General features: G+C 44.4%; 4 protein-coding genes across 27 annotated transcripts; 1 reads left to right on the top strand and 3 right to left on the bottom strand.

Moving 5' to 3' along the window:
* Positions 1 to 8,755: 8,755 nt before the first annotated feature.
* LOC123055776 (uncharacterized) lies at positions 8,756 to 9,699 on the bottom strand. Its single transcript, XM_044479641.1, has one exon. It carries the CDS (start codon positions 9,627 to 9,629, stop codon positions 8,811 to 8,813), a length of 819 nt encoding a protein of 272 aa, XP_044335576.1. The 5' UTR covers positions 9,630 to 9,699; the 3' UTR covers positions 8,756 to 8,810.
* A 5,400-nt stretch (positions 9,700 to 15,099) lies between these two features.
* Positions 15,100 to 19,378, bottom strand: LOC123055768 (isopentenyl-diphosphate Delta-isomerase I). Its single transcript, XM_044479638.1, has 6 exons — positions 19,013 to 19,378; positions 18,595 to 18,650; positions 17,290 to 17,381; positions 15,947 to 16,049; positions 15,696 to 15,833; positions 15,100 to 15,560 (listed from the first exon to the last, which is right to left on the bottom strand). Exons 1-6 carry the CDS (start codon positions 19,264 to 19,266, stop codon positions 15,310 to 15,312), a joined length of 894 nt encoding a protein of 297 aa, XP_044335573.1. The 5' UTR covers positions 19,267 to 19,378; the 3' UTR covers positions 15,100 to 15,309.
* Positions 19,379 to 32,520: 13,142 nt separating this feature from the next.
* On the top strand, positions 32,521 to 38,717 carry LOC123055680 (uncharacterized). Of its 24 annotated transcripts, none has more exons than XR_006426664.1 (7): positions 32,521 to 33,506; positions 33,592 to 34,355; positions 34,847 to 34,946; positions 35,034 to 35,129; positions 35,375 to 35,446; positions 37,184 to 37,983; positions 38,091 to 38,717. XR_006426664.1 is itself a non-coding variant. In XM_044479597.1 (7 exons), exons 3-7 carry the CDS (start codon positions 35,095 to 35,097, stop codon positions 38,241 to 38,243), a joined length of 315 nt encoding a protein of 104 aa, XP_044335532.1. In that variant the 5' UTR covers positions 32,525 to 33,506; positions 33,592 to 34,355; positions 34,847 to 35,094; the 3' UTR covers positions 38,244 to 38,717. The 24 variants fall into 24 exon arrangements, 2 of the variants coding, with proteins under 2 accessions (XP_044335532.1, XP_044335527.1); XR_006426662.1 differs by having other exon boundaries at positions 35,034 to 35,147; XR_006426668.1 differs by having other exon boundaries at positions 34,847 to 35,129; positions 35,375 to 35,438; positions 37,184 to 37,326; positions 37,933 to 37,983.
* Positions 38,718 to 39,598: 881 nt separating this feature from the next.
* Positions 39,599 to 42,517, bottom strand: LOC123055669 (tubulin beta-1 chain-like). The gene is made up of 4 exons (XM_044479584.1): positions 42,294 to 42,517; positions 41,743 to 42,146; positions 41,380 to 41,649; positions 39,599 to 40,489 (listed from the first exon to the last, which is right to left on the bottom strand). Exons 2-4 carry the CDS (start codon positions 42,134 to 42,136, stop codon positions 39,816 to 39,818), a joined length of 1,338 nt encoding a protein of 445 aa, XP_044335519.1. The 5' UTR covers positions 42,137 to 42,146; positions 42,294 to 42,517; the 3' UTR covers positions 39,599 to 39,815.
* Between the last annotated feature and the right edge of the window lie 29,235 nt (positions 42,518 to 71,752).

Genomic DNA, 71,752 nt, shown 5'->3' with positions numbered 1-71,752 from the left:
GGAAGAACTGTATATGATGCAGCCGGAAGATTTTGTCGATCCTCAGAACGCTAACAAAGTATGCAAGCTCCAGCGATCCATTTATGGACTGGTGCAAGCATCTCGGAGTTGGAACATTCGCTTTGATGAGATGATCAAAGCGTTTGGGTTTATGCAGACTTATGGAGAAGCCTGCGTTTACAAGAAAGTGAGTGGGAGCTCTGTAGCATTTCTCATATTATATGTAGATGACATACTCCTGATGGGAAATAATATAGAATTTCTGGACAGCATTAAGGCCTACTTGAATAAGTGTTTTTCAATGAAGGACCTTGGAGAAGCTGCTTATATATTAGGCATCAAGATCTATAGAGATAGATCGAGACGCCTCATAGGTCTTTCACAAAGTACATACCTTGATAAGATTTTGAAGAGATTCAGAATGGATCAGTCCAAGAAGGGGTTCTTGCCTATGTTACAAGGTATGAGACTGAGCTCAGCTCAGTCACCGACCACGGCAAAAGATAAAGAAGAGATGAGTGTCATCCCCTATGCTTCAGCCATAGGATCTATTATGTATGCCATGCTGTATACCAGACCCGATGTAAACCTTGCCGTAAGTTTGGTAGCAAGATACCAAAGTAATCCCGGCAAGGAACACTGGACAGCGGTCAAGAATATCCTGAAGTACCTGAAAAGGACAAAGGACATGTTTCTCGTTTATGGAGGAGACGAAGAGCTCGTCATAAAGGGTTACGTCGACGCTAGCTTCGACTCAGATCCGGATGACTCTAAGTCACAAACCGGATACGTGTATATGTTGAATGGTGGAGCAGTAAGCTGGTGCAGCTGCAAGCAGAGCGTCGTGGCGGGATCTACGTGTGAAGCGGAGTACATGGCAGCCTCGGAGGCAGCACATGAAGCGATTTGGGTGAAGGAGTTCATCACCGACCTAGGAGTCATACCCAATGCGTCGGGGCCGATCAAACTCTTCTGTGACAACACTGGAGCTATTGCCTTCGCAAAGGAGCCCAGGTTTCACAAGAAGACCAGGCACATCAAGCGTCGTTTCAACTCCATCCGTGATCTGAATGTCGCAGATCCGCTGACTAAACCTCTCTCGCGTGCAAAACATGATCAACACCAGAACTCTATGGGTGTTCGATTCATCACAATGTAACTAGATTAGTGACTCTAGTGCAAGTGGGAGACTGTTGGAAATATGCCCTAGAGGCAATAATAAAAGTATTATTATATTTCATTGTTCATGATAATTGTCTTGTATTCATGCTATAACTATATTATCCGGAAATCGTAATACACGTGTGAATACTTAGACCACACTATGTCCCTGGTAAGCCTCTAGTTGACCAGCTCGTTGTGATCAACAGATAGTCATGGTTTCCTGACTATGGACATTGGATGTCGTTGATAACGGGATCACATCATTAGGAGAATGATGTGATGGACAAGACCCAATCCTAAGCATAGCATAAAAGATCGTGTAGTTCGTTTTGCTAGAGCTTTGCAAGTGTCAAGTATCTCTTCCTTCGACCATGAGATCGTGTAACTCCCGGATACCGTAAGAATGCCTTGGGTGTACCAAACGTCACAACGTAACTGGGTGACTATAAAGGTACATTACAGGTATCTCCGAAAGTATCTGTTGGGTTGACACGGATCAAGACTGGGATTTGTCACTCCGTATGACGGAGAGGTATCTCTGGGCCCACTCGGTAATGCATCATCATATTGAGCTCAATGTGACCAAGGTGTTGGACACGGGATCATGCATTACGGTACGAGTAAAGTGACTTGCCGGTAACGAGACTGAACAAGGTATTGGGATACCGACGATCGAGTCTCGGGCAAGTAACGTACCGATTGACAAAGGGAATTGCATGCAGGGTTTGATCGAATCCTCGACATAGTGGTTCATCCGATGACAACATCGAGGAGCATGTGGGAGCCATCATGGGTATCCAGATCCCGCTGATGGTTATTGACTAAGAGAGTCTCGGTCATGTCTACATGTCTCCCGAACCCGTAGGGTCTACACACTTAAGGTTCAGTTACGCTAGGGTTGTAGGGATATGTATATGCAGTAACCCGAATGTTGTTCGGAGTCCCGGATGAGATCCCGGACGTCACGAGGAGTTCCGGAATGGTCCGGAGGTAAAGATTTATATATGGGAAGTCCTGTTTCGGGCATCGGGACAAGTTTCGGGGTTATCGGTATTGTACCGGGACCACCGGAGGGGTCCCGGGGGCCCACCGAGTGGGGCCACCCATCCCCGGGGGCCACATGGGCTGTAGGGGGTGCGCCTTGGCCTACATGGGCCAAGGGCACCAGCCCCACAAGGCCCATGCGCCTAGGGTTTCCAAGGGGGAGGAGTCCTACTAGTGGAAGGCACCTCCTAGGTGCCTTGGGGGGAGGGAAACCCCCCTTGGCCGCCGCACCCCCTAGGAGATTGGATCTCCTAGGGCCGGCCACCCCCCCTTGGCACCCCTATATATAGTGGGGGAGAGGAGGGACTTCATACCTTGAGTCCTTGGCCTTTGGTTGCCTCCTTCTCCCTCCCCAACACCTCCTCCAACTCCATAGTGCTTAGCGAAGCTCTGCCGGAGTACTGCAGCTCCACCAACACCACGCCGTCGTGCTGCTGCTGGTGCCATCTCCCTCAACCTCTCCTCCCTTCCTTGCTGGATCAAGAAGGAGGAGACGTGGCTGTTCCGTACGTGTGTTGAACGCGGAGGTGCCGTCCGTTCGGCGCAGGTCATCGGTGATTTGGATCACGTCGAGTACGACTACATCATCACCTTGCAAGCTTCCGCACGCGATCTACAAGTGGTATGTAGATGCAAACTCTCTCCCTGGACTCGTTGCTTAGATGAACTCATAGATGGATCTTGGTGAAACCGTAGGAAAATTTTTAATTTTCTGCAACGTTCCCCAACAGATACGTCTCCAATGTATCTATAATTTTTTATTTTTCCATGTTGTTATATTATCAATCTTGGATGTTTTATAATCATTTTATAGTCATTTCATATCATTTTTTGGTACTAACCTATTGACATAGTGCCAAGTGCCAGCTCCTATTTTTTCCATGTTTTTACTTCGCAGAAAATCAATACCAAACGGAGTCCAAATGCCACGAAACTTTACAAAGATTTTTTATGGACCAGAAGACACGTAATGGGCCCTGGCTGTGCCTGGGGGTGCTCTGAGGAGAGCACAACCCACCAGGGCGCGCCCTGGTGGGTTGTGCCCACCTCGGGTGCCCCCCGGACCGCCTCTTTGCTCTATAAATAGCCCAATATTCCAAAAACCCAAGGGGGGTCGACGAAATATTCATCCAGCCGCCGCAGAGTCTAGAACCACCAGATCCAATCTAGACACCATCTCGGATGGGGTTCACCACCTCCATTGGTGCCTCTCCGATGATGCGTGAGTAGTTCTTTGTAGACCTTCGGGTCAGTAGTTAGTAGCTAGATGTCTTCCTCTCTCTCTCTCTCCCTCTCTGAATTCTCAATACAATGGTCTCTTGGAGATCCATATGATGTAACTCTTTTGATGTGTGTTTGTTGGGATCGATGAACTTTGAGTTTATTATTCGATCTATCTTTTTATATCCATGAAAGTATTTGAGTTTCTTTGATCTCTTTTATGCATGATCTCTTATAGCCTCATATTTCTTCTCCAATATTTGGGTTTTGTTTGGCCAACTTGATCTATTTATCTTGCAATGGGAAGAGGTGCTTTGTAGTGGGTTCGATCTTACGGTGCTTGATCCCAATGACAGAAGGGGAACCGACACGTATGTATCATTGCTACTAAAGATAAAACGATGGGGTCTATCTCTACATAGATAGATCTTGTCTACATCATGTCATCGTTCTTATTGCATTACTCCGTTTCTCCATGAACTTAATACACTAGATGCATGCTGGATAGTGGTCGATGTGTGGAGTAATAGTAGTAGATGCAGGCATGAGTCGGTCTACTAATCTTGTACGTGATGCCTATGTGATGATCATTGTCTGGATATTGTCATGATTATTTGAAGTTCTATCAATTTCCCAACAGTAATTTGTTTACCCATTGTTTGCTATTTTTCTCGAGAGAAGCCACTAGTGAAACGTACGGCCCTCAGGTCTCTTCCTCATATTATTTTCCTTTGCGGTCTATTTTCCTTTGCTTTTATTTTCAGATCTATTAAACTAAAAACACAAAAATACCTTGCTGCAATTTATTCTTATTTATTTTATTTGGCGTTCGATCTATCAATCTACTACAATTTATCTCACATCTGTTTGCCTATCTTGAGGTGCCGTTCCCGGAAGGGATTGACAACCCCTTTAACACGTCGGGTTGCGAGGATTTTTTACATGTGTGCAGTTGTTGTTTACGTTGTGTTACTTGGTTCTTCTGCTGGTTCGATATCCTTGGTTTCACATCTGAGGGAAATACCTACCGCTGCTGTGCTGCATCATCCCTTCCTCTTTGGGGAAATACCGATGTATCTTCAAGCCACATCACTCATCATCAGTACGTCATCCCTTTTTAATAGTATTGGCTTTTCTATAGGACTCAATGTGATCTTGGATCACTTAACTAAAAATGAAGAGTCTTGGAGCCTTGCCAGTTTCATGTCCTTAGTATTTTGAAGGGGTCCACATCCTCATGTCCTTGCCATGCCATTGCTGAACCTATCTGAAATATACTAGATACAAGTGTTAATCCAATAACATGTATGTTGACATGAATTACCAAAACCACCAAGGGAGAAAACGTGCTTTCAGACGACAACTTTTCCCCCGATGCCCCCTTCGCTGACAATTTTCACCGACGATTTCGGATGCGCAAAAATGTCTTAGATCATTTATACCATGGCATCTGACCCTTTCATGACTACTTCATCTTGAGGAACGATGTTGTGGGAAGGATTGGGTTATCTGGTTATTAGAAGTGCCCGACTGCACTATGGATGCTTACTTATGGCACGACCTTTGATTCGTGGGACGAGTACCTATGGATGTCCGAGGGCACATGCGGAGATTCCATGGTTAGGTTTGAAATTGTCGTGGTCGAGGTGTTTGGACCTCGGTACCTGAGAGAACCAACTATGGTCGACACCAAGAAGCTCTTGGCAATCTCGGAAGCAAGAGGGTGGCCAAATTCTCTCAGATCACTGTATGCATTGGAAATGGAAGAACTGCCCAAGAACTTTGCAGAGCAATATCAGGGCCATGTTAAGAAGCCCACCATCATTCTTGAAGCAGTTGCGTCACATGATTTATGGATTTTGCACACTTTCTTTGGCATGCCCGGGTCTCACAGTGACATCAATGTGCTGCACGGATCACCGTTGTTTTGCTAGGCTAACCGATGGAAAATCTCCTCCTTGTCACTACACAGTCAATGGGCATGAGTACAACATGGGATACTTACGCGGGGTGGAACCCCTAATGGTCGATCTTTCACAAATTGGAGGGGATCCCGCGAAGAACACAAGGAAAAACACGGGGAAACGCAAGAGGAACACTCAAGAACAAGTCCAATCACACACCCACTAGACTAACTAACACATGGATCCACATTGAACAACAAAGGGAAAGATACAAGGTAGAGTTCATCCCAAATCCTATGAAGGAGATGAGGTCTTGATGATCTAGATAGATCCGTCCCACGATGGGGGTCTTGAATCCCTCGAGATCTTCTCACATGTAGGCCTTGAACTCCATGGGAGTCTCTTTCTCTCTCAAGAGGAGTAGAGGTAAGGAGCAAAGCTCAACTAGAATGATCTATCACTTTGCTAACCCTAGAATGGAGGTGGAGGTGGTCTATTTATAGTACAAGCCACGAAGTGGGGGTTGGAGAGAGATACATGGGCATCTGGCCCGACTCTGCATGCAGGCACACGCCAGATGTCTAGGCTGGGGGCCGGATGTCCGGCCCTTCACGAAGTGCCAGATGTCGAGGCTCTGGTCGGATGTTCGACCTGAAAACAGGCCGATCCACTCCTTCTCTGGATAGCCGTTGCCGGATTTCCGGGATGACTCTGGATGTTCGGGTTGTGGCGTGGCGCCGAATGTTCGGGCTGGTGCCGGATGTCCGGCCGCTGATGCACTTTGTCCAACCGTTGGTACAACTCCTTCTTGGCTGCACAGGCGCTGGATGTCCAGCCGCTATAGCTTCAGCAGTTCCGTCTTCTTCCGTCTCCGCTTCCATGCTTCCCTCACGGATGGTGTAGTTGTTCCTTGGCGCTCACATTCCTCCTCAACATCCATGAAGCTCCGACAATACCTATGCATGCACACGAGAGGGGTGTCAAGTAGTGTACCATCTTCGAAGGGGTCGAGTGAGCACCAGTAAAGGAGATGATTCTCCTCTCTGTACGTGACGTAGATGTCGCACGTGTCACTTGCCAAACGTGCTATTGACATGATGATGTCTGTAGGATGCTCCGCGTCATATACTATCTGGTTAACGGTATTTATCCTCCTTGGCTACCTTTGTGAACAACATCTTTAACCCAGTTGGTCAGAAAAAGTCTCACTTTGCCTAAAGACAAGAAGCAGTTAGAAAGGATGGTGAGAGGGCTTTTGAAGTTCCGCAAGAATGTTTTCCAGTTGTTCGTGGACCTGCTAAACAATGGGATCCGAAGACGTTGTGGAAGGTGATCACTTATTGCGTGATCATGCACAAACATGATTGTGGAGGATGAGGGCGAGAATGTTGCGATAGGTATTGAATTTGAAAACATGAATGATTCTATCAAACTTCTCAATCAAAATTCGGCCACATTTGAAGAGTTTGTTCAAATGCATCAACATATTCGACATTAAGCAACTCACGAACAATGGAAGAAGATCTGATTGATTATATGTGAAAGAGGGACAACAATATTGGAGTGTACTTTTATAATTAAAACTACCATTAAATTTGAACTATTTTAAACTATGTACGTGGCTATTTGAATGTGCGAACTTTAAAAAAATTGAAGTCGGCTATATACGAGCAGTATTTGATGACCGGCTTCTGCATAGTATCCGTTGATTGATCCTTCTGTTAGCAGACGGATACCGGAACAAATTTGCGGGTCAACGCTAGAGATGCCATTAGAAGCTTATGGATGTTTGTTTGTATGGTCGTGCGGGGTTCATGCTTCAGTGGTTTCGTTCGGTTATTCATCGATCAACCGGGCAATTATCTCTACTCCTAATGGAGCAGTTGGTAGTCTCGCTTCCAGGTTTTTTTTCGTCCCATCACTTTCGTCCGGGTTTTTTTCGTAGGTTAACCGTCGTAGATTTTTTTCATCGCCTTCCCCATTTCATCGGTTTATTTTTACTTCACCCTCTCACACAACGAAAAAAACTGAACGGATCAGAACTTTCCATACCGACGCAAATTATTTAGTAATGTTTTTATGTAAAAGAATCAATCACAATCAATCTCTAAACATCAAATCTAAATTAATTAATCTTCATAACGTTTGTTTCCTTTCGAATCACGTCCATAACTTTCCTTCCTTGTTTGGGCAGAAACTGTTTGGTAGCAGAGATTAGGAAGCTTCCTATGAGTGTATTAATAGGAAATATTTTTTTTCTTGATGATTCATTTCCATGCATGATGATAGTAAATTAGGTCAACATTCACCACTATTTATCAACGTCATCAATCGTATCCATTCCTACCAGTTTTAAGGGAATCTGCTCGCTATGTCTTTTTTAAGGGGATCCGCTCGCTAAGTCGTCGTCGCACGTTATTTTCACAAGCAATTCCCCTAAAAGAAGGCGTGGGTATTGGTAGTTGAACGCCCGCTAGGTTTTCCGCCTGTCCCATCCTCGCGCTGTGCCGCCGCCACCCGCCGAATTTCCAGCCGCCCGAGCCCGTTAACTTCGCCAGCCATCGGGTCGACTGCCCCCGCCCCAAACCCCCATCCCCGAGCACTAGCTATCGCCGCGTTGCCGCCCCAAGCTCCACGCCACCGGGAACGAATCAAGCGCCGTCCCGACACCGCCGTCGCCGGCCCAGCACCTCCAGCCTTGCATGGACAGCTTCAATGTGCAGTCTCCCTTGCTGCCTCACCTTCTGCCAGCGCATGCAGCGGCGGGGTTGGACGCGTGCGTGCTTGCTAGTTTGCTCTCTGTCTTCTGAGGGGGTGAATGCAAAGCAGTCTATTAAGCCAGGCACTATTGCTGAGCTAAATTGACAAAAAAATATTGGTAGCCATAGTTGTAGTTTAAGTAGTACCGAGTTGTCTGATATGTATAAAGAGCCCGTTGCAACTGAGCCCGTTACTAAATTGACAGAAAAGGTCGCCAGTGTCACTTGATATGTATGAGAATATTAAATGTATTATTAACATGATTAATATTGAACTCTTAACTTTAATGTGGCCCCGTTGCAACGCACGAGCGTTCTTCTAGTTATTTTTTAATTGACAAGTTTAGATCCCTTGCAAGCGCTGAGGCGTGCGTGCCGTGCAGCAGGACCGTACTACTAGTAGTAGCCTGTAGCCAGGCGCAGCGGAGGCTGCCGCGTGGCCTCTTCCTGGACCCGGTCAGCTAGCTAGCTAGCTAGTCGGGCGCCGAATCCGAATCGAAATCGCAATGTGAACGCGGCAAGCCGACTCGCGGCTCGGTCTGGGGTCCATGTTTTTCGGGTGCGCTGCCGGTGGTCTACCCGCGCCGTGCCACCGCCCACGTCCGCCACCTGGTTGGCTTGGTTGCCTCTACGACTTGTCATCCCTGTGCATCTCCCCTATCCATCCTTCTTTTTTTTTTTGAACAAAAGACGGGTCCAGAAGGACCCTGATGCTGCATTAACACTGAACATGAAGTACACAGCATTTTACAGACGGACCCAGAACTAACTGCAAATAACACACTGGTCCCTGTCTTTTACAAAGAGGACCCCAACAACCAGATAAGAAAAGCAATCGGGTCCTTGACATCTTCTGCACGGCCGTAACTTCGCCGTCGCCGGGGACATTGCCACTTGGGACAACTAAGCTTCCATGGCACCACGCCATAGACTCCGTGCAGAAGATGAGCTGCCTCCCTTTAGGCATCTTGGCCGGGAGGAAGAAGTAGAAAGGCCGCCCTTCGGCCAGCATGTACGATGACGTGATGGAGCCGGCCGGCCGCCGAACGCCGTAGCTGGCGCCAAGGCCACTCCCAAACAGCCACCGGATAAGAGCACTGACCCGATCTGGTTCTCCATCTCTTCTACTCTTCGTCTTCACCACCACGGCGACGCCACGAGCTAGAGAAGTAGCGGAGAGCCTCCAGAACAGGGGACCAGACGAGCTTATTGGTGGATGAGCCAGCAGCACGCCCCTCGGCAGCGACTGGCCGCCAGCCAGCCTTGCCTGAGACGCAGCCACCGTGAGCCACCAGCCGCTGCTCGTACGCGGCGGCGGCGCTCTCCACATCGGCATACAGCCATACGCCACATGGGCACTACTCGACCTCAACCTATACCTAGATTCTATATACATAGGACAACGCCATGCACCTCTCCCGTCTCCGCTCCGGCCGGCGAGGCCGTCGGAGAAGATAAGGGATCGGGCCGGGAGCGGTGGAACTCTCTCGACTCTCAACGGGGGCTGGTGTGGAGTCGCTTCTCCCCAGACCAGCATCTATCCATCCTTCTTTGTATAGTCTTCGCGTCGCTCTCCACTCTCCTGATTGGTGAGGTGACACACCATGCGAGCGAGCTTGCTTGCGACGACGGGACACCCAATGCATAGCTTAGCACACGTAGGTGACGGATGGACCGAGCCTCTGATTCTGGATATCTGCAGCCTGTGGCCAGACAGAACCGTCCGGGTTTAGTTACGTCGATTCAGGTTGATGTAAGAATGACACCATGGTATCTGAAATTTTGAATATCTGTTGCGTCTGATTCTGAACTCTGAACCAAAGGGAAGACCATGGTAGAAGATGGCATGGACGGCCCGGCCCTGCCCTGCCTTTCCATCCAGTGACACCGAGATTTGCGTACAAGGGTGATGAGTGGCACGAGTGGCCAGAGCACTGACCTGTGAAAGCAAGCTTTTCCCACGTGACCGCCATTGTCCAAATCGCACTTCACAACTTGCAATTAGCTTTCGCCCCGACAGTGACCCTTTTTGCTTCGGACGAGCAGTGCTGCAGTAGGTGTAGGTTTGTGGTCGACTAAGCCAATCGCAAAAGCTAGCTAATTGCGATTTTTCAGGCTCATGGGCCCCCAGCCAGCGGCGATGATTGTCTGGACGGAGGAGGGGGAGGAGGTTGTTGGGCGACGCCTCCCTCCTCCCTCCTCCCTCCCTCCCTCCGTTGGTTCTTTCACCCGTTCTGCTCGCTGGAGTAATGTAATGTAATCGACTAGTGATTTTGATCGTGGTTGGTGGCAGGTGTTGTTGGGTGCTGGACCACGACACCGCCCGCCTGTGATCTCGGTCGATCCTCATCTCATGTCCTCTCTCTTTCACTCCCCATGCCGGCCAGATTAACTCAACCACTCGATCCACCATGCAACTTTCACTTGAGAAGAGATGTGGTTGTGCCGTGCATGTTCTCAGGGAGAAAAGGACGTACGTGGCGTGGTGGTGGTGGTCAGGGTGGTGGTATCGTGCGCGTCGCCGTGTCATCATCTCATGCTCTCGGCTGCATAAACGTGCAATGCTCCTGCGTTTTAAGTAGACATGCAGCTGCACCTGTCGGCAAGGGGGCAATGCACGCTTCTTTTCTCTCTTTTTTGCGGGGGCAATGCACGCTTCTTGTGCCAAAGAGTAGTAGTAGTTCGTCAGATCTCGCTTGGAACGCGGGAATAAATAACATTCTTCGGTTCCTGCTGGAAACGACCATCAAACAGATCCTTATATAAAATCCGTGCGTTCCAAACATGCTCTCATTTTAGTTTATTATTAGAAAAAATGGTGTGACTGACGAGGAGTTCTTATCCGTCGGAGCATTTTCTGGGCTTCTTTTCTCGTCGTTGGCGCGGGATCGAGCGAGCGGCGAGTTTCTTGCGTCGTCCTGCACCGTCGCATTCGCTGTGCCACGGCGGTCGGTGCGTACGGCGGAAGGCGACGGCCTTGGTCCGTGCCCGTCAGCGTCGTGGGCTCGCTCGCTCGCTCGCGCGCGCTTCAGACCGATTGGCCGCCGGCTGCTATTTCCGCGGTCGCATTCGGTTTTATTTATTTATGTCCTCGCCGTCGTTAATCACGAGGCCGCTTCTGTCGGGAATCATTCAGCTACCAGTACTACTGCTGCTACGCGGCAAGCAGTGACTGACTAGTGATGTAAGGGCATCTCCAGCCGTTGACTTTTCAGGAGGGGCAAAAAATCGCCCCTTCGGGACGCACCGGCTCTAAACCGCGCACTGGGGGCGTGATGTCTCCCAGTCGCAGCCCCCCGCAGATTTTTAAAATATTGAAATTCGGCGCAAACACAACGCAAACACGAGCGAGTTCGTTCAAATTTAAACATATTTTATCAAAAAAAGAAAAAAAAACTACCGCGGGCTACCCCCGCCGTCTCCCTCGCCGCCCGCCCACGCGGTTTTACATGCCGAGGAGGCTGTAGAACCGCGTGTAGTCACCGCCGCCGTCGTCGTCGTCGTCGTCGCCCCCGCCTACGCCTCCGCCGTCCCTGCTGCATCCCTTTCCCGGTTGGCGCGGCAGGTTGGACGGTCTGGGGGCGTCGTCGTCGTCGCTATCGAGGACGACGACACCGTCCTCGTCCTCGCGCCCATTTGCGAGCGGCGATCTCCTCCAAGGCCGGCGCTACCGGATCATCTCCTCGCGCAGGTAGTCGTCGCGCGGCCACCGCATGGCGTCCTCGTCGGAGAAGCCGCGCCGGGCTATCTCCTCGTACTCCAGGGGGAGGCTGGACTCCACCTTGGGCTCGACGAGGGTGCTGGAGCTGCGGGTACGCGCGCTGACAGGCGTGTCCTGGGGATTCGGCTTGACGGGGCGGAGGTGGAGGCAGGGAGAGCCGCCGGACAAGGAGGAGGACACCCCGGTCTCCATGCGCCTCGGCGTCCAGGAGCTTCCCCGGCGGCCCCGGCGGCGTGAGAAGGACAGGGGAGCGGGGCACTCGAGGCGCGGCGTGTTGCCGCCCTCGATGTACTCGAGGACGGACTCCAACGTGCGCCCGGGCACGCCCCACCACCGACACCGGCCGGCGGCGTTGAACCTGCCGGAGGACACGACACCGTTGGTGGCCTCGAGCTGCTCGTCGTGCCGGCGGCGGAAGTACGGCTCCCAGATTGGGCTGTCGGGGACGTACCGGGGCCCCTCCCTTGCCGCACGCAGCAGGGACGAGCGGATGCGTGCGATCTCCGCACGCCGCGCCGCGCCGGTGGGTACCGGGGGCACCGGCACGCCGCCGGCGCTGATCCTCCACGCCCCGGGCACCCGCATGTCCGGCGGGACCGGGTACTCGGCCTCGAAAAGGAGGCGAGCCTCGTCCTCGTGCAGATGACGGCGCCTGAATCCGTTCGCCGCCGCGCCGTCGCCTGGGAAACGCTCGGCCATACTTTCTCAACTGGTGACGGCGAGAGGAGGAAAGGGGGAGAAATGAGCGCGTCGTCGGTGGATGATCGGGGTGAGTCTCTCCGACGCACTTGCAGTCGGCTTTTATAGGCGGAGACGCCGCGTGGTAGGCTTGGCCGGCGCGTTGCGCGTGGCGTGATTGCGTGACGGCCGAGGGACGCGTCGCCCAGCCTTCACTGCGCCGCCCGTGAGGCATCAATGGAGGCTGACCGGCGCGGCAGCGCGCGACAGCTTTGGCATTGATTCGCCGCGGGAAACGAGGCAATAAGGACGACGAAGGGGCGAGAAGAGAGTAGAGTCGCTGACGCGGCGTGCCCGCGGCTCTTCGCGCCAAAAACGATTCGCCCGGCGCCCCCGAGCGACCCCCAGCACGCCGGGTTTGGGTTGGGTCCGCCGGCGCCAATTTCGGCCTGAGCCGACGAAAACTGAGCTCTTGGGGGCGCGACTGGGTCGATTTTTTGGCGCCGGCGGACGAAAAAAATGCCTAGGGGGGCTTCTTGGAGGCGCGGCTGGAGATGCCCGAAAACGTCTTATATAGGCCTCCTTTGGTTTGGAAGAATTTCATAAAAAATTTAGAGGATAGGATTCTTATAGGATTATTTCTTTTAGAGCCCTTTGGTTCCTAGGAATAGATTTCTATTCCTACATAGGATTGGATCCTATCCTCCACATTTCATAGGAAAATAAGAATGAGCCTAGACTCAATGGAAAAATTCCTTTGATGTCAACCAAAGGACATCTTATTTCCTATTCCTACTCATAGGATTTGAGATATATGCCATCTCATTTCCTACAAAATTCCTATTCCTATAACAATCCTATCCTATGAACCAAAACAGGCCTAAAAGTTTACAGAGGGGGTACTATTATAGAAAGAATTCCTTATTTGACACTATTTTAAATTTCGTTTCCCTATTTAACATTGGAGAAATATTTCTTCCCTATATAACATCAATTTTAAATTTTATTCCCAACATAACACTTTCGTACATTTTTTGACCTAATGGTGTTAAATGACATGTGAAATGACGAGTTTACCCCTGGCACTAGAAGGACCTAAGTCAGGTCAAAGTCATTCTCATTGGCTTCACCTGGCCCACAATCCGCTTGCACAAGAACACCGATGTTGGAATTAAATCCAACTCGTCTGTGTCCGTGTCTTGTACGCATACATGTGTATGCATTGATTTCGTATACAATAGAGTTTGATACTCTGAAAAGGCTAGCTTGTGTTGGCAGCTGATATATAGGTACACTGAACCGTGACCCCAATCAGAAATACTAGCAATTAAGAATCCCAAGGCACGACATGGTCCAAAAAAATAAAAATAAATCCAAAGGCACGACACAGTCCTTTTGTAATCAACTCGGCGTGTCCTCGTATTGTTCGCGTGTGTCGTGTGCATGTTTCGTCTAGTCGAGCCGTCAATCAAGCAAGCCGGCGGTCATGTTGTTTTATACATGCGTGTGCTATGTGCATGCTAGCTTAAGAAATTCATCCAGTAGGGAGTTAGCGTATGTGTGATCTCCAGGAATATGACACCATCCTGTTACACTAACCATGGATTCCACCCTTAAATAGGACAGCAGAATAAATAAAAGAACTAAATAGATGTATGAGGGTAGAATTGTCATTTCACATGTCATTTAACATTGTTTGCATAAAAAAGAGATAAAAGTGTTATATTGGGAACAAAATTTAAAGGCTGTGTTAAATAGGGAAGAAATATTTTTCCAGTATTAAATAAGGAATAAAAGTTTAAGCTAGTGTTAAATAAGGAATTCTCTCACTATTATATGCCAAGTATGACATGCCGTGCTGGCCGGTTGCTCTCGTACTGTAGCTTCCACGGATGCAGCCATGTTCCTAATTGTACTGCTCGCTTCGTGCATGGACACGGCATAAAGCTACTTCTCGTTTATTTAGTATACAGTAATATACAAAACGTGGTACGTGCATCGTTGAGGTGATCGAATGCCTCCCGCCACAAGTGAAGCTACCACAACATACACACTCTTCGGGTGGGATATGGGGGGGCATTTGAACCGTATATACTCCCTCCGTTCCAAAATAGATGACCCAACTTTATATTAAATTAGTACAAAGTTGAGTCATCTATTTTGAAACGGAGGGAGCAGCTGTTATTGCAAACCCAAAAAGAACGTGTATACTTCCTCCGTTTCGAATTACTTGTCGCGGGTATGGATGTATCTAGATGTATTTTAGTTCTAGATACATCCATTTCTGCGACGAATAATTTAAAACGGAGGGAGTAGATCTCCAATTGTGTGGTGTTCTTCAACCCTAAAGTAAATTTATAAGAAGCAGGAGTATATATACTCAAGCCATGACCGAAAACTTGTTTCAAAAGCCCATGACTGAAAATGGCAATACTGGCCGACAGGCCCACCGTTTAGATTGGCAGCCCGGTCCATTATCACACGCACGGCCCATCGAATTTTCAAGTTTCGGTAAGAAAAAGTGCCCTCACCGAATGGATAGATCACTCTATAACAAAGCAACAGAGTTCTTTTCTTCTTTTTTTGCGGAAAAGCAGCAGAGTTCTTGTAGGATTGTGAGCAGAGACTCTTTATTGAAAGTTTTTCCTTTTTTTACAAAATGTGCACCCGAATTTCTCAACAACAACAATAAGAAGCAACATCCATGAACAAAAAGGAAAGAAGAAATGAAATGAAAGACGCGCACTTACAGCAGCAGCAGCAGCTGTGCTCATTTCTCTATCGAATGACAACAGCGTTACTTGACGCTCTACACATTCTACAACTTATGAATGGTTTTCATGTCGGCAACCTCCTTCAGAGTCCCTTGCTCAACATGATCCCACCAGCCCATCAGGAAGTTGTCCACCACCAGCCTGAACCAAGGGGACAGCTTGATGCCACCTTCCCCATCATCTGCTTTCTTAATCAGCTGCTTCAGCTCATCGCGGTTCACGTACTTGACGTCGGACACTTCTTCTGGGTTTGGGTTGAGCTTCACGTCGCGAACCATGAACAGGAGGTAGTCCACTACAATGATCACAAATCAACAAACACAAGATCTATAAGTTGGCGCTTCAAAATACGGATAGGACAGCATGCCAGAAAACCAAAATTTCCTGAAAACTGGAAATCCATCGGTTATGACAAAGGGCAGGCACTTACGCTCGTGTTCGCCCCATTTTCCATCAGATGGAGCCTTGTAAAGAATCTTCCCGAGTGGGATGAATTGGTCAACTGGTAAATCTTCAGCCTGTATTCCCAGTTCATCAAATAGTTTCCTCTGTGCTGCATTTCTGACACCTGAACCAGAATAAAAGATTGTGACTGGTGTTCAGTAAGGTGGAAGCAACAATGTGGATTGTGCAACTAATGCTATGAAACCAGTCTTCACGCCTCAGGGCAGATTGATGTACCTTGGCAGTTCTCCTCAATGAGCTCAGATTCACGGTGTAAAGGGTGGCTACAGCAAGTGTTTGTCCAGACAAGTGGAAATGTCACTTTTGTCGTAGACCGTTGCTGTAAAGAGTACAATATTAAAAAAATGTCTGTAATGGAAAAACGTAAGAGATATTTATATGATAACATAGTGTAGAAAACCAGAAACAAAGTTGCAGGTTAAGGTAGTAAAAATATATGCTAACATATGATCCAGGTCAAGTGTCCTGCCCTATTTCTATGTAGTGAGTTCAACAGTTCGTTTTAACAGAAGGAGTGAAGGAAGAACTGGAGATTGCACCCTCCAAAGAGGGGCCTTACCAACCTCTGAAATGATCTTACTTAGAACAAGATATATCGATGTTCGCAGCCTAGCAAAACCGATGCAGCCGTTTATGAAAATATCATTTTTCACACATATCAGCCTATATATCAACCAAAATGGCAGACATTTCACCTAACGTTTCCACTGATATGGACGTATCTGTATATGGCAATGATTCTCTATTAAAAAAGTGTTAGGAATAATATGATGCATTTACAAATTCATCAAATTATTGAAGATTGAAAGAATATGCTTAAATTTGGGATATAGCATCTACGATGTACTTTCTTACGTTACATAATATCCCACGAGTCTATATTTATTACTACGTATTTCATAATCAATTAGTCAAAAATCAATCATTCACATACTCATTATGCTCAAGCATTGTTATTCTACATCTAATTTCACAAAAAAGGCATGATATGAACAAGAATAGCAAACAAATAGAGATATTTTCCAGTGATACAACTATATATCATCTGATACACCATCCGATATCTGACATCATATATGCTGGAGTCACAGATGTGAAACCAATATCCGACATTTTTGAACCTTGGGGCAGCAACTAGGCCAAGACATCTCATAAAAAAAATAGGCCTAACAGAGAAGATGTGAAACCAGACTAAGTTTGATTCTAGTTTCAAGTTGAACTGTAGATGGACCAAGCTATAGATCACACTTTCATACATGGGCATATAACTGTTTGCATGATTACTAGCCCAGCTAACCCAACTCCTCTTAGCTTCACCACAAGCTAATCTATGCCAAAGCTCCTAGATACCTCTGAAATTGATCTTTTTTTAACTTGACTGTGCTATGCACACATCCTTACATACACTAGACTTAATCACCCGAACTAATCTTGAAAACAAAACGCGACTTTGCATTCTTAAGCTTCATAACAAAATAATCATATCACCTAATTGATTGGAAACTATAACAGAAGTGAATCATAGTCAAGATACGTGGTAAAATGGAAGTTGTATATACCTGAAGTAACAACTCATATTTGGAGTTGAAAAGAAAAACACTGAACGCTCTGTGAAGGGCATGCCCTGATTCTATCTTTTCCATGAGATGGCCTAAAATTACAAGACCGCAATTAATAAACAAAACTGATTGCTGCTAAAATAGATACTTCAATCCTAGTTCTTCAGTTGAAATGCAACAAGCTACCAAACAGCAAAGCATGCAAATTCCATGTGATGAACTGATGATAGAAAAAATTGTAATTATGCATTTAATTAGCTCCTGCTCATCTCATTTTGCTGTCAGTCTGCCTCAAAATTCCACCTGAAGTTTGTATTGGCTGGAAAAGTTGTTTGCTTCTCTTCTTAATGAAAAAAAAAACTTTATGCATGTTTTTTATCTATACCACCATACAGTATACAAATGCTCCCTCCGTTTACAAATATAAGATGTTTTGGATATTTCAATATGGATTACATACGGACTGAAATGAGTGAACAGACACACTAAGACGTGTCTATATACATCCGATTCATAAAAAAGTCAGAACATCTTATATTTGTGAACGACAGAACGAAGGGAGTAACTTTGAATACAGACTGTTGGATGAACTCGATCCGATGGCCGAGAGGTGGCAAATCCAAGTGTTGTTGGCCGTACGATGCCTCCTTGAATCCGAATTTTTCCATGATTATACTTAGTACACCCCTTCTAAGTTCTAATGGAAAATGTATTTATCACATGTACTCTCTCCACAATCTTCTATTCTATTTTAGACTCTTCCATCCATTTTCTTGCTCCAATTTTTATCTCTCTTGAACAAAAAAGTTGTCATTTATGATTACCTTGTGAATTTTCGTTCAAGGTGAAAGACTTATGACCAACTATTTTTAAAGTCTATATATATTTTGCAGAGAATTTCTCCCTCACATAATTCACGTGCAAAGCACATACAACCTACTAGTAAAGATAGTACTTGAAGCGATCATCATTACCCTATTGGTCAGGATTAAAAAAAAATGTTCGGGACTGCTTGGAAATTGGAATAGTATGATCCAATGCAATTCCCTAGTACCTTGGCACAAACCCCTTCCATGGGCCATAGGTCATAGAAAAAGTTAAGCCAAACTTGAGTACCCATCCAACTAACCAAAGATTCATTGTCGATGGTAATACCAAGAAATTTCTAGCAGCTCAATGGATGTTGTCAAACACACAATGGCTATCTAACCAAATATGAAGATAATATTGCAGACAGCATGGATGATAAAATGAGGTATTACGGAACACAATCACAAAGAAATGAAGGAAATGATTAACACGTACAGTTATACTTTGACTCGTGGCCGATGACATTGTCCTGTTCATCGACTAATATGCACCTGCATCGGAAATTCAACACTTCAGTTATACTGACAGAAGATAAAAAGGACGCGGCAATCTATCTCAGTTTAAGTTTTATAGCTGCGCAACCTAATAATATGTCAATACGCTAACGGCACCAAAGTAGACAGCCCAAAGAAAAGAAAAAGATGCTTATGCTAATCCCCTGAACCTGGTGACAGAAAGGGGAATGGCCCGGTTGGAAAATTCATCGAAACCTACAAAATTAACAATATTCTTCACAGCAAAGCGCCAGACGGACACCTCAGAGTTAACGACAAATTCCACGAGGAGACGGGCGCAATTCACAGCAGAGCCAGGACAAGTTGACGAGGCGAGATTGGGGGCCCGGGACACTCACTCGTCGTCGAACATGAGCCTGCGCTGGACGGCGTCCATCCCTGCGTCGGCCTCGGCGTCGACGGCGCCGGCCTTCCCCATCACGACGGCCGTGGCGGCGAAGGAGGCGCGTCCGCGGAAGGCGAGCGCCGGCCGGGGGAGAAGCCCCGAGTGGGAGGAGGGGGAGGAGAGCGCGAGGCGGGACGAGGCGCGGCCGAGGCCGAGCGAGGCGGCGGAGGAGAAGAGCGCGAGGGAGCGCGCCGCCGAGGCCGCCATGGCGGAAAGGTGGAGGGAGATGCCCGCGACGGCTGGATTTGGGGGTTAACTGTTAGCGGGGTGGCGGGTGCGGTTGGGTCGCTTTGGTCGCAGGAACAGAAGAGAAGAGCTCTGCTACTAGTACTCTGTTTGATGTCTCGAGTGAGTCCAACAGAAGTATCGCTAGGAAAAACAGGTCCAAGAGAAGTACGATGCCCTGCGTTTTCAAACTTTTTACAGTGCCGGAACACATGTTTAGTGGGCGTTGAAGAAGCATAACCACGTGTGTGACATGGTGATTGTTCTTGGATGGCGACTTTTTTCTTTGATGAAAGGATCTACGGGCATCTTCAATGATATCCTCTAAAACGGACAATAGAAGCGTTCAAGGACACGATACTATACGAGCCAGCCATCCAACCCTATACCTTCATTGTCCGCACCAAACAACAACCGCCTTCCGCCAAATAGCTAGCACGGTCATTAGTGTCTTCCAATATACTAATAGCATTTTCCATTCTAATTAGAGCTTTCCGCCAGACATGCCTGTACTAAAAACCGGAGATAAAAATGAGCAGTGGTGTTCTTTTTCTAACCTTCTGCCAAACACCAAATGAGCACTTGAAGAAAAGAAAAAAGTCTTTCGCCAACTCCAAATGATCACCGCGGGTTAGTCCCCTTTTCGAAAAACACCAAATGAGCACCAAAAGTGAAAACAACTTATTACTACAGCAAATAGCCTTCCACCAACACCAATGAGCACTTCAAGAAAAAAAACTTAGTACACTGAATAGCCTTCCGCCAACACCAAATGAGCACCTGAAGAAAAAAAAGTGAAACAACTTAGTGCTTCCACCCTAGCAGCCTTCTGCCAATCCAGACGAAGAGAGGATACGTGGTGGCTTTTGAGTCGTCATGTCAATGTCCGAACTCCTGTAAAGCTCCGATAGTTTTCCTTCTGGTTTGCGGGAAACCGGATAAGCGGACGTGTGCGCAGACAAATACGGGTCGGCATTGGATGGCAAAATGCGTCCGGGCAGCACAACCTCAATGTTTGCGGGCTTTTTGAGGGTTTGTGTTGGAGATGATCTAATGCCATATATTAAGCATCACATGTCCTTACAAGCACACTCATACAGAAAAATCTTTAGGGGTGTCAAAGTCTTCTTCCCCCTGCATTTATCGGTGGCGCGTCGTGATCATATCTTCTTCCTCCTAAAAACCTTGCAGTAATGTCAATAATTTTCCTGCATGTATTCTTCGACAACTTAAAATACTTCATTGAATACGTTGGAATGGCTTGACACACAGATTTAACCAATACTTCACACCTCGCTTTGGTAAGCAACCTTGGCGACCATCCATTAACCAGCTTTTTGATCATGGGGTAGATATGCTCAAACTGTTTTTCAGTTGATCTTCTAAGGCTGTGGGCAAGCCTAGTTATTTTTTCCATTAACGATTCTGACATAATTTTTGTACTCGCATGCACTGCAACCTTCATGTCTTCTATGCAATTAGCACTAAAATATATAGCACACTTGGTTTTGTTAAGCAACTGACCTGAGCCAATATGATATGTTTACAGAATTGATTGGAGTCTTTGGGCACCGTCTATCGAAGCTTGGGAAAACACAATACAATCATTGGCAAATAGAAGATGTGGTGTCCAAGGTGCATGGATACAACCCAGACACCTCAAGACAGATGTGCGTGTCCACTGAATTCCAACATGCAGCTTAGATCGTCAACGCGAAAAAGATGATGCGGAGATATCGGACCCCCCCCCCCCCCGGGCTGATATCCCTAGATGGTGTGAAATTTTTGAAGAATTTTCGATTCACTTGACAGAGAAAGTGGTTGTTTCAACACACTTCATCACTCTATCAATCCAAGCCGCCACAAAACCAAGCTTTGACATGATGGCCCGAAGGTATTCCCACTCTTACCCGATCATATGCCTTGGCCATGTCCAATTTGAGTGCCATTAACCGGATTTTACACTTCTTTTTCTTTAAGTAATGAATGTACTTGTATGTCATAGTATTGTCACTTATGAGTCTCCCCGGGACAAAAGTACAATACCTCGGATCACATCTTTTCCAACAGAGTGCGTTTAGTTGGTGCCCACCACATTGCATGCTATCTCTAGAATCTGCATAGTTGTTTTGTTTTGTTCTGGAGTACTTAATCTAAGCAGTGTGAATGATTACCCTGGCGTCCCATTCCTTACACTCAGGCGTGTTGTATCAGCAGTCTAGAAGTAATCAAGGCATGTTTGGTTCCCTGCACCCTTTTTACGTTTCCCCAGAGCTTGGCCCAGTGTAGCTTGTTTGAGGTAATGCGGGCGTTGGGTCATGTTATGCACCATGTTTGCTTGCTTGTAAACCCGATCCTTCATCCTTTCTTCTTAGTGCAATTTTCACCACAACGTGCTTGTATATGAGGAAACGGCTGATCCGGGTGTTCCTCTAGAGCCTTGCTGAGGGGTACTCTGAGGTCCGTGTCATGTAGGCCCAATCAAGCACGCAAGTAAGCAAACAGTTGAATATTGACCGCCAAGGCCTGCAGATTGAAATGCATATTTCAACCTCGAACTTTTGCCCTTGTCTAATTTACAACCCCGAAGCATGTGAGCAACCAAACACCTCCCAAGAGTTGGGAACAATACTTTGCTATTTTGTTGATGTTTGAAAACCATTTTGAGCACCTGAAGACATCAACATGTTATGGACAGAAACCAAACACACATACACCAGCTTGGTTAAGCAAAAGTTCCTATCGTCTTACTCCATCTAGTCACCGTTTCGAGAGGCAAGGCCCACAAAGGCTACAAGCCACTAACCAAACAAGCCCTTATCTTTTTCTCAATTAATCTTCCATTGTCGCACGCATGTTATCAATTTCATCCTAGATATTTTGAGGAGCGATAAACAAGTACAACTGAACATTCGATGAAGCAAATAGTGTAATGGATTGACTATGTGTTAATCGTATATCCTTTATAAATATGCATAACATTTTAGCACAATATTACTTCAATAAGTAATAGATATCTCCCGCCATTATATGTACCATGCGGCTTGTTCCACATATGAACACTTTAAGATCACGGGCCCAAAGTGATGGGGAACGTAGCAGAAATTCAAAATTTTCCTACGTGTCACCAAGATCTATCTATGGAGAAACCAGCAATGAGGGGAAGGAGAGTGCATCTACATACCCTTGTAGATCGCTACACGGAAGCGTTCAAGAGAACGAGGTTGATGGAGTCGTACTCGTCGTGATCCAAATCACCGATGATCCTAGTGTCGAACGGACGGCACCTCCGTGTTCAACACACGTACAGCCCGGTGACGTCTCCTACGCCTTGATCCAGCAAGGGGAGAAGGAGAGGTTGGGGAAGACTCCATCCAGCAGCAGCACGACGGCGTGGTGGTGGTGGAGGAGCGTGGTACTTCAGCAGGGCTTCGCCAAGCACCGCAAGAGACGAGGAGGGAGAAGGGTAGGGCTGCGCCAAGAAGGCGATTGAATCGTGTCTATGGCAGCCCAAAACCTCAAGTATATATAGGGGGAGGGGAGGGGCTGCGCCCCCACCTAGGTTTCCACCCCTAGGGGTGGAGGCCAGCCTAGATCCCATCTAGGGGGGCGGCCAAGGGGGAGAGAGGGGGCGCACCACTAGGTGGGCCTTAGGCCCATCTGAGCCTAGGGTTTGCCCCCTTCCACTCTCCCTTGCGCCTTGGGCCTCGGTGGGGGGGCACCAGCCCACCAGGGGCTGGTACCCTCCCACACTTGACCCGTGCAGCCTTCCGAGGCTGATGGCCCCACTTGGTGGACCACCGGGACCCTCCCGGTGGTCCCGGTACATTACCGATAAACCCGAAACTTTTCCGGCGACCAAAACAGGACTTCCCATATATAAATCTTTACCTCCGGACCATTCCGGAACTCCTCGTGACGTCCGGGATCTCATCCGGGACTCTGAACAACATTCGGTAACCACGTATATCTATTCCCTATAACCCTAGCGTCATCGAACCTTAAGTGTGTAGACCCTACGGGTTCGGGAACCATGCAGACATGACCGAGATAACTCTCCGGTCAATAACCAACAGCGGGATCTGGATACCCATGTTGGCTCCCACATGTTCCACGATGATCTCATCGGATGAACCACGATGTCAAGGATTCAATCAATCCCGTATACAATTCCCTTTGTCTATCGGTACGATACTTGCCCGAGATTCGATCGTCGGTATTCTGATACCTTGTTCAATCTCGTTACCGGCAAGTCTCTTTACTCGTTCCGTAACACATCATCCCGTGATCAACTCCTTGATCACATTGTGCACATTATGATGATGTCCTACCGAGTGGGCCCAGAGATACCTCTCCGTTACACGGAGTGACAAATCCCAGTCTCGATTCGTGCCAACCCAACAGACACTTTCGGAGATACCTGTAGTGTACCTTTATAGCCACCCAGTTACGTTGTGACGTTTGGCACACCCAAAGCACTCCTACGGTATCCGGGAGTTGCACAATCTCATGGTCTAAGGAAATGATACTTGACATTAGAAAAGCTTTAGCATACGAACTACACGATCTTTGTGCTAGGCTTAGGATTGGGTCTTGTCCATCACATCATTCTCCTAATGATGTGATCCCGTTATCAACGACATCCAATGTCCATGGTCAGGAAACCGTAACCATCTATTGATCAACGAGCTAGTCAACTAGAGGCTTACTAGGGACATGGTGTTGTCTATGTATCCACACATGTATCTGAGTTTCCTATCAATACAATTCTAGCATGGATAATAAACGATTATCATGAACAAGGAAATATAATAATAACCAATTTATTATTGCCTCTAGGGCATATTTCCAACAGTCTCCCACTTGCACTAGAGTCAATAATCCAGTTCACATCGATATGTGATTAACACTCAAGGTCACATCCCCATGTGACTAACACCCAAAGAGTTCTGGGTTTGATCATGTTATGCTTGTGAGAGAGGTTTCAGTCAACGGGTCTGCAACATTCAGATCCGTATGTACTTCGCAAATTTCTATGTCATCTTGTAGATGCAACTACTACGCTACATTTGGAGCCATTTCAAATAACTGTTCTACTTGGAGCTATTCTAAATTGTTGCTCCATTATACGTATCCGGTATCTCTACTCAGAGCTATCCGGATAGGTGTTAAGCTTGCATCGACGTAACTCTTTACGTCGAACTCTTTATCACCTCCATAACCGAGAAACATATCCTTATTCCTCTAAGGATAATTTAGACCGCTATCTGGTGATCTACTCCTAGATCACCTTTGTACCCTCTTGCCAAATATGTGGCAAGGCACACATCAGGTGTGGTACTCAGCATGGCATACCGTATGGAGCCTATGACAAAAGCATAGGGGACGACCTTCGTCCTTCCTCTTTCTTCTGCCGTGGTCGAGCTTTAAGTCTTAACTTCATACCTTACAACTCAGGCAAGAACTCCTTCTTTGACTGATCCATCTTGAACACCTTCAAGATCATGTCAAGGTATGTGCTCATTTGAAAGTACCATTAAGCGTTTTGATCTATCCTTATAGATCTTGATGCTCAATGTTCAAGTAGCTTAATCCAGGCTTTCCATCGAAAAACACTTTCCAAATAACCCTATATGCTTTCCAGAAATTCTACGTCATTTCTGATCAACAATATGTCAACAACATATACTCATCAGAAATTCTATAGTGCTCCCACTCACTTCTTTGGAAATACAAGTTTCTCATAAACTTTGTATACACCCAAAACTTTGATCATCTCATCAAAGCATACCTTCCAACTCCGAGATGCTTACTCCAGTCCTTAGAAGGATAGCTGGAGCTTTGCACACTTGTTAGCATCTTTCAGGATTGACAAAACCTTCCGGTTGTATCACATACAACCTTTCCTCAAGAAAATCGTCGAGGAAACAATGTTTTGACATCCTATCTGCAAGATTTCATAAATAATGCAGTAATCGCTAATATAATTCCAACAGACTCTTAGCATCGCTACGAGTGAGAAAGTCTCATCGTAGTCAACTCCTTGAACTTGTCGGAAAACATCTTAACGACAAGTCGAGCTTTCTTAATGGTGATACTTACCATCATTGTCCGTCTTCCTTTTAAAATCCATATGTACCTAACAGCCTTACGACCATCAAGTAGTTCTTCCAAAGTCTACACTTTGTTTTCATATATGGATCCTCTCTCGGATTATATGGCCTCGAGCCATTTTGGAATCCAGGCCCACCATCGCTTCTCCATAGCTCGTAGGTTCATTGTTGTCTAGCAACATGACTTCCAAGACAGGATTACGTACCACTCTGAAGTAGTACGCATCCTTGTCATCCCACGAGGTTTGGTAGTGACTTGATCTGAAGTTTCATGATCACTATCATAAGCTTCCACTTCAATTGGTGTAGGTGCCACAGGAACAACTCCCTGTGCCCTGCCACACACTAGTTGAAGAGACGGTTCAATAACCTCATCAAGTCTCCACCATCCTCCCACTCAATTCTTTCGAGAGAAACTTTTCCTCGAGAAAGGACCCGATTCTAGAAACAATCCCTTATTGCTTTCGGATCTGAGACAGGAGGTATACCCAACTGTTTTGGGTGTCCTATGAAGATGCATTTATCCGCTTTGGGTTCTAGCTTATCAGCCTGAAACTTTTTCACATAAGCGTTGCAGCCCCAAACTTTTAAGAAATGACAGCTTAGGTTTCTCTAAACCATAGTTCATATGGTGTCATCTCATCGGAATTACGTGGTGCCCTATTTAAAGTGAATGTGGTTGTCTCTAATGCCTAACCCATAAACTATCGTGGTAATTCGATAAGAGACATCATGGTATGCATCATATCCAATAGGGTGCAGTTATGATGTTCGGACACACCATCACACTATGGTGTTCCAGGCTGTATCGGTTGTGAAACAATTTCCACAATGTCTTAATTCTGTGCCAAACTCGTAATTCAGATATTCATCTCTACGATCATATCATAGACATTTTATCCTCTTGTCACGACGATGTTCAACTTCACTCTGAAATTACTTGAACCTTTCAATAATTCAGACTTATGTTTCATCAAGTAAATATACTCAGTATCTACTCAAATCATTTGTGAAGTAAGAACATAACGATATCCACTACATGCCTCAGCACTCATTGGACTGCGCACATCAAGATGTATTACTTCCAACAAGTTGCTTTCTTGTTCCATTTTACTGAAAACGAGGCTTTCAGTCATCTTGCCCATGTGGTATGATTTGCATGTCTCAAGTGATTCAAAATCAAGTGAGTCCAAACGATCCATCTGTATAGAGTTTCTTCATGCATATCTACCAACAAACATGGTTCGCATGTCTCAATCCTTTCAAAAATGAGTGAGTCCAAAGATCCATCAACATGGAGCTTCTTCATGCGTTTTATACCAATATGACTCAAATTGCAGTGCCACATTTGTGTGGTACTATCATTACTATCTTATACCTTTGGCATGAAAATGTGTATCACTACGATCGGGATGGTATTATTCAAATAAACAGAGTAACCATTATTCTCCTTAAATGAATAACCGTATCGCGATAGACATAATCCAATCATGTCTATGCTCAACGCAAACACCAAATAACAATTATTTAGGTTTTAATACCAATCTCGATGGTAGAGGGAGCGTACGATATTTGATCAACCTTGGAAATACTTCCAACACATATCGTCATCTCACCTTTTAGCTAGTCTCCGTTTATTCCGTAGCCTTTTGTTTCGAGTTACTAACACTTAGCAACCGAACCGGTATCTAATACCCTGGTGCTACTAGGAGTACTAGTAAAGTACACATTATAATGCATATCCAATATACTTCTGTCGACCTTGCCAGCCTTCTCATCTACCAAGTATCTAGGGTGGTTCTGCTTCAGTGACTGTTCCCCTTATTACAGAAGCACTTAGTCTCGGGCTTGGGTTCAACTTTGGGTTTCTTCACTAGAACAGCAACTGATTTGTTGTTCCATGAAGTATCCCTTTCTTGCCCTTGCCCTTCTTGAAACTAGTGGTTTTACTAACCATCAACGATTGATGCTCCCTTTTGATTTCTACTTTCGCGGTGTCGCGAATAGCTCAAGGATCATATCTATCCCTGATATGTTATAGTTCATCACGAAGCTCTAGTAGCTTGGTGGCAGTGACTTTGGAGAACCATCACTATTTCATCTGGAAGATCAACTCCCACTCGATTCAAGCGATTGTTGTACTCAGACAATCTGAGCACAAGCTCAAGATTGAGCTTTTCTCCCTTATTATGCAGGCTAAGAAAATCGTCGGAGGTCTTATACCTCTTGACGTGGGCACGAGCCTGAAATCCCAATTTCAGTCCTTGGAACATCTCATATGTTCTGCGATGTTTCAAAAACGTCTTTGGTGCCTCAATTCTAAACCATTTAGCATTACGCACTGAACTATCATGTAGTCATCAAAACGTGTATGTCAGATGTTCGCAACATCCACAGACGACGTTCGAGGTTCAGCACACTGAGCGGTGCATTAAGGACATAAGCCTTCTACTGTCTGCATAAATGCTACTATCAACTTTCAACTAATTTTTCTCTAGGAACATATCTAAACAGTAGAACTGAAGCGCGAGCTACGACATAATTTGCGAAGACCTTTTGACTATGTTCAGGATAATTAAGTTCATCTTATGAACTCCCACTCAGATAGACATCCCTCTAGTCATCTAAGTGATACATGATCCGAATCAACTAGGCCGTGTCCGATCATCACGTGAGACGGACTAGTCATCATCGGTGAACATCTCATGTTGATCGCATCTTCTATACGACTCATGTTCGACCTTTCGGTCCTCCGTGTTCCGAGGCCATGTCTGTACATGCTAGGCTCGTCAAGTTAACCTAAGTGTTTCGCATGTGTTCCGAGGCCATGTCTGTACATGCTAGGCTCGTCAACACCCGTTGTATTCGAACGTAAGAATCTATCACACCCGATCATCACGTGGTGCTTCGAAACGACGAACTTTCGCAACGGTGCACAGTTAGGGAGAACACTTCTCTTGAAATTTTAGTGAGGGATCATCTTATTTAAGCTACCGTCGTTCTAAGCAAATAAGATGTATAAACATGATAAACATCACATGCAATCAAATAGTGACATGATATGGCCAATATCATATTGCTCCTTTTGATCTCCATCTTCGGGGCTCCATGATCATCATCGTCACCGGCATGACACCATGATCTCCATCATCATGATCTCCATCATTGTGTCTCCATGAAGTTGTCTCGCCAACTTATTACTTCTACTACTATGGCTACCGGTTAGCAATAAAGTAAAGTAATTACATGGCGTTGTTCAATGACACGCAGGTCATACAATAAATAAAGACAACTCCTATGGCTCCTGCCGGTTGTCATACTCATCGACATGCAAGTCGTGATTCCTATTACAAGAACATGATCAATCTCATACATCACATATCATTCATCACATTCTTCTTGGCCATATCACATCACATAGCATACCCTGCAAAAACAAGTTAGACGTCCTCTAATTGTTGTTTGCATGTTTTACGTGGCTGCTATGGGTTTCTAGCAAGAACGTTTCTTACCTACGCAAAAACCACAACGTGATATGCCAATTGCTATTTACCCTTCATAAGGACCCTTTTCATCGAATCCGATCCGACTAAAGTGGGAGAGACAGACACCCGCTAGCCACCTTATGCAACTAGTGCATGTCAGTCGGTGGAACCAGTCTCACGTAAGAGTACGTGTAAGGTCGGTCCGGGCCGCTTCATCCCACAATGCCGCCGAATCAAGATTGGACTAGTAACGGTAAGCATATTGAACAAAATCAACGCCCACAACTACTTTGTGTTCTACTCGTGCATAGAAACTACGCATAGACCTAGCTCATGATGCCACTGTTGGGGAACGTAGCAGAAATTCAAAATTTTCCTACGTGTCACCAAGATCTATCTATGGAGAAACCATCAATGAGGGGAAGGAGAGTGCATCTACATACCCTTGTAGATCGCTACACGGAAGCGTTCAAGAGAACGGGGTTGATGGAGTCGTACTCGTCGTGATCCAAATCACCGATGATCCTAGTGCCGAACGGACGGCACCTCCGTGTTCAACACACGTACAGCCCGGTGACGTCTCCTATGCCTTGATCCAGCAAGGGGAGAAGGAGAGGTTGGGGAAGACTCCATCCAGCAGCAGCACGACGGTGTGGTGGTGGTGGAGGAGCGTGGTACTTCAGCAGGGCTTCGCCAAGCACCGCAAGAGACGAGGAGGGAGAGGGGTAGGGCTGCGCCAAGAAGGAGATTGAATCGTGTCTATGGCAGCCCAAAACCTCAAGTATATATAGGGGGAGGGGAGGGGCTGCGCCCCCACCTAGGTTTCCACCCCTAGGGGTGGCGGCCAGCCTAGATCCCATCTAGGGGGGCGGCCAAGGGGGGAGAGAGGGGGGCGCACCACTAGGTGGGCCTTAGGCCCATCTGAGCCTAGGGTTTGCCCCCTTCCACTCTCCCTTGCGCCTTGGGCCTTGGTGGGGGGGGCGCACCAGCCCACCTGGGGCTGGTCCCCTCCCACACTTGGCCCATGCAGCCCTCCGGGGCTGGTGGCCCCACTTGGTGGACCCCCGGGGCCCTCCCGGTGGTCCCGGTACATTACCGATAAACCCGAAACTTTTCCGGCGACCAAAACAGGACTTCCCATATATAAATCTTTACCTCCGGACCATTCCGGAACTCCTCGTGACGTCCGGGATCTCATCCGGGACTCCGAACAACATTCGGTAACCACGTATATCTATTCCCTATAACCCTAGCGTCATCGAACCTTAAGTGTGTAGACCCTACGGGTTCGGGAACCATGCAGACATGACCGAGATAACTCTCCGGTCAATAACCAACAGCGGGATCTGGATACCCATGTTGGCTCCCACATGTTCCACGATGATCTCATCGGATGAACCACGATGTCAAGGACTTCAATCAATCCCGTATACAATTCCCTTTGTCTAGCGGTACGATACTTGCCCGAGATTCGATCGTCGGTATCCCGATACCTTGTTCAATCTCGTTACCGGCAAGTCTCTTTACTCGTTCCGTAACACATCATCCCGTGATCAACTCCTTGATCACATTGTGCACATTATGATGATGTCCTACCGAGTGGGCCCACAGATACCTCTCCGTTACACGGAGTGACAAATCCCAGTCTCGATTCGTGCCAACCCAACAGACACTTTCGGAGAGACCTGTAGTGTACCTTTATAGCCACCCAGTTACGTTGTGACGTTTGGCACACCCAAAGCACTCCTACGGTATCCGGGAGTTGCACAATCTCATGGTCTAAGGAAATGATACTTGACATTAGAAAAGCTTTAGCATACGAACTACACGATCTTTGTGCTAGGCTTAGGATTGGGTCTTGTCCATCACATCATTCTTCTAATGATGTGATCCCATTATCAAAGACATCCAATGCCCATGGTTAGGAAACCGTAACCATCTATTGATCAACGAGCTAGTCAACTAGAGGCTTACTAGGGACATGGTGTTGTCTATGTATCCACACATGTATCTGAGTTTCCTATCAATACGATTCTAGTATGGATAATAAACGATTATCATGAACAAGGAAATATAATAATAACCAATTTATTATTGCCTCTAGGACATATTTCCAACACAAAGTGCCTTTATCAAGAGAAGTATCCACGACAACTTCATGTATGTGTGTAACCTTGCGTGGAGACTCCACAAAAGCAAAAGGTTATCCTTGTTATTCAATCTCAACACTCATAAGGCATTCAACTCAGTCTAGTGGGAGTACATTCTTGACCTCCTCCGACGGAGAGGGTTCCAGAGAAAATTTAGGAATTGGGTCACCGTCCTATTGCACTCCTCACCTTCACGAGCCCTTCTCAATTGGTGTGGCCGGCTCCAAGGGAACCCCCTATCCTCGTTCCTTTTCGTCATTGCCATTGATCCCCTTCAACAAATACTTAATTTAGCAATAAGCATGGCGTTCTTCACAAGATTAGAGAAACCTGGTACTACAATGATAACTTCACTTTATGCAGACAATGTACTTGTTTTCATGAGCCCCATTAAAGAGGACATTGACAATCTTGCGTGCATTCTCCGTTGCTTTGGAGAATTCACTGGACTATCCACACATTTCCAAAAGATATTTGTCGTTTCTATCTATTGTGACAAAAAAAACTTGGATGCTATCCTTGGGAGCCTCCCGGCCGCCCATGCTTCATTCCAAAACAAATATCTGGGTCTCCCACTTTCGGTTTGGCAACTTAAAAGGGCTGATTTTTCTAGTTCATTGAAGACAAGATTGCCAAACGACTTGTTCTTTGGGATGCAAAAACATCACCACCATGGCTCATGGTGGTTTTGTTAAATCACCTCCCAAGCAATCTACCACATCACCCTGCTCATCCCACTGAGTGTGTTGCATAGCATCAGCAAGATTGAAAGGGCTTTTCTTCAGTTCGAAACGGACAAAATAACCAGCGTAAAATGCAAGGTCAATGGTGAAAGTTGACAGTAGCTAAAATAGACACATTAGGTAGGACACGTGTCAATGGTGAAAGTTATGCTAGAGTTGGACTTGTAAAAAAAAATGTGTAAGTCGAGCACGTGTAACCTGAACCTCATATACGAGACGAGGATGTCACATTGTAGCTAAAATAGACACGCGGTACATCGCCCATGGCTAGGGTGGCCAAACCGGCATGACGGGTGGTCGGAGGACAACCTCGACTGTACTTGTTGTACTGTATGTCAATTTAGTACTCCCCCCATCACTTCGCATTGAATTTCTTTGATTTCTAGCCGCAGAGCTAGAATCGCTGCGATGCAACAGGATTGTGTTTGGTGAGAGAATTATAGCAATTTGTTGGTGAGGATTAAATTACGAGGGTGGGGTGGGGGTGTTAAAGAAAGGGGCTGCCATTTATAATCGCAATCACCAGCTTCATTATAGGGCTTGTTTTGGACTACTCCGCTTCATCAAAATTAGTTTCACTCCACCAAATCTACTTCGAAACAGTTTCATACAAAAGTCGTAGCACTATCTAAGAGAATGTTTGGCTTCCATGTATCTCCAGCTTCAAAAATAGGGAATTTGATGAAAATGATCTATCTACTATCACTATAAAAGGAAGAGAGCTGCAGATCCAAACAATCGAATCTATCCATTTATAAGATCTAATGGCTCATAATCCTTTAATGTTTAACGCTGCAAGCCACGAGTTAATCAACTAATCCATCCATGGCTAACCCACCCCGCCGTTCGCAAAAAGAAACCGCTGCGCAATGTGCGCACCACGCCCGCACGACTTCCGCCCGCTCGCCCCGCCAAAAGAAAAAAAAAAGGACTTCCGTCCGCTCCTCCTCATCCATGCCCGCACACCAGTCGTTCCCCACAGCACGGGCGGGCCGCCCATCCTCCCGCCGCCTCCTGCCGTTCGCCGCTCGCATCATCCTCCTCTCAGCTTGGCCTCCCCCATCCTCGCGTCGTTCGCTAGCCGCCCTCCCGCCGTATGCCGTTCGCTAGAGATGCGGGCGGACGGTTGGGCTGGCGAGCGGTGGTAGGTTCGTCACGCGACAGGTCGCCTGGGATGCTAGCCGATGGATGCGGGTCAAGCCGACTCGGGCGGCGGCGCATCTTCGGTAGAGGAGAGGGGAAAAGAAGGAGAGTCCTGGGGGCGGCTGAGGAGGTGCTCGCCGGCGAGCGGGCTCCGACGGCCGCCTGGCGCGCGGGGTTGGATGGGGGCGTTTCCCGGCAGTCACGGCCGTCCTCGCGACACCAACTAGCCGAAAGCATCGCCGCTCCCCGCCGCCCGCCGACGCGACGTCGCCTGCCCCTCCTACCCATGCGACAATGTTGCTCCTCGGCTCCTCCCCGCGCGACACCGCCTTCCCCAAGAGCGCCCACCCTGTCGTCCTCCTACTCCTCAGTGCCTCCTTCTCGCCTGCCCGCAACACCTTGCCTTGCAGCGGCGCCTGACACACGCACGACCCACACTAGAGCACGCCGCCCCTCGCTGCCCGGTTTTCTTCTTTTCCGTCGCACTGTGCGAAATCTGCCCCATGCTCGGTCTGGATCTAAATAAGCGGTTGAGAGAGAGAGAGAGAGAGCACAGCGAAGACGCACACACTGTGGATTGTGGAAGAGGTACGTAGGACAGCACCCCTCTGTGCTCTTCCTTTTGGGTCTACTTTCTCTCACACACATGTGTATCTGTATTGATTCCCTGTAGGAAGAGAACATGCTGTTGGATCCGAGCACCTGTCGGAGGAGCATAGGCATAAGGAGGCATCCATGAGACAAGTTTTTTTAATTCGTATTTCTATGTCTGCATGATGACATTAGTTAACTGGTAATAGTAAGTCACTGCCATACATCACTGATGAAACAGTTGTTTTTTCCCATTTAGCAAAGAAATTATGATCTGTTCCTCTACCAATAATTGTAAATTAGTCATGACACCCAGTCTAGCACCTGTCATGTTGTTTGATTTGTCTCTCTATATATATGTTCTCATGAGTGGTCATAGTTTTACATGACGATTTCCAGAATATGAATACATTGAAAGTTAATTTGATTTTCATAAATGTGTCCAATTTTGGTTGTATAAATCAATTTTTAATTTGGCATCCCATTCCATGCCAAGAATCAAATGACAAGCTGAATTTGTTCCTATGTAACTGGGGTTCAGTAGCTTCCCTCTCCTGAATTATTCTTGTTGTAATTTCATGGTTATGCAATTATCAATCTTCTCTTACTCATTTCACGTGTCCATAGTTAGCCAGGCAACTGAAGGTGGGTCATGTATTTTAGCACAGGTTCGATGTGGCGATTGTTAACTTGTTCCAACTGTGAAAAATGGTAGTTGTTGCCGGATGAATTTCTGGTCTCGCACCTCCTTATTTTTGGTCTTGCACCATGGACGGCCTGAACGGCGCTGACGCGTGCTTCTCCGGAGGAGGGCCATGTGACGGCCAGACCGGCAGACATAGCCAGGTAAGACCAAGTGCTAGATACTGTCATGAGATAAATTTTGATGGATAGGATTTTAATAAGTTAGCGGTGTAGGTCGAGACGACGAAGGGATTGGTATGCATAATGTGTAGGCAGAATATGATACATTTACATGACAGGTCTAGGCTCGGCTGGAGAGCTTTAGGCTTTTTATTGATTAAGCTTAACACTTCCGCTCACTCATTATTACTCTGTATTCATCAAAATTATTTATTTTGTACTATATTGTAGCATGTTCGACAAACACAATCAGAGACGGCCATGGTGCTAGCTGATAGCACTTGCTAACTTAAAAAGTTTACATACATTTTCTCTAATTATATGAGTGTTTCTTACCAACTATTGAGCCTACCAGTTTTAGATCTATGTCTCTAAGGCCACTACTCAACTTCAGGTCGGTACTTCGCGGTAGCGTATACCTCCATAATTCTCCATCGAAGATACTAAAGTTTGTTGATGATGATTTGTTTCAGGATATGTGGTACAAGGGATTCGAGGCAAATTGAGGAAGGAGCTGGAGCAGGTGGTGGATTAAGGAAAGAGCTGGAGCAGAGACGGATTAGAGCTGCTTAAGTGCAGATTTTTAGACTAGCCTGCTTGAGTACATGTTCTTAGATTGCATATGGAAGGGAACTTACGTGCATGTTGTTTGGATTGCAGGATGGAAGGGAACTTAAGTGCATGTTTTCGGATTGTACATGAACTAAGTTCCTGCTGAAAAATGGTGACTGCATTTAGAGCTGGCATTGGTGCTTGGTCAGACATGGTGTCTTTGTAACTACACTAAGTTCCCTGGTTCTTGCTTAAAAATGTTTACAAGATAACATTTCTAAACATGATCTAGAAGCCCTCAAACCAGATCAAGCTCGGTACATTGGAATAAAAAGAATGACAAGGCAGTTAGAAGTTCAGAATTCTATATAGGATATATATACTTGGTTGTACCATATTTAGCTGAACTAAAGTAGATGCTCTAACTGTGTTCACATGATTTTGAACAGGCCCATGGAGAGAAGCCCTAATGTACACCCAAGGTTCAGGGAGGTGATCCAGGTTTTCAAGAAGGTTAGAAGGTTAGTTGCTTGTGCAATTCAGTTCAAATGTAGCTTGTTGCTGGAAGGAGTAGAGTTTGATTAGATCGGATCAACGTTATTTGGTATTTTGGTAGTGGTTAAGTATGGGATATGCACCTGCCATTTTTCTATGCATATTGTTCTGTCCATGTATGTTGCATCCTTTTGACTTATGTATGATGTGTTCAGTGATGTCATTGGTGACTCATGTGAAGTTGCTTTGTTTGATTCAAGTGCAATTAGACCGTGGCAGCCATGCGGAATATATGCATGAAGCCGTGAGCAGTGAGCAGCTTACCTATTTATTATTGTTGGCCTTTTCAGTTGGATTTAGTATAGCTGGTTTACCTGCTTCTCAGATGACGAACAAAGACTAACATTATCTCTTTATTCTTGCATCTTATACCCTCAGCTTGAGAAAAACAAACCTTATCATTTCCATTTGTAGAATTAATATCATATTTGAGGGATCAGTTGGCACTGATGCCTAAAATGTGTTTTTTTTCGCATGCTTAATTGTACATAGCTAGATAGACATGCATAAGTAGTTAGGTTGATGCACAAGTCAATTTACAGTAGGATTATGAGGACAATCAACTAAGCTCCAACAACAAGGCAAGAATAGCTTTATTGTTTCTCTGTTCTTTCCTTATTCTCACACAACAGAAAAACTAAATTTATTTCTTTTGCACTTTATGTTTCTTAATGTTGTCAGACTAATACAGAAGAACAAAAAACTAACTGTTGATGCTTTGTCTGTCCAGCTAGCCGGCAAGTCAGATAAAAGTGTCATCTGATACGAGAAAGTACTACTGTTTTCATTTATAAAAGATACATAAGTGTTAATTTGGCAAGTCTGTTAGTTGATAACCTTACCTGATGTTAAGAGGGTGAGTGGTTAGTGTAAAATAACTTTGAGATCATCTCCTTTTGCAGTTCTGACCAATTTTTTCTTCACGTCATTTTGAAATTCTTAGTTTGTTTTTTGAGCTATCCATATTGTACCCATGTCATGCTGAATGAACGTGCATGCTGTGAGAGAGATAGATGGAAACTGTAATTCTTCAGTGTCATTGTACATTATGTAGAGTTATATTTTGAAAATCACTGTTTCGATGTCTCATCAAGGTTGAGGCTCATATTGTTTAAGAATGTTGCTCACCAATTCACCATTGTTTTTGGCTGACCCAATTTATGTAAGCATGTACAGAATTAGACTGCGAAACACAAACCAGATATATTGGTTCACTAAACTCACAGTTATCAGGGAGAAATAACATAAACTCTTTCGTTTCAAGCATTTTTTCTTATTAAGTTTCCTATATCTGATCTACTTCACACATTATATAACTATGAAACTGCTAATAATTATTCACAACGGCATCTCTAAATTCATCATGAGAACATGCTATTTGTCTCTCTGACAATGTGTCATGATGATCTGGGCATCTGGCTTATCTTAATGTTGTCAGACTGATACAGAAGAACTGAAAACTAACTACAGTTTGGATGTAACAACGTACACGGCATAGCTTGACACCACGTAGAAGTCAGGAGAGCGCCCACGTCGCCTAGGTTGAATTCAAGTTTTGCCTCCATTTTATCCAGATCCTTGCTATTGTGGTTAGGTTTTAGAGATCAGAGTTGTTGTATCTATGCAAGTGAAGAGTACTCCATCTAAATTTGATTGCAGAACAAACAACACGTTTTAACTACATGCTTTTCAACTTCCTGCAGGAGGGTGAGTGGATTAGTCGCCGATTAGTGCCTTCATTGTTGTTGAATAAACTGGCTTCAGCTCTGATGCATGTGAACTGTGAGGTGTTTTTGGTATGGGAATGATGAGGTTCTGATGGTCTATACCTGATTGCAAGGTTTGGGTATGAATTAAATTTGCGTCCAAACTTGGCAATTATCTTCTATGAATTTAGGCATTGTTCACATGTCATTTGAGTCAAACAGAAATATGCTTCTGAAATGCTCCAATTTGCTGCTTTTCACATTTAGAGAAGGTTGTTTTATTTCGTATTCATCAGGTTATGCTAAAGCAGAAGGCATTGTGCTGACATTTTTTAAGCCTTACTTGATTTTGATATGTGGTTAGCCGTTTGCCCTTGCACCAAAAACAAACACTATTCCTATGTCTTACTTAGAAGCAAAGGTGCATTAATTATTAACTGGTTTGATATATGTTCCATGGTGGGTGGCATAGAAAACAAAGCTTCTTTCTAAGACATGATGTTCTGTTACTAGCAAAAAAGTGTTAGAATTTATAAGTACTTATTCAAAGAAAATAAAAACTGACTGGAGAACTGTTTGCTTCTACCATTCCTTTCAAGTTAAGGCAAAAATCATATTGGCATGTAGCTTGTGCTCCTGCAGAGTTCTTTTTGTTTTGATTTTTTGTAATGTTAAAGGCATATCGAATAATGAAATTGCAATAGTTATGATCCCTAGGCCCGACAAAAAACTGACGAGAGTATTAGGTGGTGGCAGGTATCAGGCTACAACAGCTGAATTGCAAGTCTTCTGATGAGGTATTGTGCTTCACCTGATATGCTTATATGGCCGTGTACCTTGTGTGCAGGTTTGCATTGCTATCTTGAATATTTTTCTGTCTTTCTGAACCTTTTACTCTGCTCAGCTTTTGCGGCAAGGAGGAGCAATCTTACAGTGCAAAAATGAAGAAGGGGCAATTCCTCTTCATGGTGCTTGTGCTTGGGGGTATGCATTTTTTATTTGCATTGAACTTATACTTCTTTGCCCCAAGGAGAAGGTTTCATGCCCCAAGAAGTAGAATACATACAGATAGGCACCCATCGGGATCAAGAAACCAAAGTCTGGGCCCTGTTAACTACTCCCTCCGTTCCAAAATAGATGACCCAACTTTGTACTAAAGTTAATACAAAGTTGAGTCGTCTATTTTGGAATGGAGGGAGTACAAAGCAAGTCGATGCCAGCATACATATGAGAAACTGATGGGCCTGTCAGAGCGAACCCCTGGTTGAAATTTGTCAAAAGACTGGGCGGTAAACTGAGTGGTAGTCTTAGTATCTTAATACACAACTTGCGTACTATGGGAATTGTGTTTATGTTGTTATGGGATTATGGAGTTATGATCTAAAAAAATTATGGAGTTATGATCTAAAAAAGAACTATGGAGTTGTGTGCAAAGAAAGGACATTATGTTTCTCAAATTGCCCTTTGTATCTCTATGTTTTGCACTTTATCAAAGGCGCAATTAGTTGAGTTCTCAAGCCAAGTTTTTCCAGCATGATTTCACTTATGGTTCCTTGCGAGAATTTTGAAGAAGGAAATATTTCGCCTATGACAACCTAGAACTTGCTAGCTGTGTAGTCCGTTGTTTACCATGGTATGGTGATATCCTATTTTTTTCTAAGTAAATATAGTTATATTTTGATATGGACTAATACATCTCATTTCCTAAATTGAATAATACATATCTTCTACAAAATTAAATATCAAGAAACTGGATGCAAATTAATTGTGAAATAGCACCACTAAAGAACAGTTGAACAATTGTTTTTTTATCAAGCAATTCGGCGACAACAGTCAACAGTGCCAAGGTTCAGTTCATCAAGGAGAGAACTACTCGTACAATGTCCATTGATACAACACCCTGGCCTGGCAAACAAAAGACGTGCGCTAGTTTAATTAAGGGGGAGAAACGAAGGTCCATTTAGTGGTGGCAGTGGTGTGTAATTTCCCTCAAATCCAGCTTCTAGATTTTAGTTTTTTTAAGCGGCAATATCATGGAACTATCCCGTTTGGCTTGTGTTTTTTGAAGCAAAGCTGAATTTTAAGAAGCAGTACAAGTAAAAGATATATCAAAGAAACTACAATCTGCTTCCATCACAAACATGTATATTTCTCACAAATCCGAGATTTTCAAGTTCTGCAGCGAGTAGACTGACACTGAAATTTCAATTCAGGTGACCGAATCAGGGACAGGACATCATCGTTCAAACTTCAAAGCATTCTACTCCCTCTGTTCTGAATTATTTGTCTTAGATTTGTCTAGATACGGATGTATCTAGCATTAAAATGAGTCTGGATACATCCGTATCTAGACAAATTCAAGACAATTAATTTGGAACGGAGGGAGTAGTACTGTATTTCAAATCCACTTGCTTGAAACCTCACATAGAATAAATAATTCAAGCAAAGAAACATAGCATCGAGTGAACATGCCTACATACGAACGCAGTACAAATCCAATACATGCCAAGACACGCAAACAAGCAGCAGAGTTGTAGCCATGGTACTCTCTAGTCTCTACTAGTAACAAGCTCCAGTTGTACGAAAACCACAATACCACATAAACGGAGAGATGAATTTGTCACCGATCTTACTCCTGCTCCAGGTCTTCCTCTTCCTCGTACTCGCCCTCCTCGTCGGCAGTGGCGTCCTGGTACTGCTGGTACTCAGAGACAAGGTCGTTCATGTTGCTCTCGGCCTCAGTGAACTCCATCTCGTCCATCCCCTCACCAGTGTACCAATGCAAGAAAGCCTTCCTCCTGAACATGGCGGTGAACTGCTCGCTCACACGCCGGAACATCTCCTGGATGGAGGTGGAGTTGCCAATGAAGGTGGACGCCATGGAGAGGCCGCGTGGTGGGATGTCACACACGCTTGACTTGACGTTGTTCGGGATCCACTCCACGAAGTAGGAAGAGTTCTTGTTCTGCACGTTGATCATCTGCTCGTCAACCTCCTTGGTGCTCATCTTGCCACGGAACATGGCCGAGGCTGTGAGGTAGCGGCCATGGCGTGGGTCAGCAGCACACATCATGTTCTTTGAGTCCCACATCTGCTGTGTGAGCTCAGGGACAGTGAGGGAGCGGTACATCTGCGACCCACGAGATGTGAGCGGCGCAAAGCCCACCATGAAGAAGTGGAGGCGCGGGAAGGGGATCAGGTTGACGGCGAGCTTGCGGAGGTCTGAGTTCAGCTGTCCCGGGAAGCGGAGGCAGCAGGTGACACCGCTCATGGTGGCACTGATCAAGTGGTTCAGGTCACCAACTGTCAACAAAAAGGCAAAGATTCACAGATCAGCAATACTGGCATAATAAGGAGTATTTAACAAGCAACTACCATATTAGCTGGAATTTTTTCTTACCACAACCTACACTTCAGCAGGAAAATATTCAACGAAAATGGACTAGCAGCAAACCTAACTAACAAAATTAATATGTATAGTCTTATCAAGTGGAATCAGGGTCACTTTCACTCAGATTAGAAAAACTGTGCGTAATGATGTCTAGGTTCAATTCAAGCAAATAGCATGCATCACATCAAGGTGCTGAGAAAGCTACAACAGAACAACCACTCTGAAGTCACACTACATCTACCAGCATTTATCAGTTTAATAATTAAACACCTTTTCCCATCATTACTTAATGACAGGTGGTTAGCTACCTATGTACAGAGCACAAAAATCACTCCAACTACATCTAATCTCAGCGCTCAAACAAGCTAAAAGCACCAACTACAAAATATCATCTCTAGAACGAACATGTTCCCGGCAGATAAAACAAATTCAGCTTCCAACATGGCATCAATCCAGTTGGAATAAGTTGGTAATTGCATTGTGGACACTACAGGCTGCAGTCAGTTCATACGATCAAAATAAAACTTGCAAGGTATGACACTTGGAAAATTAACTTCTTCAACGTAAAAAGAAGAAGTCACTACTTAGATGGTTGTCAGATGATATAAGTAACTAATGGCATCAACCAGTCAGGACAGGTTGCTGACAGCATTTTCAGACACTACAGGCAGTCAGTTTGTATCACCGAAACAGAACTACCACAATATGACAATTGACAAACGAGCTTCTCCTACAGCTGACTGTCCAGTGCTATAATTCACCACAAGCAGGTAATATAACTTGATGTCACAGATCTGCTTACAGCTAGGTGTGGTCAGCTTGAGGGTGCGGAAGCAGATGTCGTAGAGCGCCTCGTTGTCCAGCACCATGCACTCGTCGGCGTTCTCCACCAGCTGGTGAACCGAGAGGGTGGCGTTGTAGGGCTCGACCACGGTGTCAGACACCTTGGGGGATGGGAACACGGAGAAGGTGAGCATCATCCGGTCCGGGTACTCCTCCCTGATCTTGGAAATCAGCAGCGTGCCCATGCCGGAACCGGTGCCCCCGCCGAGGGAGTGGCACACCTGGAAGCCTGACGACAAGCACACGAGCAAAAGTCAGAACCGCTCGCCGGAATCTGCGGAACGGGGTAACCGGAGCGACTCCTGAAGAAAGGGGAAAGTACCTTGCAGGCAGTCGCAGTTCTCGGCCTCCTTGCGGACGACGTCGAGGACGGAGTCGATGAGCTCCGCGCCCTCGGTGTAGTGGCCCTTGGCCCAGTTGTTGCCGGCGCCGGACTGGCCGAAGACGAAGTTGTCGGGGCGGAAGATCTGGCCGTATGGCCCCGTGCGCACGGAGTCCATGGTGCCGGGCTCGAGATCCATGAGCACGGCGCGCGGCACGAAGCGGCCGCACGAGGCCTCGTTGTAGTAGACGTTGACGCGCTCCAGCTGCAGGTCGGAGGTGCCGACGTACCTCCCCGTGGGGTCGATGCCGTGCTCGTCGCACACCACCTCCCAGAACTTGGACCCGATCTGGTTCCCGCACTGCCCGCCCTGGATGTGCAGGATCTCCCTCATCTTCGCCTCCCTGCAGAATCGAGCCGGGATTCCGCGTCAGATCCGTCGGAAACCACAGCTTAAATCCCGAACAAATCGAAGCAAACTAGTCGCGGAGAACCCAACGAAATCCACCGGAAAACTGAGGAGCGGAGGGAAGATTGGGTTGCGGCGTTACCTTGGGAGAGGATTGAAGCGGTCGCGTCGCGCGTGGGGGAGTGAGGGGGGACGGGGATTGGGTTGGGTTGGGGGAGAGAGCGTGTGTGTTGTTCTTGGTGAGGCCAAAATGGGGGCGGGTTTTTTATAGCGGCGCGTGGGGCTAGGGCACCGGATCGGACGGCCGAGGCGCCTCGCCGTCCGATGAGGAGGATCGGGCGGCTCCGCTCGCGTTGGCGTCGGGTGGCCCGTTGGGGTCTTCCGGATTTTGAAATTTTTCGGGTGGGAGGAGCGGGACCCGGGTGGAATGACGGGATTGCCCTTCGAGCGTGGTTGTTAAGCAAGGGATTGTGGCACCGCCAAGTGGCGACTTCGGAGGGCACGTGAGCGTGGACTGTGGGGCTGTTTGGAGTGTGCATTGTTTTTTTTTTCAAGTAAACGCAAATTGGAAATACGATAGGGTCGCCATTGAGAATTGCGGATGGCTCTTTGAAACAAAAACCCACACAAATAGTTGGACGTCCATGACCTATTCTACGCCGTCCATTTCATCAATATTTGACAATATTTTGATAGCAAAGCCGCCCAGCATACTTATGATCTTGAAACCCTTATAATGGTCTCCAAGCATAGTTTAAAAAACCAAACCGGACCTGCGGTCGGACGGAAAAAAGTAGATTGAACCGCTGGTTTTTCTAAAAACCAATGAACGGGCGGTTCATAGAAAACTGGATGGTTGGATGTCATTTCTTGAAAAGGCCCCTCAATTGACTCGTTTTTGTGCGAACAAGCTGGGGGTAGGATCGGAAAAGGAAGAAAACCCCTCTTTTGGTAGGGTTTCGGCCGAATTGGGACCATTTCTCTCGATTTTGTCCACAGACAAACCCCGTCTGGCGCAGCCACCCCCCTCTGGCGCAACTCTTGCCGGGCGCCATGATGTGTCGACGCCGCCTCCCCCTCACCGCTCTGCATGGCAGCACCAGGCCACCAGTCCATGCTGCCACTCCCGCATCGCGTCGTCCTGCGCCACCTATGTTGAAAGCTGGGAAGAGGAATCGCCGCCGCTTGGTCGGACTGGTACGTCTAACTCCAATCTCCCTCCGCTCTGATCCAGAGTCTGGCCCAGGAGCATCCAAATAGGAGGACCAGGACGCCTTACGGTCATCTCCCACTAATCATTTTTTATCTATTGATTGGTGTATTTATTGGTAAATTTATTATTTTATTGCTTAATAAATGACAATCGAACTGGTGAACAAGCGGTCCAATCTGTAAAAACCTAAATTGATAGCTTTACTGGTTTGATTTCCTATTCAGTTTTTTAAACTATGAGTTCTGGGGTATGGGTTCACGTCATGAACCCATCCTTGACGGCGTGTGTGCAACTTGATTGTTGTCCCACCAGATGTGATGAAACTCTGAACCCTCAAAATGAGCTGACATGGTTATTAATGTGTCCCTGTAGGCTGACATTTTTGGGTCCTTGGCATCGAAATCGCCATTGATCTTGGAGATCGTAGGGTTGGAATCGGCTCGGACTTCTAGATGTTGGATACCCATGGATACTGCAATCCAAAGTCCATGGAGTAGTGCCTCATATTCCTTTGCATTGTTGGAGTCGGTGTACATGATCTGGGGTACGTGCTTCATGGTTTCGCCTATGGGTGAGATGAGAACCACCCCAACTCTTATTCCAGCGAGCATTTTAGACCCATCGAAGTACATTACCCAGTTAGAATAATTTGTGTGCTCTTTAGGGAGCTCGGCTTCCGTCCATTCTGCCACAAAATCTTCCAACACCTGGGATTTGATAGCCCGCGTGGTCGATAAAGGATTTCGAATGGGAGGAGCTCAATGGCCCACTTCACAATGCGACTGGTGGCGTCCCGATTATTGATGATGTCGTTAAGCAGTACCTCGGAAGCCACTGTTGCCGAGCATTCTTGAAAATAGTGTTGGAGTTTCCGAGAAGCCACAAAAATTGTATAGGCTATCTTATAGTAATGCGGGTACCTCATTTTACACTGGGTGGGTACCTCCGAGACATAGTATATCGACCTTTGCACTTTTAACTTGCGCCCTTCCATGTCGTGCTCGATGTCTAGGACACTTGGTTGGTTGCCGAGATGTATATCAACATTGGCTCACTTGGTGAGGAGCGGCTAAGATGGGATTAGTGGCCAGATGTATTTTAATTTCCTCTAGAGCGGAGCTCGGGTGTCCACTTGATGCCCTTGGTCTGTCTAAGCAGTCGGGAAAGGGGTGATACCTACTAATCTTGTTAGGGTTTGCTTCATTCCCTCGTCAAGAGATAATGAAGTCGACGAGCTTTTTGGATGGGACGCCAAAAACGCATTTTTCGGATTTAATTTGATGTTATATGCATGGAGGTTTTTAAATGTCTCACGCAAGTCATCAAACAGTGTGTGTGCATGCCTGGTCTTCACAACCAATTGTCCACATATGCTTCGGCAGTCCTGTTGATCTGTAGGTGTAGGCAAGTTTGTATCATTCACTATAAGTAGCGCCAATGTTTTTTAGCCCAAATGGCATGGTGTTGAAGCGAAACGGACCATAGGGGGTAATGAAAGTAGTTGCCTCCTTGTCAGATTCCTTCATCTTTATTTGATGGTATGTCAAGTATGCGTCTAGAAAGCATAACAGGTCATGTCCAACCATGGCGTCGACGATCGGGTCAATCCGAGGTAGAGGAAATGGGTCCTTGGGCAAGCTTTGTTAACGTCCTTGAAGTCGACACAGAGGCATCAAGACTTGTCCTTTTTCGACACCATAACCAGGTTTACGAATGAATCAGGGTGTTTGACTTCTCAGATGAATCCGACTTCCAGCATTTTGGCCAATTCTCCCGCATGGCTTGTCATTTGGGTTTAGAGAACCTCCGTAGTGCGTGATTGACTGATTTAAATCTGACAATGTTGCTAAGGCTATGTTCAACAACATTCCTCGAGGTGCCTGGCATATCAGAAGGGTGTTGGGAAAATATGTCTGTTTTCCTGAAAAAAACCATGGAGTGCCTCGTCCAGCGTGGCATCCATGCTAGTTCCATTAGAGGTTGTTTTAGATGAGTCATCGGGATGAACTTGGAACTTGACAATTTCGTTCACTGGTTTGAAAGATGTTGACTTGGAGCGTTAGCGAGAACATCGTCCTTGTCAACAATCATCCGTAGCTTGAATAACTCCTCGGCTGCCAAGGCTTCAGATTCGGCCTCATGGGCCAGAGTTGTAGTCTCGTTCTCGGCTCGAAGCGACCGATCACGGTTGCTGTTTTATTGTAATCACATTGTTTAGCCCCGACATCTTTAGTTTCATATATGCGTAATGGGGTAAAGCGTGAAACTTAGCAAAAGCGGATCGTCTGAGCAGCGCGTGGTAGCCACTCCGGATTGGAACTATGTCGAAGGTTAATTAACTCCTCAACCGTGTGGTTATTAGGCAATCCGAATACCACATCAAGCATAACCTTCAGTGCACCATGCTTCTTTTCCGGGGACTATTCCTTTAAACGTGGTCCTGCTCGGCTGGATGTGAGATCTATCAAACTGCATCTTTTGAAGAGTATCCTCGTAGATGAGGTTGAGGCTGTTGCCTCCATCCATCAGGACTCTGGACAAATGATAACCGTCGAGGATGAGAGCCACAACTCCTTGACCGTGGACTCCTATCGATTGATCTTGATGATCAAAGGTGATCAGAATCTCAGACCATATGTTTCAGAAGTTGTCGTACAGTCAACATGGCAGATCACTCGAAGAGCTCTTTTCCATTGATTTCTTGAGGAGTGGGTCTCATATATCATAAGGGCGTCACTGGCTTCGGGGTGGGTGCTTCCCTTGGTTTGTGGTTGATTGCTACACCTCAGCCTATATGGGTGTTGGGGTTGCCGAGGAACTCTAGTCCTCCTTTCGCCACCTGCCCGAGGATCCAACAGTTCCTAAGTTTATGGGAGACCAGTTTATCCAAAGAGGTGGAGTGAATTGCACATGGCTCATCGAGTATAGTATCCGGTTGCGATTTGGCTCCAACTTTATTCAAGCGGTTTCTCTTTCATGAATGCTGCTCGTCAAACTTATTGGTGTTGTTACGCCTGGACCGTCGGTTACGACTTACGCGTGAGCATACACTTCCTTATTCCGCTTCCGTTAAATCCGAGCTAGGGTTTTAGCACCATTGATTGGTTATCCAGGCATTGTCCATGATGCAATATTTTGTCACTAGGTCAGAGAGTTCGGCAAAAGTCCTAAGACGTTGTTGGCAAACTTCCCTCGTAATCCCTTCATCGTCAACGTTTTGGCGGAATGCCACTATGGCTTCTGATCCATGCAATCTGGAAATTCATTGCTTGTGAACAAAAAACATGTCCAGAATTGTGGGGTTGTCTATTTTGTCTTTTGCATGACTAGGGATAAATCCTAGATGTCGGCCAGTCCCGATTTATCCGAGCAGTACTCGACAAGGGCGGTTACTACTTGTGAGCTGTGTTGGGATTTTCCCCGAAGAGGAGGGGAAATGCAGCACAGTTGAAAGCACAAGTGCTCCCTAGGTGGTTTTGATAATTTATGACAACATATCTCTTGTTAGACTAACATTTCTATCTAGCATGTTTCAGATAAGTTCAACAATGGAGTGGCATGGACTAAAGGTTGTGGGAACTCCTTCAAGATGCTAAGGACAAAGGATTGGCTAAAGCTTCAAGCTCAAGACTCTTCATTTTACATTTTAGTGATCCAAGATCACATTGAGTCCATAGGAAAAGCCAATACTATCAAGGAGGGATGAGGTGTTGCTTAATGAGCCTCTTGCTTCATGTGCTTAATGATATGCTCCAAAATCCTCAACTACTTTCCCACTTCCACATATGACCTAAACCCAAAGCCAAACTCGGACCTACCGATTATTCCTATCCGGCGCCACCGAGTTTCACTTGTCATAAGCCACTGCCAAACCCTAGCAATTCGGTTCTACCGATAGGGATCTCGGTCTCACCGAGATGGGATTGCAAACTCTCTGTTTCCCTTTCGTAACTTTTCGGTCTCACCGAAAGAGCGAATCGGTCCCACCGAGATTGCAATGTAAACTCTTTGTTTCCCTTTTGTAACTTTTCGGTCTCACCGAAAGAGCAAATCGGTCCCACCGAGTTTGCCTGACCAACTCTCTGGTTAGCTTATTACCAAACTCGGTCTCACCGAGTTTGTGTAATCGGTCTCACCGAGATTACGTTATGCCCAAACCCTAACCATATCGGTCCTACCGAGTTGCATGTCAGTCCCACCGAAAATCTCTAACGGTCACTAGGTTTACCTTTTTGGTCCGACCGAGTTTGTTGATTCGGTCCCATCGAGATTGGAAAACTGTGTGTAACGGTTGGATTTTGTGTGGAGGCTATATATACCCCTCCACCTCCTCTTCATTCGTGGAGAGAGCCATCAGACTAAGCCTACACTTCCAGCATCCTATTTCTGAGAGAGAACTACCTACTCATGTGTTGAGGCCAAGATATTCCATTCCTACCATATGAATCTTGATCTCTAGCTTTCCCCAAGTTGCTTTCCACTCAAACCTTCTTTCCACCAGATCCAAATCCTATGAGAGAGAGTTGAGTGTTGGGGAGACTATCATTTGAAGCACAAGAGCAAGGAGTTCATTACCTACACACCATTTGTTACTTCTTGGAGAGTGGTGTCTCCTAGATTGGCTAGGTGTTACTTGGGAGCCTCCAAGAAGATTGTGGAGTTGAACCAAGGAGTTTGTAAGGGCAAGGAGATCGCCTACTTTGTGAAGATCTACCGCTAGTGAGGCAAGTCCTTCGTGGGTGATGGCCATGGTGGGATAGACAAGGTTGCTTCTTCGTGGACCCTTCGTGGGTGGTTGCTTCTTCGTGGACCCTTCGTGGGTGGAGCCCTCCGTGGACTCGCGCAACCATTACCCTTCGTGGGTGGAGCCCTCCCTGGACTCGCGCAACCGTTACCCTTCGTGGGTTGAAGTCTCCATCAACGTGGATGTAGGATAGCACCACCTATCCGAACCATGGGAAAAAACATTCGTGTCTCCAATTGCGTTTGAATTCTCCAAACCCTTCCCTTTACATTCTTGCAAGTTGCATGCTTTATTTTCCGCTGCCTATACACTCTTTGCATGCTTGCTTGATATGTATTGTGAATGTTGAAATTATGCCTAAACTCCACTTAAACCGAAAAAGCCTAAAAATTGCAACTTTAGCACTAAGTGTCTAACCCCCTCCCCTCTAGACACATCTACTTCTAGATCCTACAAGTGGTATCAGAGCTTTGGTCTCCATTGCCTTGGTTTAATCACCATTGGAGGAAGATGGATGTGTCTACCTTAGGAAGTCTTAGACATAGAGTGCCTATTCTTGATGGAGAGTATTTTCATGAGTGGAAAAATGAGATGCTTGTAATTTTCAATCAATATCATTTGAACGAGTATATTGCTAGCCCTTGTGCACCTCATATTGATCCTTTGCATCCTACCCTAGATGAAGATATTGACATGATTCGCAATCTTAGAACTATTGAGCTCATCATTAGAGGATTGCCCAAAATTTGATTGCTAGTTTGCCTACTCTTAATTGTGCCTATACTATATGGAAATTTCTTGAGGAACGATTTCCCGATCATTCCTTGAAAACTTTGGATGAAATTCTCCATAAATCTATTGCCTTGAGTAAGATGAACTCTAGTGATCCTAGTTTTGGTGATTGTCTATTTGAGCTCACCAATCTCAAGCATGCTAAAGGAGATGTTGGAATCATTAGTGATATTATATTCGAAGCTATAAGAATTCATAAAAGTGACCACTTTGATGATCATTTATCTAATGAATTACCCTCTCTAGGAAATGATGAGTCACAAGATCATGATGAACATGGATACTATGATGATGATAGTGACTTCGATCTTGACGATGCAATGAGACATTTTGGTCTTACGGCAAATCTTCGGGGATATGCGTCAGGAGGAAAGGAATGGGTTCTTGATAGTGGATGTACTGATCATATGACTTGAGATGAAGAGATGTTCCGTGAGATTGCTGAAAATGACGGCCCTCGGAAATATGTCACCTTTGGTGATAACTCAAAGGGTAAAGTGGTTGGCCTTGGTAAGGTGGCCATCTCACATGATAGTTCCATTCAAAATGTCATGCTCGTTGAATCTCTCGGCTACAACTTACTTTCAGTATCTAGACTTGCTGATTTCGGTTTGAATGTCCTATTTACTGAGGTAGATTGCCAAGTATTTCGTCGAGACAATCATAAAATGGTCTTTACCGGTATGCGTAGAGGTGATCTTTACATTGTCGATTTCTCTAAAAAGGCACAACCTAAAACTTGCTTTGTTGCTAAATCCTCAAAAGGTTGGTTGTGGCATAGACGACTAGGTCACGTTGGCATGAGAAACCTTGACAAGCTTATTAAAGGAAATCATATCCTTGGAGTTAACGATGTCATATTTGATAAGGATAGACTTTGCAGTGCTTGTCAAGCAGGTAAACAGGTTGGAGGAAGACATCCCATGAAGAACATCATGACCACAAGGAGGCCACTCGAGCTACTTCATATGGATCTTTTTGGTCCCAACGCCTACAAGAGTCACGGTGGAAATTCTTTTGGTCTAGTTATAGTTGATGATTTTTCAAGATTTACGTGGGTGTTCTTTCTTAATGACAAGTCGCAGGTCCAGAAGATCTTCAGAAACTTCGCTAGGAAGGGCCAAAATCAGTTTGACGTGAAGATCAGGAAGGTTCGGAGTGACAACGGAACGGAGTTCAAGAACGCAAATGTGGACACCTTTCTTGACGAAGAAGGGATTTCACATGAGTTCTCGGCTACGTACACACCTCAACAAAATGGAGTTGTTGAGAGGAAGAACCGGACGCTCATCGAAATGGCAAGAATGATGCTTGATGAATACAAGACGCCGAAGCACTTTTGGGCAGAAGCGGTTGAGACAGCTTGTCACGCAACAAATCGCTTATATCTTCACAAGCTACTCGGCAAGACGGCATACGAGCTTCTCACCGGTAACAAACCCCAAGTTGGATACTTTCGAGTATTCGGCTCAAAGTGCTACATTATTGATAAGCATCATCGTTCAAAGTTTGCTCCTAAATCTCATGAAGGTTTTCTACTTGGTTATGGCTCAAACTCTCACACTTACCGTGTCTACAACAATTTAACCCGAAAGGTTGAAGAGACGGTAGATGTGAAGTTTGATGAATCTAATGGCTCGCAAGTAGAGCAATTGCCAATTGATTTAGGAGACAAAGACCCTTCAGAAGCAAGCCAAGACTTGTCCATTGGCAAAGTTCGTCCAACGGAGGTGAAGGAGAGTACTTCATCCGTCCAAGTGGAAGCTTCTACTTCACGACAAGGTGAACCAAGAATCGACACGGAAGCATCCACAAGTGGGACACACCAAGATGAAGAAGACAAGGAAATGCATCAAGACGAACATCAACAACCTCTTTCTCCACCACGACAAGAGAACGACGACGTCAACAATGAAGAAGGCCAAGAAGAAGAACAAGATGAAGAAGATGTTCAACAAAGACCCAAGCAAAAGCTCTCACGAGTTCGAGCAAGAATTGCCAAAGATCATCCCGTCGAGCAAATCCTCAATGATATACAAACCGGGAGAATCACTCGCTCAAAAACTCGTTTAGCTAACTTTTGTGAAAACTATTCATTCATCTCTAGCATTGAACCTATGAAGGTTGAAGAAGCATTGGAAGATCCGGATTGGATAAACGCTATGCACGAAGAGCTACACAATTTTGAGAGAAACCAAGTTTGGACATTGGTTGAGAAGCCCGACAACAACCACAACATCATTGGTACCAAATGGGTGTTTCGCAACAAGCAAGATGAAGATGGACAAGTGGTTCGCAACAAAGCACGTCTCGTTGCCCAAGGATACACACAAGTCGAAGGTATGGACTATGGTGAGACATATGCTCCCGTTGCTAGACTTGAGTCCATTCGCATCTTACTTGCCTATGCTAATCACCATAATATCACCTTGTACCAAATGGACATCAAAAGTGCTTTTCTAAATGGTGAAATAGAGGAGGAAGTTTATGTCAAACAACCTCCCGGCTTTATCAATCCTAAGAAACCAAATCATGTTTACAAACTTCACAAAGCTCTTTATGGTCTTAAACAAGCTCCTAGAGCATGGTATAAATGCTTGACCAAGTTCCTTATTACAAGTGGTTTTGAAATTGGTAAAATTGATTCTACTCTTTTTACTAAAAGGGTTAATGGAGAACTATTTGTATGCCAAATTTATGTCGATATCATATTTGGTTCAACTAACCCTCTCTTTAGTGAAAAGTTTGGAAAGCTAATGTCAGAGAAGTTTGAGATGTCTATGATGAGTGAACTCAAATTCTTTCTCGGTTTGCAAATCAAGCAAACTAAGGAAGGTACATTTGTCTCTCAAACGAAGTACACCAAGGACTTATTCAAGAAGTTCAATATGCAAGAATGCAAAGGTATGTCTACACCCATGCCTACTAGTGGACATAATGATTTGACCAAAGATGGTGAACCGGTTGATCAAAAGGTTTATCGCTCTATGATTGGTTCATTGTTATACCTATGTGCTTCACGTCCCGATATTATGCTAAGTGTGTGCATGTGTGCACGATATCAAGATGCTCCTAAAGAATGTCATCTTAAGGCTGTGAAAAGGATAGTGAGATATTTAATCCATACACCAAATTTTGGCATTTGGTATCCTAAGAGGTCTTCTTTTGATCTTGTTGGCTATTCCGACTCGGATTATGCCGGAGACAAGGTTGATAGAAAGTCCACTTCAGGTACTTGTCAATTTCTTGGTAGATCTCTTGTGTCTTGGTCTTCCAAGAAACAAAACTCGGTATCCTTATCCACCGCCGAAGCGGAATACATTGCCGCTGGTTCATGTTGTGCTCAATTACTTTGGATGACCCAAACTCTTAAAGATTATGGGATCTATGTGAAACATGTTCCACTACTTTGTGACAATGAAAGTGCTATCAAAATTGGTCATAATCATGTACAACATTCTCGAACTAAGCATATTGAAGTTTGTCATCATTTCATTCGAGATCATGTTGCTAAGGGTGACATTGATCTTAAGCATGTTCGCACCGATAAGCAATTAGCGGATATATTTACTAAACCTCTTGATGAGAAAGTGTTTTGCAGGTTGAGAGGAGAATTGAACATCATTGATGCTTCGAACTTGGAGTAGAAACTCCATTGGATACATGCAAGACATGAGCTTATGACTAATCCATGATATATCTCTTATGATAACTATCTTATGTCTTGGATATATTTGCACCTTGCATGTTGTCTAACCCATGTAGGTGCTTGGTTGAATCTAATTCCATGAGATCGCGACTCACTCACATCTTGAGCAATCTCTACATCACCAAGACTCTACACAATGGTGGTTGAAGACAAGGAAGCACAAAACCATTCAAACATATCCTTTGACAAATTCTATGTTGAGCTTCATGATTGTCATTTTTGGATACACAAGTGCTCTTCCTTGCAAGAACTAACCCATGTAGGTAGATGAACTCAAACTCCAAGTGGTGCTCCCAACTCTTGATGAGCTACATCAACCTTGAGCACCCACACAAGTTCAACTACATGAGCAAGAACCACACCACCACCCAAGGTATGTTATTCCATCTTAGAGAAGCTTTACTCCAAGACATGAGTCAAAGAAACTCAACAAGATGTGAATACATCAAGATGCTTAAACGAAAAATGGTAACCCCATTTTGAGCTTAAACGATGAGTATGACCTATGATCAAGTGTTCTCACTTGACTCCTAAGTCAATATACTCTAACATAGGTGACTATGTCACCGCCCAACTCTAGATGAAGTTCTCTTGTGTTCTTTTCTGTGTTATTGCATTTGTCTCATGCATGTTTATTTTCTTTCTCTTTTCCAGTTTCTTCTCTTTTCTCTTTGTTTCGTTCTGCATTTTCTGCATTTAATTCCTTGCAAATCCTTCAGGTAATTCATTACAAATCTTTGTGAGATCCTACATGTCTAGTGAGCTGAGGTGACAAGTGTTTTTCTCTGTGTGAACTCGGTTTCACCGACTTGTAATTTTCGGTCCAACCGAATCTTTTTGGTGCCACCGAAACATACCACTCGGTGCCACCGACTTCGCAATCAGAAAAACAGTTTGCCACTTGTTCTACATTTCTTCTGATCCAGCTCCACTCAATGAATCTTGTCCTCTACAAGCATCACAATTTTATCCTTTACTTTGTGCTGAGTCTCAAGGACCAAACCTATACGACGGATTCCAGAAAGCCCTTCTTGGAAATTGATGTCAAAGGGGGAGAGAGAGATCACATCAAAGCTTGTAGGAGAGAGAGATCACATCAAGGGAGAGAAAAAGTCTCAAGGACCAAACCTACAAGAGAGAAAGTATTAAGGGGGAGAGAGAGACCTCCAGGGGGAGAGAATACTCAAGGATCCCAGATGCTTGATGTTCAGGAGGAGAGATGTCACATGCCTTTTTGGGGGAAAGACATGTATTTGCATTAAGTTCTATCCATTTGTATCTTTCAGCTCTGATTTTCTGTTCCCTATCTTCTCCCAATATCCCATGTAAGATTCAGGGGGAGCAAGACACCTAAGGGAAAGAAATCAGTCAAATTCATTGCATATCTTTATTCTTGGGGACATGTTGAATCCAATGTGGTACCTTGTACTCACTCTCTACATGTCATCCCAGTCTTGGTATTCTTGTGGTTTCTTTTGTTTGCTCTGGCTAGTGGATGTATCTGTGTTATCTAACTTTGTTTGTGCAGGTTCATTCCATCCTAAGCCAACTCAAGACCACAAGGTAAGTATATGCATCAAAATCATGAGTATGAGGAGTTCTTGCTTATGTACATACTGTTTCCAAGAAGGACTCATGAGCATGAAGGTATTTTCCTTGATAATCTCTTGCTCTGATGCATATGGCCAAGATACATGTAACACATTGTCTACTCTGTCATGGTTATGCTCTCACATGCCTCTATATTTCATATTTACATGAGTGCATACATGTAGGGGGAGCCTATGCTTGTTACATGTCCTTCCAAAGCTTTACTTGCTGTTCTTTATATCTTTATCTAAAGCTTTGATGTATGTTGCCATCAATTACCAAAAAGGGGGAGATTGAAAGCACAAGTGCTCCCTAGGTGGTTTTGATAATTGATGACAACATATCTCTTGTTGGACTAACATTTCTATCTAGCATGTTTCAGATAAGTTCAACAATGGAGTGGCATGGACTAAAGGTCGTGGGAACTCCTTCAAGATGCTAAGGACAAAGGATTGGCTAAAGCTTCAAGCTCAAAACTCTTCATTTTACATTTTAGTGATCCAAGATCACATTGAGTCCATAGGAAAAGCCAATACTATCAAGGAGGGATGAGGTGTTGCTTAATGAGCCTCTTGCTTCATGTGCTTAATGATATGCTCCAAAATCCTCAGCTACTTTCCCACTTCCACATATGACCTAAACCCAAAGCCAAACTCGGCCCTACCGATTATTCCTATCCGGCGCCATCGAGTTTCACTTGTCATAAGCCACTGCCAAACCCTAGCAATTCGGTTCTACCGATAGGGATCTCGGTCTCACCGAGATGGGATTGCAAACTCTCTGTTTCCCTTTCGTAACTTTTCGGTCTCACCGAAAGAGTGAATCGGTCCCACCGAGATTGCAATGTAAACTCTTTGTTTCCCTTCTGTAACTTTTCGGTCTCACCGAAAGAGCAAATCGGTCCCACCGAGTTTGCCTGACCAACTATCTGGTTAGCTTATTACCAAACTCGGTCTCACCGAGTTTGTGTAATCGGTCTCACCGAGATTACGTTATGCCCAAACCCTAACCATATCGGTCCTACCGAGTTGCATGTCAGTCCCACCGAAAATCTCTAACGGTCACTAGGTTCACCTTTTCGGTCTGACCGAGTTTGTTGATTCGGTCCCACCGAGATTGGAAAACTGTGTGTAACAGTTGGATTTTGTGTGGAGGCTATATATACCCCTCCACCTCCTCTTCATTCGTGGAGAGAGCCATCAGACTAAGCCTACACCTCCAGCATCCTATTTCTGAGAGAGAACTACCTACTCATGTGTTGAGGCCAAGATATTCCATTCCTACCATATGAATCTTGATCTCTAGCTTTCCCCAAGTTGCTTTCCACTCAAACCTTCTTTCCACCAGATCCAAATCCTATGAGAGAGAGTTGAGTGTTGGGGAGACTATCATTTGAAGCACAAGAGCAAGGAGTTCATTACCTACACACCATTTGTTACTTCTTGGAGAGTGGTGTCTCCTAGATTGGCTAGGTGTTACTTGGGAGCCTCCGACAAGATTGTGGAGTTGAACCAAGGAGTTTGTAAGGGCAAGGAGATCGCCTACTTCGTGAAGATCTACCGCGAGTGAGGCAAGTCCTTCGTGGGCGATGGCCATGGTGGGATAGACAAGGTTGCTTCTTTGTGGACCCTTCGTGGGTGGTTGCTTCTTCGTGAACCCTTCGTGGGTGGAGCCCTTCGTGGACTCGCGCAACCATTACCCTTCGTGGGTGGAGCCCTCCGTGGACTCGCGCAACCGTTACCCTTCGTGGGTTGAAGTCTCCATCAACGTGGATGTAGGATAGCACCACCTATCCGAACCACGGGAAAAACATCCGTGTCTCCAATTGCGTTTGAATTCTCCAAACCCTTCCCTTTACATTCTTGCAAGTTGCATGCTTTATTTTCCGCTGCCTATACACTCTTTGCATGCTTGCTTGATATGTATTGTGAATGTTGAAATTATGCCTAAACTCAACAAACCGAAAAAGCCTAAAAATTGCAACTTTAACACTAAGTGTCTAATCACCCCCCCCTCTAGACACATCTACTTCTAGATCCTACAACAGTAGAGATAAGTATTTCCCTCAGTGAGAACCAAGGTTTGTCAAACCAATAGGAGAATCACGCAAAGCCTCGTTAACAACACCTGCACATATAAAAGCAAATACGTGCACCCAACGCGGGCAAGAGGATTGTCAATCCCCTTGAACTCATTACTTGCAAGGATCAAATCTTGAATAGGTAGATAGATAAATTGTCAAGCAAAATAAAAGTAATTAAACTATAGCAAAGAAATTCCGTTTTTATAATATGATTAAGGTAGACCCGGGGGGCATAGTTTTTGCTAGAGGCTTCTCTCTCGAACACAAAGCATACGATGGGTAAACAAATTATTGTTGATCAATTGATAGAAAAGCACATGGTTATGACGTATTCATGGCAATGATCATGTATATAGGCCTCACGCTCGAGACAAGTAGACCGACACCTGCCTACATCTACTACTATTACTCCACCAATCGACTGCTATAAAACATGCATCTATGATATTAAGTCTATAAAAAGCGTAGTAACACCCTAAGCAAGATGACATGATGTAGACAAAGTAAACCCAATCTATGAATAAACCCCCATCGTTTTACCCTTAATGGAAACCGTACAAATACGTGTCTTGTCCTCTTCTATCATTGGGATATAGAGCACCACAAGATTGAACTCATTACAAAGCAGCTCTCCCACTGAAGATAAATCAATCTAGTTGGCCAAACCAAACGGATAGATAGGATAGAAATAGAAAGCTATAACAATCATGCATAATAAATTTTAGAAAAGACTCAATTACTTTCAGTGAATAATCTGATCCTAAACCCACAATTCATCTGATCCCAATAAACACACCACAAAAGAAGATTACATCGGATAGGACCCCAAGAAGATCGAGGAGAACATCGTATTGAAGATCAAAGAGAGAAAAGGAGCCACCTAGCTACTAGCTATGGACCTTAGGTCTATGGTGAACTACTCACGCGTCATCAGAAGGCGGTAAGGTTGATGTAGAAGCCCTCTGTGATCGATTCCCCTCCAGCAGAGTATCGGAAAAGGCCTTCAGATGGGATCGCGGAAGAACAAAGACTTGCCGTGGCGGAAAAGGTGTTTCGGGTGGCTCTCTGTTTGTTTGGTAATATTTGGTAATTTATAGAGGTAGAATTAGGTTAAACGGAGTCGCGTGGGGCCCATGAGCTGGGGGGCGCCTACCCCCTTGAGCGCTCCATGTGAGCTCGTGGCTCTCTCGTAGCTCTTCTGGCCACCTCGCAAAGCTTCCAGGGTCCCTTCTGGTCCACAAAAAATCACCGTAAAGTTTCATTGTGTTTGGACTTCGTTTTATACTGATTTTCTGAAAAGCCAAAAAACAAGCCAAAAACAGGAACTCGCAAGGTTAGTCCAAAAAATGATATAAAATACTCCCCCGTCCCAAAATAAGTGTCTCTCAACCTTAGTACAACTTTGTACTAAAGTTAGTACAAAGTTGAGACATTTATTTTGGGATAGAGGGAGTAGCATATAAAGCATCCAAGATTGATAATATAGTAGCATGAAACAATAAAAAAATATAGATACGTTGGAGACGTATCAGGGTGGGCGGGAGCGAAAGTAGCACCCCGATCCAATCTAACATTGGCGCCTTCAATGAATTTTCCCAAGGTCAATCTAATGTTGGTCCTGGTACTTTTTACAGGGCCTGGCTTGCCTAGCCACCATATTGTGTCGCCGAATCAAAGCTCTAAGCTTGGTCCGGCAAAGTGTATCTTATGCCCCAAGCCAAATAGAATATCGGTGCTCGGGCGGATATAGCATGTGGTTCCTCGGCCAGATCTAACGTCATGGCAGAGGAGACCACAACAAGATCAGATTTGTCGAGCTGAATGTCTCTGAAAGCACAAGTGCTCCCTGGGTGATTTTGGTAATTAATGTCAACATATCTCTTGTTGGACTAATACTTTTACCTAGTATATTACAGATGAGTTCAACAGTGGAGTGGCTTGGACAAGAGGATGTGGAACCCCTTCAAGATGCTAAGGACAAAGATTGACTCAAGCTTAAGACTCTACATTTTCATTTCTAGTGATCCAAGATCAAATTGAGTCCATAGGAAAAGCCAATACTATTAGAAGGGGATGAGGTGTTGCTTAATGGCCTGCTTGCTCAAAGTGCTTAGTGATATGCTCCAAAGCCCTCAACCACTTTCTCATTTCCACATATGTCCCAAACCAAAAGTCAAACTCGGGCCCACCGATTTGATCTATCCGGCGCCACCGAGTTCATTTGACATAGCCACTGCCAGAAACCCTAATCAGTTCAGTCTCACGGATGGGATCTCGGTCTCACCGAGATGGGCTTGCAAACTCTCTCTTACCTGTTGTAATAATTTTGGTCTCACCAAGATATGCAATCGGTCCCACCGAGTTTGGTTGGCCAACTCTCTGTTTTGCTTATTACCAAAATCGGTCCCACCGAGTTTGTGTGATCGGTCAAACCGAGTTGAGGTTTTACCCTAACCCTATCACATTGGTCCCACCGAGTTGATCATATCGGTCCCACCAGAATTCCTAACATTCACATTTTGACTAAATCGGTCTGATCGAGTTTTATGATTCGGTCCCACCAAGTTGATCATATTGGTCCCACCAAAATTCCTAACATTCACATTTTGACTAAATCGGTCTGATTGAGTTTTATGATTCGGTCCCACCGAGTTTGGTAAATTGTGTGTAACAGCTAGATTTTGTGTGGAGGCTATATATACCCCTCCACCCACTCTTCATTCATGGAGAGAGCCATCAGAATGTGCCTGCAGTTTTACCATTCAGTTTCTAAGAGAGAACCACCTACTCATGTGTTGAGACCGAGATATTCCATTCCAACCACAATAATCTTGATCTCTAGCCTTCCCCGAGTTGTTTTTCACTCAAATCATCTTTCTTCCAAATCCAAACTTGTAAGAGAGAGTTGAGTGTTGGGGAGACTATCATTTGAAGCACAAGAGCAAGGAGTTCATCATCAACACACCATCTATTACCTTTTGGACAATGGTGTCTCCAAGATTGGTTAGGTGTTACTTGGGAGCCTTCGACAAGATTGTGGAGTTGAACCAAGGAGTTTGTACGGGCAAGGAGATCACCTACTTCGTGAAGATCTACCCTAGTGAGGCAAGTCCCTGTTGGGCGATGGCCATGGTGGGATAGACAAGGTTGCTTCTTCGTGGACCCTTTGTCGGTAGAGCCCTTCGCGGACTCGCGCAACCGTTACCCTTCGTGGGTTGAAGTCTCCATCAATGTGGATGTACAATAGCACCACCTATCAGAACCACGCCAAAAATCTCCGTATCTCCAATTGCGTTTGCATACTCCAATCCCATCCCTTTACATTCTTGCAACTTGCATGCTTTACTTTCCAATGTTCATATACTCTTGCCATGCTTGCTTGAAATGTATTGTGAATGTTTAAACTTGTGCTAAAACTCCACCTTAACTTGAAGAAACTAAAAACTGGTACTTTTCTTTATTGAGGGTCTAATCACCCCCTCTAGATACCTCTTCTCGATCCTACAATTGGTATCAGAGCATTGGTCTCCATTGGTTTGGTTTAATCACCATTGGAGGAAAATGGATGAGTCTACATTGGGAAGTCTTAGACGTAGAGTCCCTATACTTGATGGAGAGTTCTTTCATGAATGGAAAATTGAGATGTGATACGTCTCCAATGTATCTATAATTTTTGATTGCTCCATGCTATATTATCTAATGTTTTAGGCAATATTGGGCTTTATTTTCCACTTTTATATTATTTTTGGGACTAACCTATTAACCGAAGGCCCAACCCAGATTTGATGTTTTATATGTATTTCAGTGTTTCAAGAAAAAGGAATATCAAACGGAGTCGAAACGGAACGAAATCAACTAGAGAAGTTATTTTTGGAAGGAAAGCAACCCAGGGAACTTGGAGTGCACGTCAAGGGAGACACGGGTTGCCCACGAGGATGGGGGGCGCGCCCACCCCCCTAGGGCGCGCCCCCTGCCTCGTGGGGCCCCCGTGGCTCCTCCGACGTGCTTCCTGCACCCATATATATCGTCGGACCCTAAAACTTCCAAAACACACAATAGATCGGGAGTTCCGCCGCCAGAAGCCTCCATAGCCACCGAAAACCAATCTAGACCCGTTCCGGCACCCTGCTGGAGGGGGCAATCCCTCTCCGGTGGCCATCTTCATCATCTCGGTGCTCTCCATGACAAGGAGGGAGTAGTTCTCCCTCGGTGCTGAGGGTATGTACCAGTAGCTATGTGTTTGATCTCTCTCTCTCTCGTGTTCCTGAGGTGATACGATCTTGATGTATCGCGAGCTTTGCTATTATAGTTGGATCCTATGATGTTTTGTCCCCCTCTACTCTCTTGTAATGAATTGAGTTTCCCCTTTCAAGTTATCTTATCGGATTGAGTCTTTAAAGATTCGAGAACACTTGATGTATGTCTTGCCGTGGATATCTATGGTGACAATAGGATATCACGTGATTCACTTGATGTATGTTTTGGTGATCAACTTGCGGGTTCCGCCCATGAACCTATGCATAGGGGTTGGCACACGTTTTCATCATGATTCTCCGGTAGAAACTTTGGGGCACTCTTTGAGGTCCTTTGTGTTGGTTGAATAGATGAATCTGAGATTGTGTGACGCATATCGTATAATCATACCCACGGATACTTGAGGTGACATTGGAGTATCTAGGTGACATTAGGGTTTTGGTTGATTTGTGTCTTAAGGTGTTATTCTAGTACGAACTCTAGGGCTGTTTGTGACACTTATAGGAATAGCCCAACTGATTGATTGGAAAGAATAACTTTGAGGTGGTTTCGTACCCTACCATAATCTCTTCGTTCGTTCTCCGCTATTAGTGACTTTGGAGTGACTCTTTATTGCATGTTGAGGGATAGTTTTATGATCCAATTATGTTAGTATTGTTGAGATGACTTACGCTAGTGAAAGTATGAACCCTAGGCCTTATTTCCTATCATTGCAATACCGTTTACGCTCACTTTTATCACTTGCTACCTTGCTGTTTTTATTATTTCAGATTACAAATACATTTATCTACTATCCATATACCACTTGTTTCACCATCTCTTCGCCGAACTAGTGCACCTATACAATTTACCATTGTATTGGGTGTGTTGGGGACACAAGAGACTCTTTGTTATTTGGTTGCAGGGTTTCTTGACAGAGACCATATTCATCCTACGCCTCCTACGGATTGATAAACCTTAGGTCATCCGCTTGAGGGAAATTTGCTACTGTCCTACAAACCTCTGCACTTGGAGGCCCAACAACGTCTACAAGAAGAAGATTGTGTAGTAGACATCAAGCTCTTTTCTGGCGCCGTTGCCGGGGAGGTGAGTGCTTGAAGGTATATCTTTAGATCTTGCAATCGAGTCTTTTAGTTTCTTGTTTTATCACTAATTTAGTTTATAAAAGAAAATTACAAAAAATGGAATTAAGGTTACCTCATATGCTTCATCTTTTTAATATCTATCATGAAAATAAGGATTCCGATAATTGTGCTCAAGTGCTATAAGAAGAATGCATTAGAATGTTTGGCACTAAGTATTTTAATGATGAGCATGATTGCAATGTTGTTAGTATGAATTCCTTGAATATCCATGATGCTAATGATATGCAAAGCCACAAGCTTGGGGAAGCTATGTTTGATGAAGATGATAGTTTTTGTCCCCCAAGCTTTGATGAGCAAATTTATTATGATGAAAGCATGCCTCCTATCTATGATGATTATTGTGATGACACGTATGCTTTAAAGAATAATGATAACCATGAAACTTGTCATCTTGATCTTAATTTTCAATCACATGATAGTTATTTTGTTGAGTTTGCTCCCACTATTATTCATGAGAAGAATTTTGCTTATGCTGAGAGTAATAAAATTTATATGCTTGTAGATCATGAAAAGAATGCTTTAGGTGCTGGTTATATTGTTTAATTAATTCATGATGCTACTAAAAATTATTATGAGGGAGGAATATATGCTTGTAGGAATTGCAATAATATCAAGTTTCCTCTCTATATGCTTAAAGTTTTGAAGTTATGCTTGTTTTACCTTCCTATGCAAGTTGATTATTGTTCCCATAAGTTGTTTGCTCACAAAATCCCTATGCATAGGAAGTGGGTTAGACTTAAATGTGCTAGTCATATTCTTCAAGATGCTCTCTTTATGTTTCAATTCTTATCTTTTATGTGAGCATCGTTGAAATCATCATGCCTAGCTAGGGGTGTTAAACGATAGCGCTTGTTGGGAGGCAACCCAATTTTATTTTTGTTCCTTGTTTTTTGCTCCTGTTTAGTAATAAATAATTCATCTAGCCTATTTTTATATGTGGTTTTATGCTTTTAATTAGTGTTTGTGCCAAGTAGAACCTTTGGTAAGACTTGGGGAGAGTCTTGTTGATCATGCTGTAAAAAACAGAAACTTTAGCGCTCACGAGAATTGCTGCCATTTTTATTTGGAAAGTGATATTTAGTTAATTCTTTTTGCACGTGATTAATAGATAAATTCCTCAGGTCCAGAAATTTATTTGAGAATTTTATGAGTTCCAGAAGTATACGTATGATCCAGATTACTACATACTGTTCTGTTTTTGACAGATTCTGTTTTTCATGTGTTGTTTACTTATTTTGATGAATCTATGGCTAGTAAAATAGTTTATAAACCATATAGAAGTTGTAATACAGTAAGTTTAACACCAATATAAATAAAGAATGAGTTAATTACAGTACCTTGAAGTGGTGATTTACTTTCTTATACTAACAGAGCTTACGAGTTTTCTGTTAAGTTTTGTGTTGTGAAGTTTTCAAGTTTTGGGTAAAAATTCGATGGACTATGGAATAAGGAGTGGCAAGATCCTAAGCTTGGGGATGCCCAAGGCACCCCAAGGTAATATTAAAGGATAGCCAAGAGCCTAAGCTTGGGGATGCCCCGGAAGGCATCCCCTCTTTCGTCTTCGTTCATCGGTAACTTTACTTGGAGCTATATTTTTATTCGCCACATGATATGTGTTTTGCTTGGAGCATCAATTTATTTTGTTAGGATTTGCTTGCTTTTGTTTAGAATAATGTTTTGCATCTTTTATTTCAATAAAAGTGGCATTGATAGCCTTTACTATGCCTATGTTACAAGTATACATGTTGCTGTTTGAAAACAGAAAGTTTACCGTTGTTGCAATAATTCCCTAGAAAAGTCAGAATGTGACAAAATGTTTAAACCTTTTGAATATTAAGCTCTGATAAATTTACTACAGTGGGAATTTTCTTTCATAATTTTTGGATCTAGGGAAGTATGGATGTTGCAGCATTCTTTACAGACTATCCTGTTTAGGCAGATTGCTGTTATGTTTGCATTGTTTGCATATGTTTGCTTCTTTAACGATTCTATTTGAGGATAGGACTATTAAATATGCAGAGGAACTTAGTATTCAATTTTGAATAATAATTTTAGTGATTTGCTACAGTATAGTATGATAAGGTTTTTGCAATGGTTTATACTAACTTATCTCACGAGTCCTTGTTGAGTTTTGTGTGGATGAAGCTTTTGAGATTTAGGGAGACCTTGATATGAGAGGAATTAAGGAGACACAAAAGCTCAAGCTTGGGGATGCCCAAGGCACCCCAAGATAATATTTCAAGAAGTCTCAAGCATCTAAGCTTGGGGATGCCCCGGTTGGCATCCCACCTTTCTTCTTCAACAATTATCGGTTAGTATCGGTTGATCCTAAGTTTTTGCTTCTTCACATGATGTTTGCTATTCTTAGATGTCATTTTATTTTGCTTTGATTGCTGTTTGAATAGAATACCAAGATCTGAAATTATTAAATGTTAGAGAGTCTTCACATAGTTGCATAATTATTCGACTACTCATTGATCTTCACTTATATCTTTCGGAGTAGTTTGTCATTTGCTCTAGTGCTTCACTTATATCTTTTAGAGCATGGTCGTAGTTTTATTTTGAAGAAATAGATGAACTCTCATGCTTCACTTAGATTATTTTGAGAGTCTTAAATAGCATGGTAATTTGCTTAAAATCCTAATATGCTAGGTATACAAGATTAATAATAAAATTCTCTTATGAGTGTGTTGAATACTAAGAGAAGTTTGATACTTGATGATTGTTTTGAGATATGAGGATGGTAATACTAGAGTCATGCTAGTTGAGTAGTTGTGAATTTGAGAAATAATTGTGTTGAAGTTTGTGATTCCCGTAGCATGCACGTATGGTGAACCGTTATGTGATGAAGTCGGAGCATGATTTATTTATTGATTGCCTTCCTTATGAGTGGCGGCCGGGGACGAGCGATGGTCTTTTCCTACCAATCTATCCCCCTAGGAGCATGCACGTAGTACTTTGTTTCGATAACTAATAGATTTTTGCAATAAGTATGTGAGTTCTTTATGACTAATGTTGAGTCCATGGATTATACGCACTCTCACCCTTCCACCATTGCTAGCCTCTCTAGTACCGTGCAACTTTCGCCGGTACCATAAACCCACCATATACCTTCCTCAAAACAGCCACCATACCTACCTATTATGGCATTTCCATAGCCATTCCGGGATATATTGCCATGCAACTTTCCACCGTTCCGTTTATTATGACACGCTTCATCATTGTCATATTGCTTAGCATGATCATGTAGTTGACATTGTATTTGTGGCAAAGCCACCATTCATAATTCTTTCATACATGTCACTCATGCATCATTGCACATCCCGGTACACTGCCGGAGGCATTCATATAGAGTCATATCTTGTTCTAAGTATCGAGTTGTAATTCTTGAGTTATTAGTAAATAAAAGTGTGATGATCATCATTATTAGAGCATTGTCCCAGTGAGGAAAGGATGATGGAGATTATGATTCCCCCACAAGTCGGGACGAGACTCCAGACGAAAATAAATAGATAAATAAAAGAGGCCAAAAAAGCCCAGAGAAAAAAAAGAGAAAAAAAGAGGCCATAAAAAAAGAGAACGGCCTAAATAAAAAAAGAAATGAGAGAAAAAGAGAGAAGGGGCAATGCTACTATCCTTTTACCACACTTGTGCTTCAAAGTAGCACCATGATCTTCATGATAGAGAGTCTCCTATGGTGTCACTTTCATATACTAGTGGGAATTTTTCATTATAGAACTTGGCTTGTATATTCCAATGATGGGCTTCCTCAAAATGCCCTAGGTCTTTGTGAGCAAGCAAGTTGGATGCACACCCACTTAGTTTCTTTTTGAGCTTTCATACACTTATAGCTCTAGTGCATCCGTTGCATGGCAATCCCTACTCACTCACATTGATATCTATGATGGGCATCTCCATAGCCCGTTGATACGCCTAGTTGATGTGAGACTATATTCTCCTTTTTGTCTTCTCCACAACCACCACTCTATTCCACCTATAGTGCTATATCCATGGCTCACACTCATGTACTACGTGAAGATTGAAAAAGATTGAGAACACCAAAAGTATGAAACAATTGCTTGGCTTGTCATCGGGGTTGTGCATGATTTAAATATTTTGTGTGGTGAAGATGGAGCATAGCCAGACTATATGATTTTGTAGGGATAGCTCTCTTTGGCCATGTTATTTTGAGAAGACATAATTGCATAGTTAGTATGCTTGAAGTATTATTATTTTTATGTCAATATGAACTTTTGTCTTGAATCTTTCGGATCTGAATATTCATATCACAAGTAAGAAGAATTACATTGAAATTATGCCAACTAGCATTCCACATCAAAAATTATCTTTTTTATCATTTACCTACTCGAGGACGAGCAGGAATTAAGCTTGGGGATGCTTGATACGTCTCCAACGTATCTATAATTTTTTATTGCTCCATGCTATATTATCTACTGTTTTAGGCAATACTGGGCTTTATTTTCCACTTTTATATTATTTTTGGGACTAACCTATTAACCGGAGGCCCAACCCAGATTTGTTGTTTTATGCCTATTTTAGTGTTTCGAGAAAAAGGAATATCAAATGGAGTCAAAACGGAACAAAATCATCTGGAGAAGTTATTTTTGGAAGGAAAGCAACCCAGGGAACTTGGAGTGCACGTCAGGGGAGACACGGGCTGCCCACGAGGGTGGGGGCGCGCCCACCCCCTAGGGCACGCCCCCTGCCTCGTGGGGCCCTCGTGGCTCCTCCGACGTACTTCCTGCACCCATATATATTATCGTACCCTAAAACTTCCAGAACGCACAATAGATCGGGAGTTCCGCTGCCAGAAGCCTCCGTAGCCACCGAAACCAATCTAGACCCGTTCCGGCACCCTACCGGAGGGGGAAATCCCTCTCTGGTGGCCATCTTCATCATCCCGGTGCTCTCCATGACGAGGAGGGAGTAGTTCTCCCTCGGGGCTGAGGGTATGTACCGGTAGCTATGTGTTTGATCTCTCTCTCGCGTGTTCTTGAGGTGATACGATCTTGATGTATCGCGAGATTTGCTATTATAGTTGGATCCTATGATGTTTTCTCCTCCTCTACTCTCTTGTAATGAATTGAGTTTCCCCTTTGAAGTTATCTTATCGGATTGAGTCTTTAAAGATTTGAGAACACTTGATGTATGTCTTGCCATGGATATCTGTGGTGACAATGGGATATCACATAATTCACTTGATGTATGTTTTGGTGATCAACTTGCGGGTTCCGCCCATGAACCTATGCATAGGGGTTGGCACACGTTTTCGTCATGATTCTCCGGTAGAAACTTTGGGGCACTCTTTGAGGTCCTTTGTGTTGGTTGAATAGATGAATCTGAGATTGTGTGACGCATATCGTATAATCATACCCACGTATACTTGAGGTGACATTGGGGTATCTAGGTGACATTAGGGTTTTGGTTGATTTGTGTCTTAAGGTGTTATTCTAGTACGAACTCTAGGGCTGTTTGTGACACTTATAGGAATAGCCCAACAGATTGATTGGAAAGAATAACTTTGAGGTGGTTTCGTACCCTACCATAATCTCTTCGTTCGTTCTCCACTATTAGTGATTTTGGAGTGACTCTTTGTTGCATGTTGAGGGATAGTTTTATGATCCAATTATGTTAGTATTGTTGAGAGGACTTACACTAGTGAAAGTATGAACCCTAGGCCTTATTTCCTATCATTGCAATACCGTTTACGCTCACTTTTATCACTTTCTACCTTGCTGTTTTTATTATTTCAGATTACAAATACATTTATCTACTATCCATATACCACTTGTTTCACCATCTCTTCGCCGAACTAGTGCACCTATACAATTTACCATTGTATTGGGTGTGTTGGGGACACAAGAGACTCTTTGTTATTTGGTTGCAGGGTTGCTTGACAGAGACCATCTTCATCCTACGCCTCCTACGGATTGATAAACCTCTGGTCATCAACTTGAGGGAAATTTGCTACTGTCCTACAAACCTCTGCACTTGGAGGCCCAACAACGTCTACAAGAAGAAGGTTGTGTAGTAGACATCAAGATGCTTGATATTTTTAATGAATATCATTTGAACAAGTACATTACTAGCCCTTGTGCACCTCATGTTGATCCTTTGCATCCTACCCTTGATGAGTCTATTGACATGATCCGCAATCTTAGAACTGTAAATTTAATCACTAGAGGATTACCTATAAACTTGATTGCTAGCTTGCCTGCTCTTGATTGGGCTTACACCATATGGAGATTTCTCGAGGAATGATTTCCAAACTATTCCTTGCAAAACTTAGATGAAATTCTTCATAAGTCTATTGACTTGAGTAAGATGAATTCCAATGATCCTAAGTTTGGTGATTGTTTATTTGAGCTTACTAACCTCATGCGTGCCAAAGGAGATGTTGGAATCATTAGTAATATCATCTCCAAAGCCATTAGAATTCATAAAGATGAACATTCTGATGATCACTTATCTAATGAATCACTCTCTAGGAATTGATCAATCGCAAGACGATGTTGAACATGGATACTATGATGAGGATGATGATCGTGAGTTTGATCTCGATGAGTCTATGAGACATTTTGGTCTTATGGCTAATCTTCGCGGCTACATGGCTAGAGGAAAGGAATGGGTTCTTGATAGTGGATGTACCGATCACATGACCGGAGATAAGGATATGTTTCGCGAGCTTGCTGAAAACAATGGCCCTCCAAAGTTTGGTGACAACTCAAAGGGTAAGGTGGTTGGCCTTGGTAAGGTGGCCATCTCACATGATAGCTCCATACAAAATGTTATGCTCGTTGGATCCCTTGGCTATAATTTACTTTCTGTATCTAGACTTGCTGACTTTGGTTTCAATGTCCTATTTACTGAAGTAGATTGCCAAGTGTTTCATAGAGATAATCATAAAATGGTCTTTACCGGTATACGTAGAGGTGATCTATACATTGTTGACTTCACTAAAAAGGCTCAACCTAGAACTTGCTTAATTGCTAAATCTTCTAAAGGTTGGTTGTGGCATAGAAGATTAGGTCATGTGGGCATGCGAAATCTTGATAAGCTTATTAAAGGTGATCATATCCTTGGAGTAAAAGATGTTATTTTTGACAAGGGTAGATTGTGCAGTGCTTGTCAAGCAGGAAAACAAGTTGGAGGGAGTCACCCCATGAAGAACATCATGACCACAAGAAAGACTGCTCGAGCTACTTCATATGGATCTTTTTGGTCCCAATGCCTACAAAAGTCTCGACGGAAACTCATTTGGTCTAGTCATAGTCGATGATTTTTCAAGATTTACGTGGGTGTTCTTTCTTGATGATAAATCGCAGGTCCAAAAGATCTTCAAGAACTTCGCTAGGAAGGCCCAAAATCAATTTGAAGTGAAGATCAAGAAGGTTCGCAGTGACAACGGAACGGAGTTCAAGAACGCAAATGTGGATACCTTTCTTGACGAAGAAGGGATCTCACACGAGTTCTCGGCTATGTACACGCCTCAACAAAATGGAGTTGTTGAGAGGAAGAACCAGGCTCTTATTGAGATGGCAAGAACGATGCTTGATGAGCACAAGACTCCAAAACACTTTTGGGTGGAAGCGGTTGAGACAGCTTGTCATGCAACAAATCGCTTGTATCTTCACAAGCTACTCGACAAGACGGCATACGAGCTTCTCACCGGTAACAAACCCCAAGTTGGATACTTTTGAGTTTTTGGCTCAAAGTGTTACATTCTTGATAAGCATCGTCATTCTAAATTTGCTCCTAAATCTCATGAGGGTTTCCTACTTGGTTATGGCTCAAACTCTCACACTTACCGTGTCTACAAAAATTGCACCCGAAAGGTTGAAGAGACGGTAGATGTGATGTTTGCTGAATCTAACGGCTCACAAGTAGAGCAATTGTCAATTGATGTAGGAGATAAAGACCCCTCGGAAGCAATCCAAGACTTGTCTATTGGCAAGATTCGTCCAACGGAGGTGAAGGAGAGTACCTCGTCCGCCCAAGTGGAAGCTTCCACCTCACGACAAGGTGAACCAAGAGTTGACATGGAAGCATCCACAAGTGGGACACACCAAGATGAAGAAAACGAGGAAGTACACCAAGATGAGCCTCATCAACCTCCTTCTCCACCTCGACAAGAGAACGACAACGTCAACAATGAAGAAGGCCAAGAGGAATAACAAGATGATGAAGAAGATGTTCCACCCCGACCCAGACAAAAGCTCTCATGAGTTAGAGCAAGAGTTTCACGAGACCATCCCACCGAGCAAATATTCAATGATATCCAAGCTGGGAGAATCACTCGCTCTAAAACTTGTTTGGCAAATTTTTGTGAACATTATTCATTCATCTCTAGCATTGAACCTATGAAGGTTGAATAAGCATTGGAAGATTCGGATTGGATAAATGCCATGCATGAAGAGCTACACAACTTTGAGAGGACCCAAGTGTGGACATTGGTCGAGAAGCCCGACAACAACCACAACATCATCGGTACCAAATGGGTGTTTCGCAACAAGCAAGACGAAGATGGACAAGTAGTTCGCAACAAAGCACGTATTGTCGCCCAAGGCTACACTCAGTTTGAAGGTATGGACTATGGTGAGACATATGCTCCCGTTGCTAGACTTGAGTCCATCCGCATCTTACTTGCCTATGATAATCACCATGATATTACCTTGTACCAAATGGACATTAAAAGTTCTTTTCTAAATGGTGAAATTGAGGAGGAAGTTTATGTTAAACAACCTCCCAGCTTTGTTAATCCTAATAAACCCGACCATGTTTACAAACTTCACAAAGCTATTTATGGTCTTAAACAAGATCCTAGAGCGTGGTATAAATGCTCGACCAAGTTCCTTATTGAAAAAGGCTTTGAGATTGGAAAGATAGATTCTACTCTTTTTTACTAAAAGGGTTAATGGTGAATTATTTGTGTGCCAAATTTATGTTGATGATATCATATTTGGTTCAACTAACCCTCAATTTAGTGAAAAGTTTGGAAAGCTAATGTCGGAGAAGTTTGAGATGTCTATGATGAGTGAACTCAAGTTCTTTCTTGGTTTACAAATCAAGCAAACTAAGGAGGGTACCTTTATTTCTCAAACAAAGTATACCAAGGACTTATTCAAGAAGTTCAACATGCAAGAATGCAAAGGTATGAATACACCCATGCCTACTAGTGGACATCTTGACTTGACCAAGGATGGCGAGCCGGCTGACCAAAAGGTTTATTGCTCTATGATTGGTTCATTGTTATATCTATGTGCCTCTCGTCCCGATATTATGCTAAGTGTGTGCATGTGTGCACGATATCAAGCGGCCCCCAAAGAATGTCATCTTAAGGCTATGAAAAGGATAGTGAGATACTTAATCATACACCAAATTTTGGCATTTGGTATCCTAAGAGGTCTTCTTTTGATCTTATTGGCTATTCCGACTCGGACTATGCCGGAGACAAGGTTGATAGAAAGTCCACTTCGGGTACTTGTCAATTTCTTGGTAGATCTCTTGTGTCTTGGTCCTCCAAGAAACAAAACTCAGTATCCTTATCTACCGCCGAAGCAGAATACATTGCCGCCGGTTCATGTTGTGCTCAATTACTTTGGATGACCAAAACTCTTAAAGATTTTGGGATCTATGTGAAACATGTTCCATTGCTTTGTGACAATGAAAGTGCTATTAAGATTGCTCACAATCCCATGCAACATTCTCGAACTAAGCATATTGAAATTCGTCATCATTTCATTCGAGATCATGTTACTAAAGGAGACATTGATCTTAAGCATGTTCGTGCCGATAAGAAATTGGCGGATATATTCACCAAACCACCTTATGAGAAAGTATTTTGCCATTTGAGAGGTGAATTGAACATCATTGATGCTTCAAAGTTGGAGTAGAAACTCCATTTGGATACATGCAAGGCATGTGTCTTTGACTAATCCTTGATATTTCTCTTATGATGATGATGATATGTTTGGGATATATTTGCACCCTTGCATGCTATCTAACCCTTGTAGGTACTTGGATGAATCAAATCTATGAGATTGCAAATCA

This window comes from Triticum aestivum, chromosome 1A (assembly GCF_018294505.1).
Source record: "Triticum aestivum cultivar Chinese Spring chromosome 1A, IWGSC CS RefSeq v2.1, whole genome shotgun sequence".
Lineage (NCBI taxonomy): Eukaryota > Viridiplantae > Streptophyta > Magnoliopsida > Poales > Poaceae > Triticum > Triticum aestivum.
Note: the sequence above shows the minus strand (reverse complement) of the source record. Positions and strands in the feature narration are given on the sequence as shown.

Excerpts from the sequence above, each read along its gene's own strand:
- LOC123055776 (XM_044479641.1), bottom strand. The coding sequence starts at position 9,629 with ATGCTGGTCTGGGGAGAAGCGACTCCACACCAGCCCCCGTTGAGAGTC.
- LOC123055768 (XM_044479638.1), bottom strand. The coding sequence starts at position 19,266 with ATGGCGGCCTCGGCGGCGCGCTCCCTCGCGCTCTTCTCCTCCGCCGCC. Across the intron at positions 18,651-19,012 it reads AGGCTCATGTTCGACGACGA|GTGCATATTAGTCGATGAAC; the intron begins GTGAGTGTCCCG and ends TTTCCGATGCAG. Across the intron at positions 15,834-15,946 it reads CATTGAGGAGAACTGCCAAG|GTGTCAGAAATGCAGCACAG; the intron begins GTACATCAATCT and ends ATTCTGGTTCAG.
- LOC123055680 (XM_044479592.1), top strand. The coding sequence starts at position 35,095 with ATGGTGACTGCATTTAGAGCTGGCATTGGTGCTTGGTCAGACATGGTG. Across the intron at positions 35,148-35,374 it reads TGGTCAGACATGGTGTCTTT|GCCCATGGAGAGAAGCCCTA; the intron begins GTAACTACACTA and ends GATTTTGAACAG. Across the intron at positions 37,984-38,090 it reads ATTGCAAGTCTTCTGATGAG|CTTTTGCGGCAAGGAGGAGC; the intron begins GTATTGTGCTTC and ends TACTCTGCTCAG.
- LOC123055669 (XM_044479584.1), bottom strand. The coding sequence starts at position 42,136 with ATGAGGGAGATCCTGCACATCCAGGGCGGGCAGTGCGGGAACCAGATC. Across the intron at positions 41,650-41,742 it reads GAACTGCGACTGCCTGCAAG|GCTTCCAGGTGTGCCACTCC; the intron begins GTACTTTCCCCT and ends GCTTGTCGTCAG. Across the intron at positions 40,490-41,379 it reads CAAGCTGACCACACCTAGCT|TTGGTGACCTGAACCACTTG; the intron begins GTAAGCAGATCT and ends TTTTGTTGACAG.